This window comes from Zootoca vivipara, chromosome 5 (assembly GCF_963506605.1).
Source record: "Zootoca vivipara chromosome 5, rZooViv1.1, whole genome shotgun sequence".
Lineage (NCBI taxonomy): Eukaryota > Metazoa > Chordata > Lepidosauria > Squamata > Lacertidae > Zootoca > Zootoca vivipara.
This window is the reverse complement of record NC_083280.1, coordinates 87,435,130-87,497,817: the sequence shown is the minus strand read 5'-3', so window position 1 is coordinate 87,497,817 and position 62,688 is coordinate 87,435,130. Positions and strand designations below refer to the sequence as shown.

The window sequence follows — 62,688 nt, the reverse complement described above, 5'->3', positions numbered from 1 at the left end:
ATCGTCACCAGAAAGCGGTACTAGGAGACGGATGCTTTGTCCTGCGGCTTTTGAGCTCTGGGGTCTTTCAAGGGCCCATTCTGTCTGCTGTGCTATATGTAAAAAAACTATTGGGAGCCATTATCCGGGGATTTGGAGCAGGGTTATAATTATAATAAAAGTAATTTACTATTTATACCCCTCCCATCTGGCCGGGTTCCTCCAGCCAGTCTTGGTGGCTCCCAACAGAATATTAAAAAACACAATAAAACATCAAACATTAAAAACTTCCCTAAACAGGTCTGCCTTCAGATGTCTTCTAAAAGTCAGATAGTTGTTTATTTCCTTGACATCTGAAGGGAGGGCATTCCACAGGATGGGCGCCACTACTGAGAAGGCCCTCTGCCTGGTTCCCTGCAGCCTCACTTCTTGCAGGGAGGGAACCACCAGAAGGCCCTCGGAGCTGGACCTCAGTGTCTGGGCTGGACGATGGAGGTGGAGACACTCCTTCAGGTATATAGGGCTGAGGCCGTTTCAAGGAGTTAGTACCAATTCAGGCAAAGCCTCAAGTGGCTTGAGACCCAAGTACCTAAAGGAATGACTCTCTCAGTATCAACCATCTTGGATCCTAACATTGGTAAGGGAGACCCAGCTGGGCTGCTGCCCAGTTGGCAGTTACTTGTGACAGGGCCTTCTTCCTGGTGGCTCCCCATTCACGGAATGCCTCACTGACCAGGTGTGCTTGCCTCCCTCTCATTATTGATTTTTCAGGAGATTTTTTTTTAAAAAAGCATTTGATGGCTGATAAATACTGGCCATGGCAACCCTGAAATCTATAAAGGTATATGATTGCCTTCAAGTGTGTCTTGGTGGTTTCTGATCTTATTTGATTTTAAATTGTACTGTTTCAAAGTTTTAACGTTTGCCGCCCTGGGCTCCCGCAGGAGGAAGGGCAAGATACAAATTTAAAGAAATAAATATGGTGTCCCTGGTAGCCCCAGTTCCATGCTAGGCACAATATCACCTGTTGCATATACTTGCCAGTTTGCAGGAACCTGCCTGGAACATGTAGGCAAAGGTGAGGCGGTCCAGGGTTGTGAGACGGGAGGCAGGGGTTCAAAGACCCGTTCCTATTTCTGCAGCAAGGTGCTTGTCTCCTGCGATTTACAGCATCTTCCCCTTTGTGCTGATTGGAGCCAGGAAGAGTGAAAAGAGAAGAGTCAGCTATTGAGAATGGGCTCCTAGGGCCATTCTGGGGAGGAAGCTTGTAGGAAGAAAACCGAGGAGGAGTTGTCCTTATGTCGTCCGAAACTAAGCATTTAGGAACACTGAAAACATGGGCTGCTTCAGTTTCAGGTTCTGTACCCGGCCGCAACGGAACTTCAAGGAAAGCACAACTTTTGCTACTCCGAGAGAAGATGCTAGCGCAACTCTGAATCATTTGCCCATGTACGTGCGCAGAGAATAGAAGATCTGCTTGAATGGCAACACCTCGAAATCTGCACTGATCATTGCACTGATCATTGCAATGATCCCTAATAATTGCTATTGGATAAGTATAAGATTATTGTATAATCCGAAAAGGCGTATGGCTGTGGCAGGTGTTTGGCAAAAGGAGGAAAAGCTGGTCCCTACTGCTGGATATGGGGCTAGTGCATGGACTGGGGTGGGGGTGGGAGAGTATCTAAGGGGAGATACAGAGAAAATGGTAAAGGTAAAGGACCCCTGGAAGGTTAAGTCCAGTCAAAGGAGACTATGGAGTTGCGGCGCTCATCTCGCTTTCAGGCCAAGGGAGCCGGCGTTTGTCAACAGACAGCTTTCCGGGTCATGTGGCCAGCATGACTAAACCGCATCTGGCGCAACGGGACACTGTGATGGAAACCAGACTGCATGGAAACGCCGTTTACCTCCCCGCCACAGTGGTACCTATTTATCTACTTGCACTTTGACGTGCTTTCGAACTGCTAGGTTGGCAGGAGCTGGGACAGAGCAACAGGACCTCACCCCGTTGTGGAGATTCGAACTGCTGACCTTCCGAATCGGCAAGCCCAAGAGGCTCAGTGGTTTAGACCACAGCGCCACCCGCATCCCTGATACAGAGAAGGGAACATGCAATAGCTAGCAGCTAGAACCCACCAGGGCATCCCATTTCCCTTCTTCAGTTGAAAGTGAAATACATGGCAACCATTTATACCTTACACAAGATGGGAAGAACAGGCAAGGATCCCCCCACAGTCTCGTGGTGGACTTTGGCAAGATCTCCTTGATTGGAGTATATTCTTGTGAGCTATTTGTACGGCTTGACAATGTCTTTCCCTTCCACAGTATCCTGAATGATCTTATGGGCGAATAATGCAAAGGCAGTCAAGATGGCCAAAAGAGTTCTTGTTTATTATATATTGCAAAATGAAATAAAAAACATTTATATTAAAAAAGAGTATCAAATAAATATTGCCCAATTCATCATAGCTGTAGCAAACCAAGCTACGAGTCCCCCCCTACTTCAAGTCCATAATGTATTTTGCATATCTGCTTATTTGTACCTTCAAGTCCATAATGTATTTTGTATATCTGCTTATTTCCCCCATCACAGTCAGATCCCAAAGTCTAGTCTGGCAGTGCAAGACAGGAGTGCCTGGCGTGCTCTGATCCATGGGGTCACGAAGAGTCGGACACGACTAAACGACTAAACAACAACAAAGGCTGCCCTTCCTAACATCTTGAAAACGCCAAGTTCTACAGAGGGATAGAGCTATACTAACTGTATGAAATGCACCCCACACAGTTTGTATGGCCCAATAGTATTAGGATTAAGTTGTCTGTGTTGCATATAATCCTTTGTAAGTGTCTGTGGCTGTGTGTGTATGCCTTGGGTGCAAAGGGACCAAGTTTCAGGCAGCTTTTGTTTGCTGATGTTCCCTGTTGATGTGCCACTTCACAACAGAGCAAGTCAAGGCTTGCCTCCTCCTCCTATGATGCTCATGGGGTGACAACCTACTTGGTACCTCTGGGAAACTGCGTACAAAACCAAACACAGGTGCACTCAAAATGCACAATGATCTGACCAACTGGCACAGTTTAAGAGCATTTGAAGTATGACCTGTTGAACACCTTGGGGGAAAGGGGTGGGCTATAAATGTAAATCTCTCACTGCAGTGAGAGATTTTACTTTCTTGGGCTCCTTGATCACTGCAGATGGTGACAGCAGTCACGAAATTAAAAGACGCCTGCTTCTTGGGGGGGAAAAGCAATGACAAACCTAGACAGCATCTTAAAAAGCAGAGACATCACCTTGCCTAACAAAGGTCCGTATAGTTAAAGCTATGGTTTTCCCAGTCGTGGTGTATGGAAGTGAGAGCTGGACCATAAAGAAGGCTGATCACCGAAGAATTGATGCTTTTGAATTATGGTGCTGGAGGAGACTCTTGAGAGTCCCATGGACTGCAAGAAGATCAAACCTATCCATTCTGAAGGAAATCAGCCCTGAGTGCTCACTGGAAGGACAGATCGTGAAGCTGAGGCTCCAATACTTTGGCCACCTAATGAGAGGAGAAGACTCCCTGGAAAAGACCCTGATGTTGGGAAAGATTGAGGGCACTAGGAGAAGGGGACGACAGAGGACGAGATGGTTGGACAGTGTTCTCGAAGCTACGAACATGAGTTTGACCAAACTGCGGGAGGCAGTGGAAGACAGGAGAGCCTGGCGTGCTATGGATGGTCTATGGGGTCACGAAGAGTCGGACACGACTAAACGACTAAACAACAACAACAACATAAATGTAAAGACAACTTTTTTTAAAAAAAGAAAGCATTAAATTTCTTTTTTAAAAAAGTAATATTCATAAATAAATAAGAATAAAAATGTGCACCCCACCATTCCATTTTAACTTTCCAACCTCCCCAAATTTCAACACCTCTTGAGATGGTTTGATCCCTTTCCGTTTTAACGGTACAGATTCTATAAAAACACCCTCCATATCTCCTCAAAACCATTTCTCTTGCATACCCGCCTTGTCTTACCTTAATGGTACATGTTAATTTATACTCTTTATACCATTTTTCCATTTTATATTCTGCTTGCCCCTTCCACTTCCTGGCTATAATAATTCATGCAGCTGTCAATAAACTTGTGAGCAAGTCCTTCATAGCCTGTGAACCTTCCACCCCATCATAAATTGATGATAATAATGCTACCTCTGGACTTTCGGTCAGCTTGAACCCAGTGATTTCTGTTATCTCGTTAAACAGCCTTTGCCAAAACAATTGTACACATTTACACCAGAAGCGGCTTAGTCATGCTGGCCCACATGACCCGGAAGCTGTACGCCGGCTCCCTCGGCCAGTAAAGCAAGATGAGCGCCGCAACCCCAGAGTCGTCCGCTACTGGACCTAACGGTCAGGGGTCCCTTTACCTTGACATCCCCACCACATGTGAACATAATTCCCTGTTTCCTGGCATCCCCTCCAACATAACACTGAATATTCCCTGTTTATATGATTTAATCTGACTGGTGTTGAAGACCATCTCTAAATTAATCTATAATAATTTTCTTTTATTCTCGTAGACAACATTTTCAATGTACATTTCTCCCATGTGGGAGAAATATGGGAGAAGAATTAAATTTCAATGTCCACCCTGTTTAGTCGTGTCCTACTCTTCGTGACCCCATGGACCAGAGCACGCCAGGCACTCCTGTCTTGCACTGCCTCCCGCAGTTTGGTCAAACTCATGTTCGTAGCTTCGAGAACACTGTCCAACCATCTCGTCCTCTGTCGTCCCCTTCTCCTAGTGCCCTCAATCTTTCCCAACATCAGGGTCTTTTCCAAGGAGTCTTCTCTTCTCATGAGGTGGCCAAAGTATTGGAGCCTCAGCTTCACGATCTGTCCTTCCAGTGAGCACTCAGGGCTGATTTCCTTCAGAATGGATAGGTTTGATCTTCTTGCAGTCCATATGCTTTGGCAAGAGGAATGAGCATACCACGTTGACCATGATGTGTTAAACTTTGGTGTGCAGCTCCCAGGGGTGGAAAGCTTGAACCTTGGGAGCAACTTTAGTCATCTTTGACCAACAGAAAAGGCCCTGTTTGCTCACTTTGGGCAGTAGATTACACCAGCCTCATGAAAGAGCTCTTCTATGTATAGCATCTTTGGAAATCTGTACAAATTCCAGCTTGTCTGGGTTTTCAGCAGGAGTAGCCAAGGCTTGCCTCTGCAGATCAGCCACACTCTGCATGCTCCTTGCCAGGGACGGTGGTAGCTGGAGCCCAGCAAAACCCAGAGGACACCATGTCGGCTACGGCTCTGACCTTACAGTTATCCTGTAAGGGGCGTTTTCTCAAAGACAAATCTATTTCTCAACTTTGGGCATTGCCTCTTTTAACTGGACATTGAGCTGCTGCTGGTGGCTGCCAACAAACTTCATCCCAGTGCAAATATCAGCTTCAGAGGAGAGGTTATCCTCAGGACTGGCTGTGGCACCCCCTCAACTAAGAAAGTAGCTGGGGTGGAAATTTGGATCAGGGCCGCAACACTGGGGCAGGAGGGGTTTCACCCATCTGCTACTTTATCTCTCTCTCTCTCTCTCTCTCTCTCTCTCTCTCTCTCTCTCTCTCTCTCTCTCTCTCTCTCTCTCTCTCTCTTTTGTATAATTTTTATTAAGTTTTTCTGTTTTACCTTTTAGAATATTCATTTAAACAACCTTAAAAATATTAATGACTTTCCTTCTTCTCTTTCCATGGTTCATGCCATAAATCCCTGCATATTTTACACAAACTAAACCGTTCAGTATTCCATTATTAAAGGTAAAGGTAAAGGGGCCCCTGACCATCAGGTCCAGTCGTGTCCGACTCTGGGGTTGCGGCGCTCATCTCGCTCTATAGGCCGAGGGAGCCGGCGTTTGTCCGCAGACAGCTTCCGGGTCATGTGGCCAGCATGACAAAGCCGCTTCTGGCGAACCAGAGCAGCGCACAGAAACGCCGTTTACCTTCCCGCCGGAGCGGTCCCTATTTATCTACTTGCACTTTGATGTGCTTTCGAACTGCTAGGTGGGAAGGAGCTGGGACCGAGCAACAGGAGCTCACCCCGTTGCAGGGTTTCAAACCGCCGAATTTCTGATCAGCAAGCCCTAGACTCTGTGGTTTAACCCACAGCGCCACCTGGGTCCCAATAATTCCATTATTACATCCATCAAAACTTACTCACACTGTTGAATTGATCTTAACGCTCAAGCATATGCAATATCCCCCCATATATTCAACAAACGTTTTCCAACCTTCTCTAAACGTATGTTCTTTTTGTTCTCTAATTCTATATGTTAAGTCTGCAAGTTGCACATATTCCCTCAATTTAAGTTGCCATTCTTCTTTGGTTGGGACCTCACTCGTTTTCCATCCTGCGCTGCTTTCTCGACAAAGGCTCCGTAGACCTTTAATTGCAACACAGCCCAACAGATGCACCTCCAAATGTGGTCTTCAGAGGCACAAGGGGCGAGAGAAGAGACTTAAGGCATGGGAGCTGGAAGATGGTGCAAACACTCTCAGTCTATTGCCACTACTAACTACTGAGCTGTGTAGCTCCTGGCCAGCTGTTACATTGCATCACAAAATGCAGTTAGATGATGGCCTCTATGGGGGACAGTTCCGAGGGAGCCAAACAGCAGCTGGTCCTCTTTGAATTTATTTATTTGGTTTTTCAAATTAAAATTTTACAAAGATATATCAAACATAAATAATAAAAACAAGATTCCAAGGAATCTTTGTGGGTCCTCTTATACATCCTTTCCTCCTGCATCTTTTATGATAAGCCAAATTCTTTACCTCTTCCGTTATGTCCAGAATTCCACCTTGAACTACAAGTGATTTTCCAATCCTACTAATGATTTTAACTATTTACAATGGTCTTTAAGGGGGAGATTTCTGATTCTTCCGGTCATTTTAGCCATTTCAGCATAGTCCAGGCATCCCCAAACTTCGACCCTCCAGATATTTTTGGACTACAATTCCCATCATCCCTGACCACTGGTCCTCTTAGCTAGGGATCGTGGGAGTTGTAGGCCAAAACATCTGGAGGGCCGCAGTTTGGGGATGCCTGGCATAGTCCATTAACTTCATCTGTCATTCTTCTCTGATAGGAACTTTATCTTCTTTCTATCTCTGGGCCAGTAACATCCATGCAGCATTTGATCCTAGCCAAAACAGCAGAATGGTCCTCACTATCCAAGGCCAGTAGAGCATGAGACTCTTAATCTCAGGGTTGAGGGTTTGAGCCCCACTTTGGGCCAAAAGGGGGTTGGACAAGATGACTCTTGTGGTCCCTTCCAGCTCTACAATTCTATGAAAAGTAGCAAACCCTGCTTCATTTCTAGCAATAGGGCACTGCACTTGCCCTGAAGGAGGTCAACAGTAGCTTTAAAGGTGGAGGGCAAGTGTCCCTATTTTCTAGGTATAGTCCCGGATTTTAAAAAGCCGTCCCACTTTCTGATTTGATCCTGGAATGTCCTGCTTTTCCTTAGGACGTCCCTATTTTCATCGGAGAAATGTTAGAGGGCATGGAGGGTATCTGAGCCAAGGAGATAAGTAACTGTACAACCTTTAGAAGACACCAGAAGGTAGCCCTGTAGGGAAGTTTTTCAATGTTTAATTATGTTTTTATATAAGTTGGAAGTCGCCCAGAGTGGCTGGGACAACCCAGTCACATGGGTATAAACAATAAACTTATTATTATGGAATAAAGGTAAAGGGACCCCTGACCATTAGGTCCAGTCGTGACCGACTCTGGGGTTGCGCGCTCATCTCGCATTATTGGCCGAGGGAGCCGGCGTATAGCTTCCAGGTCATGTGGCCAGCATGACAAAGCCGCTTCTGGCAAACCAGAGCAGCACATGGAAACGCTGTTTACCTTCCCACTGTAGCGGTTCCTATTTATCTACTTGCATTTTGACGTGCTTTCGAACTGCTAGGTTGGCAGGAGCTGGGACCAAGCAACGGGAGCTCACCCTGCCACAGGGATTCGAACCGCCAACCTTCTGATCAGCAAGCCCTAGGCTCAGTGGTTTAACCACAGCGCCACCTGGAATAGGACGTCCCTATTTTGTTGGAGAAATGTTGGAGGGTATGCTGGCTCTGTCGCTATCTCACTTTAATGCCACCTGATGCCATGGCTGCTGGTGGAGAAAATTCTTGGAGGGAAGGAGATAGGTGGCCCTTACCTTCCAACAGTCCCTATTTGCCTGGGACATTCACGGAATTTCAGAAGTCATTTTGGCTTCTAATTTGATCCCAGAATGTCCCAGGGATGAGCTGGCGCTTGGAGCCCACTTATGTGGCACACAAAAGACATGAATCTTTTGGCATGGTGCTCTTGCACAAGCCACCAGCACATGACCGGTTTTTGCCAGAGCATGGCTTCATGTGCAGAGAGCCATTCATTTGACACTTGTTCAGAATTGTCCAAAGGAAGCGAATAAGTCAGCCACGCTCACCCCAGCACAGCAAAAAAGCATTTCCTGGCAACGGCCCATGAGCCATGCCAGGAGGGTCATCTCATTTCATCACCTTTTGGCAGGAACCTTTTCAGCTGCAAAGTTTAATGAACTTGTGTTCCTCAGGCAAGGAGCTGTTCAGCACATTATCTCTTTCCTAAGCATACAGAGCCTGGCTGGCAAACTGCCTCGACTGTCTAGAGCTGAAGGTCTGTTGCAACTAGTCTGGCCAAAGCCCAGAGGCAAACGATGCTCGTGATGAAGGATGGGGCACCCGGTGATTCATGTATTGCACTAAATGAGCCGGGCATTCAAAATAAAGAGTTTGGGGTAGTTTGGATGGGGCATAAGGGTCAACCAACCCAACACACATGCTTGTGAGGCCTGTCGGTGCAGAAATGGTCTAACAAATTTTACTGCCCAAGAAAGAAAAGACTAAATGGTCATCTGCTGCAGCACAAAAAAGTAGCACTTTGCTGCCCTCCATGGGTATACCAAACTCTGCTGTCTTAGTTGGGCTCAGTGGTGTAGGCTGCTCCAGGTGCAAAATTGTTAGGGGCGCTGGCTGAATACAGCTGTGTGCTTCTGTAACAACAACAACAACAACAACAACAACAACAACAACAACAATTTATTTATTTATACCCTGCCCAACAGAATATGACTGGACTCCATTGAAAGCGGCTTCTCCATGTGAACCAGGAAGTGACCTCTCCAGACAATGGAGCAACTCATGTGTATTCCATCTGTTTCCCTCCCTCCCACCCCTCCGCGCAGCTCCAGTCACCGGCAACCCACGCTATGCCACTGGTTGGGCACAGTATCATAATATATATGATATAAATACCAGAAAAGGGCCATATATTTATTTTGTCTCTCTTTTTCTTCTTTTTTCTATTGCTTTTTATTTTTTGGTTTTTCATTATTCTTGTTCTGTAGACTAGTCTGATTCTTGTTGTAGTGTGTGTGTGTGTGTGTGTGTGTGTGTGTGTGTGTGTGTGTAATTACAAACCAAATAGATTTGACATACGAAGGGGCAAAGGTTGAGTTTGGGCAGTACCACTAATTTCAAGGCTCCTTAAGAGCACTGTCCCTTATTAGATCAGTAACTGCAGAGCTTCTTGCATATTCTCCAGCCACAGAACCATAGAATCGCTTCCTGTCCCTGGAAAATCATTGCTCTCCAAACGTCCAGGTTCTTAGAGCTGCTTGCTTGTGTGACAAAACAACAACTGGAGTTTTGTATATTGGGTGGGATATGCAAAAGGAGCAGCTGCTGTCTTTAGTGCACATCTGCATTTCAGATACAGTGGTACCTTGGTACACAAACGCCTTTGTTCCCAAACGCCGAAAACCCAGAAGTAACTGTTCTGGTTTTCGAATGTTTTTCGGAAGCCGAATGCCCTATGTGGTTGTCGGCTATGATTTCTGGGGCACCTGCACCAATCAGAAGCTGCGTCTTGGTTTTCGAACATTTCAGAAGTCAAACGGACACCTGGAACGTTAAGTCTGGCACTTTTGTTTTTGCTATTTATTTTGCTTTTTTGTTTTTGAGGCTCTTTCAGTTAATTTGTTTTTGTGGCTGTGTGGAACCCAGTTCAGCTACTGATTGATTGATTGATTGATTGATTGATTGATTGTGTGACTGCGGAAATGGATAAAATCCAAACTATCATCAGTGCAGGTAAGAAAAAAAGTAACTTCAATTTTTATCATCTACAATACTGTCTTATTTATTTTATAGTACAGTACGTTGATTATTGCTTTCCTTTTATGGATCAATGGTCTCGTTCAGGGCCGGATTTAGGTTTGATGAGGCCCTAAGCTACTGAAGGTAATGGGGCCCTTATATGTCCAACTGTCCATTGTCAACAACAAATTGTCGCTGCTTTTTGTGTTGAATATATGCTATATGGTAATCTATGGACCTAACAGGTATCTCAAGCCATTTGCACAAAACAAATAGGAGCCTACACAGCACAAAAGACTGTTGCTGTATGTAGGTTTTTTAAAAAATTTGTTTTCTATCTTACGTTTTGGAAATGTACATCCAGGGTTTTTTCCCCTTTAATTGTTTTTGGGGGCCCCCAAGAGAGTGGGGCCTTAAGCTATAGCTTGTTTAGCTTATGTGTAAATCCGGCACTCTCGTTAGATAGTAAAATTCATGTTAAATTGCTGTTTTAGGGGTTGTTTTAAAAAAAGTCTGGAACAGATTAATCCATTTTGCATTACTTTCTATGTGAAAGCGCACCTTGGTTTTGGAACAGACTTCCGGAATGGATTAAGTTTGAGAACCAAGGTACCGCTGTACTGGGGGCCAGTGGCTGCTGTTAATACGTATGGCAGGCATTGGGAAGGAGCAACAGCAGAAGAATGGCTTCCTTGCTCTTGCTCTCCGCACCATTTGGAGGAAGGCCTTCCCAAGGAACATGCCAGAGGAGCCCTCTGGTAGTCCAGTCTGGGACAGCAACAACCAAGAAGAACCAACAAGGTGTTCAAAGGCCATGCGAATTCTAGGGCATCCAAGTACGGTCACTTTTGTACCCAGTGCATCACGGTGAAATGCTGTAAAATATGCCTGGCCAGCGCTTCTGGAGGGTAGGACTCGAACCAATGGCTTCAAGTTACAAGAAAGGAGATTCTGACTAAGGAGATTCAGGAAGAACTTTCTGACAGTAAGAGCTGTTTGACAGTGGGACGGTCTCCCTTGGAAGGTGGTGTTTAAAGTAGATGTTGGGTGGTCATCTGTCATAGATGCTTCAGTTGAGACTGGGGTTGGGCGGCTTGATGACCCTCAGAGTCTCTCCCAACTCTATGATTCTATGGAAAAGCTCTCCTCTCCTCTTCAAGCTGTTCTAACAGACCACCTCCTGTTTCAGAACTGCTCTCCACTGTGCATTTTTTGGGTCAGGAAAAAATTGAGGGTGGTAGCAGTTTTGATTATTTCTTTTATTTACGGTGGAACCTTGGTTTTCGAACGTCTCGGCTGCTGAATGTTTCAGAAGCTGAATGTAAAAACCCAGAAGTGAATGCTTCCGTTTTCGAATGCTCCTCGGAAGATGAATGGCTTCTGCTGAGCTTTTTTCCATTTTCACCATTGAAATTGCCGACAAACCTTTGATTTTCGGTTTTCAGGTGTTTTAGAAGATGAATGGATCGAAAACCGAGGTTCCACTCTATATATAATTTTCATGAAAGTTTCTGTTTTACAATTTAAAACACTCATTTTTACATTCTTAAAATATCAATGACTTCCCTTCTTCTCTTTCCATGGTTTGTTTTGCATATCATAAATCCCTGCATCTTTTACACAAACTTAACCATCCAGTATTCCATTATTACATCCATCACAACTTATTTACACTGTTGAATTTATCTTAATGCTGCCAACGTTTTCAAGTGTACACCGTTTCCCCCCAATATATTCAATAAACATTTTCCAATCTAATTTAAACATACATTCTTCTTGTTCTCTTATTCTATATGTTGGGTCTGCAAGCTAGGGCATATTGCACCAGTTTAAGTTGCTATTTTCTTTAGTTGGGACCTCACTCATTTTCCATTTTTGGGCTAACAAAACATGGGCCACCGTAGTAGCAAACATGAAGAACATTTTTTTACACCTGAGAATTGCAGTCTGATTATTCCTTTCGCTCATTTCAAAGCAGCATTTTCCTATGTGCCCATGACACTTGCCCGCCTCTATCTTAGCTGATCTTTGTTGATCCTAGGACCCTAGGTCAGAATTTCAATAAAAATCCGAAATTATCCTATTCACTCTGTAATGGTGTCAAACTGTTGCAAAGACTCCCCTGATACGTTTGGCGGTGGAAACAGAAGGGATTTGATCATAGGAAGAAAAATCAGACCTCAACAACTTGACCTGCGGAACAACATTTTTTTGAAAAAATCCCTGACCCACGGGTCAGAATTTCACCAAAAATCTGAAGTTATTCTATGCACTAAAAAATGGTGCCAAACTGATGCAAAGGCTCCCCTGATAGATTTGGCGGTGGAAACAAAAGGGTTTTGATCATAGGAAAAAACATCAGGCCTCGACAACTTGACCCACGGAGCAACATTTTTTTGAAAAAAAATCCCTGACCGGCGGGTCAGAATTTCACCAAAAATCTGAAGTTATCCTATTCACTCAAATATGGTGCCAAACTGTTGCAAAGACTCCCCTGATACGTTTGGCGGTGGAAACAGAAGGGATTTGATCATAGGAAGAAAAATCAGACTTCGACAACTTGACCCGCGGAAAGACATTTTTTTGGAAAAAAAACCCTGACCGGCGGGTCAGAATTTCACCAAAAATCTGAAGTTATCCTATTCACTCAAAAATGGTGCCAAACTGATGCAATGGCTCCCCTAATACGTTTGGCGGTGGAAATAGAAGGGATTTGATCATAGGAAGAAAAATCAGACCTCAACAACTGGACCTGCGGAGTAAAATTTTTTTGTAAAAAAATCCCTGACCCGCGGGTCAGAATTTCACCAAAAATCTGACGTTATCCTATTCACTCAAAAATGGTGCCAAAGTGTTGCAAAAACTCCATTGTTTCTTTTGGCGGTGGAAACAGAAGGGATTTGATCATAGGAAGAAAAAACAGGCCTCGACAACTTGAACCGCGGAAAGACATTTTTTTGAAAGAAAATCCCTGACCGGCGGGTCAGAATTTCACCAAAAATCTGACGTTATCCTATTCACTCAAAAATGGTGCCAAACTGTTGCAAAGACTCCCCTGATACGTTTGGCGGTGGAAACAGAAGGGTTTTGATCATAGGAAGAAAAATCAGACCTCTACAACTTGACCTGCGGAAAAACATTTTTTTGAAAAAAATCCCTGACCCGCGGGTCAGAATTTCACCAAAAATCTGAAGTTATCCTATTCACTCAAAAATGGTGCCAAACTGTTGCAAAGGCTCCCCTGATACGTTTGGCGGTGGAAACAGAAGGGTTTTGATTATAGGAATAAAAATCAGGCCTCAGCAACTTCACCTCCTGAAAAACATTTTTTTGAAAAAAAATCCCTGACCCTTGGGCTGGTCACTCTCTCTCTCTCAGCCTAACTTACCTTACAGAGTTGTTGTGAGGTTAAAATGGAGAAGGAGAGGCATATGCACATATTCTTGAACTTCCCTTAAAAAATGTGGGATGTAATAATGATGATGATGATAATAATAATAATAATAATAATAATAATAATAATAATAATTTGATAACGAAAATATGAGCCAGCAGTGTTGTGCAACTCCTAGGAAAAAGCTAGTGCAATCTTAGACTACATCAGCAGAAGAATCGGGCGATATTCAATTGGGTTTTACTCAGAACAGATCCATTTAAAATAATAGACTGGTGTAAAATGTGAGAACAAAATAGGATTAAGAAATCATTTTTTTTGTTATGTGTTTGTTTTTCTTCTAGTGTTTTTGCTGTAGTGTTTCCTTTTATCTGTGTGTTTCTCTGTTTTTTGTTAAGAAAAAGCAATAAAAATTATTATTAAAAAAATGAAATCAATAGACTGAGCTGAGTTATGTTTGTTAATTTTTGTGGGTCCTAAGTTGGTTATTGTATATACAATCAAGCAAGTTTAACAGTTTCCTAGATGACATCAGGTGTGGCTTGGAGAAAACAGCCTCTGGCGCCCAATTGGGATTGCAGCTATCTAACAAAATGTATAATAAATTATTCTTTGTTTCCTTGGTTTTTCTTGGCACAGTTCAAAGTGATAAGAGGTGTGAAATCCACAAAGCCTTTGAACACCGTACTTGGCTGTTCCTATCCCTTTCTGAGCCACCAGAGGGTAGCCTTGGCTAGTTCAACTTTGTGGCAAGCCAAGAGGATTTCCCCATTATTTGCTGCTTCTAGTGTATAAAAACTGAAAAGGCTAGCTATCAGATTCGCGACCCCTGAGACAAGGAAATAAGTAACTATAAGACCTTTAAGAGACATCTGAAGGCAGCCCTGCATAGGGAAGTTTTAAAATGTTTAATGTTTTATTCTGTTTTCATATGTGTTTCATATATGCTGGAAACCACCAGAGTATTAATAATAATTTAATAAGTAATAATAATAATAATATTTAATAATAATTGAATACCTGTAGGTCAAGGCATCCCAAATTATTTATGAATTGTGAACAATATTGTCATATTCATATCTAACAACCACAATCACCCACCCAACCCCCCAACCCCTACCAAACACAACACCACAAAACATACAACAACACCACACCCAAACTCCAACAAACAAACACCCCCCCCCAACATTCATTTAAACCCCCCTACCCCACATTTCACATACACCTCTATATACACAACACAAACCCCCCAAACCCAGGGCTGCCTTCAGATGTCTTCTAAAAGTCAGGTAGTTGTTTGACATCTGATGGGAGGGCATTCCACAGGGCGGGCGCCACTACCGAGAAGGCCCCTCTGCCTGGTTCCCTGTAACCTCACTTCTCACAGGGAGGGAACCGCCAGAAGGACCTCGGAGCTGGACCTCAGTGTCCGGGCTGACCGATGCGGGTGGAGACCTGCAGCATATTTTGGGGGAAAAGAAAAATGAAGGCATAAACCCTACACAAATCTGGAGCGGAGACCCTAAGACGCCTTGTACGCCTCCTTCCAGCAACTCCTGAAGCCAAGTTGGTGCCAAACATATTGCTCTGCTTTCCTTTGGATCACCTCAGGGCAATTCTTCTGCATGGTCCTGGACACGGACACACAATGGGGGTGGGAAAGTGTCCCCTGTCGGCAGCAATGGCAACACCTTTAAAGCTCCTGTTAAGAGACTACTCAGTCAGCCTCAGGCTCTGGGGATGCCTCCAGACCAGGGGCTGGCAAATTTTTTTAGCCGCGGGCTGGTCCACTGTCCCTCAGACCTTGTGGTGGGCCAAAGAAGCGGCACTGGGGGGGAGGGGTCAGGGGTGTAGCCAGGATCAAAATTAGGGGGGCGCAAGGGGCAAGGGGTGGGGCCAAGACACGGGGGAGGGGCCACAGTGGGGCAAGGAAATCCATGGTCATTCAGGGGCAAGGGGGCGCCAGGATCAGCCTGAAATCGGGTTGCTCCGACCCCCTACTCCCCCTCCGCGATCGGCAGAGGCGAGGGGGCACCAGGATCAGCCCAAAATCGGGCTGCTCTGACCCCCTCCTTCCCCTCCGCGATCGCCGGGGCGGGTGGAGGGAAAGCTGGCTTTCCCTCCACCCGCCCCACAGCCAGCAAGGGAGAAGGGAGACGTCCCTTCTAGCCGGCTGGCTGTGGGGCGGGTGGAGGGAAAGCCCCAGAGCTGCGCAAAGCGTTTGGCTGACTCTCCCTCCACCAGCCCCACAGCCAGTTGGCTAGAAGGGACGTCTCCCTTCTCCCTGGCTGGCTGTGGGGCGGGCAGAGGGAAAGCCAGCCAAATGCTTTGCGCGGCTCTGGGGCTTTCTCTCCACCCGCCCCACAGCCAGCCAGGGAGAAGGGAGATGGCACCGGGCGGTGGGGCAGGCTGGCCAGCGGCCCTGCTTCTAGGGGGGGCAACTGCCCCCTCCTGCCCCCTGCCTACGCCCATGGGAGGGGGAGCTGGAAGAAGAGGCAAGGGGGGGGACTTCCGATCTGGCGCCATTGGAAGCCGGCGAGGGAATTCTTGGGCTCCGAGGTTCCCGGTGCCTCAGAGGGGGGCAAGTAGTCCTCCTCCCCAGCCCCAACCGCTGCACTTACCTTCCCAGGGGCTGCTGGCACTGCCACCACCACTGCTTCTTGTGGGTAGGCAGAGGGAGCTCATCCGCTCCACTCTCTGGCCCACAGGAGCACCAGGGCGGCAGTGGCGGTGGTGGCGGAGGGAAGATGAGTGACTGGCTCCAAAGAGGGGCTCCTTAAAATGGCACTCAGCCAGCTCAGCCCAGCCCCCTTCCTCCTCTAGGCAGGGTGGGGAGAAGCCAGGAGGAGGGAGGGAGGAGGCACTGACGCGGTGTGTGTGAGGGAGAGGGGGGGAATGGAATGGCGCAGAAAAAAATGGCACAGCCCAAACAAACAGAATCCTCATGCCAATCCACAGACAGTCCATGGGCAGGATCCTGAAGGCAATTGGGCCTGATCCGGCCCCCTGGCCTTAGTTTGCCGACCCCTGCACCAGACTCTCAATATCTTGCGGGAGGGATTCAAGCACGTATCATCACTTTCCTTTGCATAGTTAAAATGGATTTCAGGCAGCCTAACACAACACATCTGCTTAGAAAGACACGCACAGGCTTTTTGCAGTTTGGAAAGTGATGGGGAAACACCATTAAAAGTGTCGGGTGAACAAACGACTAATGGGAAGATATGCAATATGCAAACACCCTGCTAGCAATTCAGGTTGAATGCAGGATGAATCTTCATGGCTGCACAAGAAATCAGAATCCAGTGCTCAATAAAGACAGGATATAATCTACCTCCCTTATAAGCTTTGTGCGAGCAAATTGGGACAAATGCTCAGCAAATAAGTTGTCGGGAGGAATCCTGTCTGCTTCCAGACAGGATGAGTGCTCCTCATTCCCCCATGAGGGCCCACGTGCAAATCTTACTACGTGATGTTGTTGGTGTCAAAATGCCAACTGCCCAGTTTAATCTGGCTTTATCTTTTAAGAGGAAATGCAGTTAAATTAGAAGCAAGCACCACCACCTGTTGCTAACCCATTTATGGTATCTCAGCATCCTGCTTGCAAATTAAGCCCCTCTCTGGAAGCACCAAGAGTCTTCCTCCACTTGCGATCTATCCATCCCCCTGTTGCTTCATCTCTTTCCCCTGCTCTCTCGCAGTTCCCTGCAGGCCACTGGCAGTGGCTACACTTTACTCAGCTGTGGAGAAAGTTTGGGAAGCCATTGTGGCAATCCTACTTTCTCAGACTTGGGTCTTCAGCCGTTGTCGGATTACAACTCCCATCATCCCTGACCACTGGTCCTGCCAGCTAAGGTAGGGTCGCCATATTTCAAAATGTGAAAACCCGAACACAAAAGTTGTTGAGTTTCTTTTGGGGGGCAAAGTTGTGGAGGTTTTTTTCTGGAAAATCTTGAAAAAGGAGAAGGTGCTTTTGAGCTCTTTTTAAGGAAACCCACCCCAAAATCAACATATGAAATGGGTTGCCAAACGCCGGGACCTTTTTACCGTTTTTTGGAAATTCCGCCCAGGTTCTATTTCCGACGGATGAATCCCAGATATGTCCAGGAAATTCTAGACGCATGACAGCCCTGAGCTAGGGATGATGGGAGTTGTAGTCCAAGAACAGCTTGAGACCCAGGTTTGAGAAAGCCCTGGTCAAATGGAGCTTCCACTTCTCTGAGAAAACCAGGATCTGCCCACTTCCAAGGAAGAACCTTGGTTAACGGATCATCCACTTATGCCCTTTACAGGTGTTGATCCTTCACTTTAATATCATAACTTTATACCTACAACCGGGAGTGGAGTCCCTAAGACAGTTGGATGGTGCCTTCCAGCAACTGCTGCAGCCCAGCTAGTGCCAAACGTCTTGCTCTGCTTTCCTTTGGACCACATCATTGAGGCCGAGAAGGGCGTCCTGTCAACGGGGCAGGCAAGACCTCCAGACACACATTGCCCAGGCTTGTGCCCGGGAAGGTCACTTTGGTGCTGGTTTGACTTCACCCTCGGAGGTGCACTCCATTGTCTCTCCAGACAGATGGATACCAACAAGAACAAATACCTTTAACATGATAGTGCAACGGATCCCCAATGCTAACAGGAGTGCTCTTTTCAGAATGCCTGGAAGAAGAGCCTTGAAGCATTGTGTGGCGCTCCCAAAGACCTGAAGGCGAAAAGAAAAGCATATTTTTATAACAACAACAACAACAACAATAACAGCAACAGCAACAACAATTATTTATTATTTATACCCCGCCCATCTGGCTGGGTTTCCCCAGCCACTCTGGGCGGCTTCCAACAGAAGAATAAAATAACCGATTAAAGATTAAAAGGCTCCCTAAACAGGGCTGCCTTCAGATGCCTTCTAAACGTCTGGTAGCTGTTTTTCTCTTTGACATCTGATGGGAGGGCGTTCCACAGGGCAGGTGGAACTACCAAGAAGGCCCTCTGCCTGGTTCCCTGCAACTTGGCTTCTTGCAATGAGGGAACCGTCAGAAGGCCCTTGGCGCTGGACCTCAGTGTCTGGGCAGAACGATGGGGGTGGAGACGCTCCTTCAGGTACACTGGGCCGAGGCCGTTTAGGGCTTTAAAGATCAGCACCAACACTTTGAATTGTGCTTGGAAACGTACTGGGAGCCAATGTAGATCTTTCAAGACTGGTGTTATGTGGTCTTGGTGGCCGCTCCCAGTCACCAGTCTAGCTGCCGCATTCTGGATTAGTTGTAGTTTCTGGGTCACCTTCAAAGGTAGCCCCTATTATTGCTTCCTGTGCTTTCACTCCTTCCTCGCCTGATACAGTGGTACCTCTGGTTATGAACTTAATCCGTTCTGGAGGCCCATTCTTAATCTGAAACCACTCTTAAACTGAGGTACCACTATAGCTAATGGGACCTCCCACTGCCGGCGCCTGATTTCTGTTCTCATCCTGAGGTAAAGTTCTTAACCTGAGGTACTACTTCCGGGTTAGCAGGGTCTGTAACCTGAAGTGTTTGTAACCCAAGGTGTTTGTAACCCGAGGTACCACTGTATAGCAGTAAAGTTCGGAGCTAGTTGCTTTGTTGCTACATGTTGGGATAGGGAGGGTTTCTGAAGAGTGGAGAAGAAAAGGAAAATGGCGCCCTTCCCTCCAGAAACCTTCCCAGGTGGAGTTCAATCTCCTCTTGATGGAGAGTTCTCGTTCTTCTCTCATTTGTACTGCGATTCTCTTCAAAGGCATAGGAGAGAAGTAGGTTGGCAAGCTAAACCCAAATGTATGGGTGCATTTGCATGTATAACAACTTGTGATTAGTACTATTGTTTGTTTTACAGGTAGGTAGCCCTGTTGGTCTGCCGTAGTCAAAACAAAATAAAAAAAATTCTTTCCAGTAGCACCTTAGAGACCAACTAAGTTTGTTATTGGTATGAGCTTTCGTGTGCATGCACACTTCTTCAGAGGATTGTTTGTTTTGTTTTGTTTTGTTTAAGGTATTTATGCAGGCATCCTCAAACTGTGGCCTTCCAGATGTTTTGGCCTACAACTCCCATGATCCCTAGCTAACAGGACCAGTGGTCGGGGAAGATTGGAATTGTAGTCTCAAAACATCTGGAGGGCCGAAGTTTGGGGATGCCTGTATTTATGAATCACCCTTCCTCTGAAGGAGCTCAGGGCAATATGTTGTTGTTGTTGTTGTTGTTGTTGTTGTTAGTAACAGCAGCAGGGGAAAATGTATATCTTGCTTTCCCCCCCCCAAAGGATCCCAGGGTGGAAAACACACAACAAATAAAACAATGAAAACATTTGCAAGCATCTAAGGACGATTCCAATATACTGTCTCCGAAAATAAGCCATACCCCGAAAATAAGCCACCGTGTGTTTTTCTGAGGAAAAATAAATATAAGACGGTGTCTTATTTTTGGAGAAACATGGTAGATGTCGACTGGGAAGCACTCTACTTAATAGGCTCATCAGAAGATGAAGGTCTTCCATAGGCAACTGAAAGACAACAGTTCTACTTTCCTGTGAGCAATTCCTCTTCCTTTGCTTGAGCTATGTGGGATGATCAGACCTGGAATCCGGGCCGGATTAAGACCTTTAGAGGCCCTAAGCGCTTAAAATATTTCGGTGCCCCCAAATAGATCTAATTCAAAACATAGACAAGAATAAACTGAAAAATACCCCCCCCCAAAAAATGAAGCAAAACCTACAGTAAAATGGAAAACAGGGTTTATTTTGGTATACGTCCACTTTATATTTGAGATTTTCCCCCCCTGCTTTTTCTAATTGCAAAGTCTTTGACCAGATTCTCAGAGCTAATCTTACGTAACACACCTGCTTTTGTACTCAGTCGAACTCAGGCATCTAGCCTGCCTTGTTGCACAGTAGCTCCGTTGGGATTTTTTACTAGACTTTGGCTGAGAAAACGAATGGTCAGCCGAGAAATTTGTGGCCGTTGATGTTAAAAATATACAAAAGCAAATGTCTATACAGTGTTGCCTCGCTTAACGAATGCCCTGCTTAATGAAATTTCCGCTTAATGAAAGGTTTTTTCTAGCGGAGGTTGCCTCGCTAGACGAATTCGTTTTACGAAAAATTCGTCTAGCGAATCGCGGTTTCCCATAGGAATGCATTGAAATTCAATTAATGCATTCCAAGGGGCAAAAAAAATTTCAAAAAATTGCAATGCATTCCTATGGGATTCGCTAGACGAATTTTTCGTTATAAGAAAAGACCCGTGGAACGAATTAAATTCGTCTAGCGAGGCACCACTGTATTTCGGAAGGCATGCTCAATATTGCCATCTACTGTATAGTATATATACTCGTGCGTGTGTTCGATATTTTCATTTATTGTGGGAGCCACTTTTTGGAGAACCTGGTTCAGCTGCACCATATATGGTCCATGGTAAATCCGGAAATGGAAAATTTATGTGATGCACCCCACATTCCGGTTTCCCTTGATGCCCTAAGCGTGTGCTTATTTTGCTAAGTGGCTAATCCAGCCTTGGCTGGAAACCCCAAATTTTGGAGTGAAGTGGGAGCTGCTGTTGGGCTTTTGTGTCTGGAGCCCTGAGGCAAGGAGCTCACATGTCTCTGCTCAGAAATTCGTGCAAGTTCCCATGTGTTCAATAGTTACACTGTTGCTCGAGTCCTGCTTCTGGGCGTCTCATGGGCACTAGGTTGGCCACTATGAGAACAGGATGCTGGGTCTAGATGGGTCATTGCCCTGATCCAGCCGTGCTCTTATTATATTATTAAGTGCCCTTTCCCCATAGCTACCCAGCTGTTTTGCAGAATAATATTTTAAGAAAATATTCCTTGAGCAATTAACCCACCTGGCATGTGTTTCTCTACATCACCATTATCTTGTAGAAGAAGCACCATTTTACTTTCCAGTCTTTCCCTATTGATGTCAGCACAGAGGAACTGTGGGTTCCTACCTACTCCTTGTCTAGAGTATTTGCTCCAGACGAGACACTGATGCCAAAATCCAGCATTGCCTGAGCTCTGCGAGTGTGGCTTTCTCCCAATTGAAGTGCAGAGTGTTTGAGGACCAGGACATTCACAGCAGGGAAACCAAAATGCTTGTTTACAAAGCTATTGTACTACCAACCTTACAGTATGCTTAACATGGATCACTTATAAACGCCATCTCCAACTCAAAAGATTCCATCCACGGTGTCTCCAATTTTTTTTACACATCACCTGGGAAGACTGGCGAACTAATGCCAGTGTACTGGAAGAAGCAAAGATCACAGTGTTGAAGCAATGAGAGCCAGTGTGGTGTAGTGGTTAAGAGCGGTAGACTCGTAATCTGGGGAACCGGGTTGGCGTCCCCGCTCCTCCACAGGCAGCTGCTGGGTGACCTTGGGCTAGTCACACTTCTCTCAAGTCTCTGAGCCTCACTCACCTCACAGAGTGTTTGTTGTGGGGGAGGAAGGGAAAGGAGATTGTTAGCCACTTTGAGACTCCTCAAAGGTAAAGGGACCCCTGACCATTAGGTCCAGTTGTGACCGACTCTGGGGTTGGGGTGCTCATCTCGCTTTACTGGCTGAGGGAGCCGGCGTACAGCTTCCAGGTCATGTGGCCAGCATGACAAAGCCGTTTCTGGTGAACCAGAGCAGCACACGGAAACGCTGTTTACCTTCCCGCTGTAGCGGTACCTATTTATCTACTTGCACTTTAACGTGCTTTCAAACTGCTAGGTTGGCAGGAGCTGGGACCAAACAATGGGAGTTCACCCCGTTGAGCTCCTTAGGGTAGTAATAAAGTGGGATATCAAATCCAAACTCTTCTTCTTCAACATCAACTTCGTTGGATTGGTCATGTTGTTCGGATGCCTGATTGTTGTCTTCCAAAGCAACTACTCTATTCCGAACTTAAAAATAGTAAGCATAATGTTGGTGGTCAACAAAAGAGGTTCAAAGACTCTCTCAAGGCAAATCTAAAAAATATGTAGTATAAACACTGACAACTGGGAAACACTGGCCTGTGAGTGCTCCAGTTAGAGAACAGTCTTTACCAAAGGTGTCATGGGTTTTGAAGACGATTGAACTCAGGACGAAAAGAAGAAACACGCTAAGAGGAAAGCACGCTTGGCAAACCCTCATTGTGATCAACTCCCGCTTGGAAACCTATGTCCCCACTGTGGAAGAATGTGTGGATCCAGAATTGGCCTCCACAGTCACTTATGGGCTCACTTTTGAAAACCATGTTTATGGAAGACAATCTTACTTGGCTACGAGTGATCGCCAGAGAAGAAGATCATCCTTGTTTGCTCCAAGGGAGGGATTGAAAATATCAGAAAGAAAGAAGACCTTTGGGTGCCAACTCCTTTTCTATCTAGCTCTTTGAGGGATGAGTTGAAAATATTCTCGATTCTCCGGCCTTCTTCTCATAAGCCCTCTTACAGCGCAACTCCATCTCCCCAATTCCTAAGAACAAATATAATACAGGCTCGTGGAAAATGCTTGTGCAAGTGCTGATTGCAACGGAAGTCCCCAAGGCGAAAGATCAAAGATTTGCAATAAGTCTTTCCAAGTTGCCTTTGGGGATGTTGCAGAGTTGCTGATGGTGGAGATTGCATCCAAGGACTATTGGAGGGATTTGCTTTGTCTCTTTCTGTCTTTTTATCTCTGTCAAACAACACCAACACCCCCCCAAAAAATCCTTTTTCTTGGTGCATTTGTCTTCGAGGGACCTGGGGTGTTCTTTTGATCAGTTCAGTCTCTCTTTGGCACTTGAATCCTGATTGGCTGAAGGACTTAGAGGGGGGAGAGAGAAATCTTTAATTAAGTAGATAATCTCTTCTTACAAATTTCAGTGGCTCCATTTCACCAATCCCCTTTGCTTGCACTTCAGGACCGATTGTCCTACAGCGCAGTTTGGATTCGGGGGTCTTTTAACTTCTCTGCACCCTTTAGGAGCAGAGGCTAGAAGCTCATTTTGCCCTTCTTCTCTTTTTTCTTCTGCCCCTCCTCAAATTACCATCCTAATATTTCAAGAGCTTCTTTTTCAGCCTTTTATTTGTTTGTTTGTTTGTTTGTTTTTGAGGGGGGAAGGGGCAGGATTATGTTTTGGACAGGCTCTTATCCAGCCACCTTGTTCCTTGTGTCCTTCTTCCACTTCAGCTATCCTTGGTGAGTATCCAGAGTTCCTTCCTTTGCGATGTAGCAGGCAGGCCCATGGGACGCCGTCGTGCAGGATCAAATACACCCTCAACCTTGCTGTCTGAGCAACCACCACCCCTTTCCTATTTCTTGGGTTGCTAAAGGATGTTTTAGGCTTGTGAAGCCCCCTGACCTCACCCAGAGGCACATCCTACAGACCCCCCCCAAGAGGGCTGCTTGGAGAGATCACCGGGGATCTCAGAGAAGCCACTTTGCAAGGTATCGCGTCCAATTTGCAAGGTGAACTTATCGCAGAAGAGCAGGGGTTCCTCTCTGAAGGTTCCCAAGCTACGAAGCGCTTGCCTTTGCCTCTCTCCTTTCCTCGCATTCTGTGTCTCCTTTTTTGTTCCTAACCAGCAATATCAGCTGCTGCCTCCAAGATTCTGGTTGCATTGATTTAGCTGGTTGAAATCACAGCGTTGGGCTTGACAGTTCAGTGATAAGGGAATAGCAAGGGTTATAAAGAAGAAGAAAATGTCAAAAGAGAACATTCGGCTTCGTTTTTTAACATCACGTTTCCGATTCGTTAAGATATTCCAATTGGCTCCCGCAGCAGTCAATAAAAGTTAACCGTTCTCAGATATAAACTGGCAATCAATTCAATTGGACCTTTCTGCTGCGTTGTCTATGTTTTCCGTGGTTCAGCCTGAAATGTTTTGTACTGGTGAGACCCAGAAAATGTGGAGCTCACGAAACTTTAGTGAACGCCTTTGAAATTGTCTGTTTTTAAAAAAAGAAATTTGGAAAGGATATCGGAGAAGCAAATGCCCAGCGTTCATGAGATAATAGGCAATAGGCAATACATTCTCTTTTACTGCATCTGTGTTAATTAGGCAACATGGAATTTACCATCAGGCAGAATTAATTCCGACAACAGGAATTCCCCCAATCACCTGATCTTGCTTGGCATCCTCTTGTCTCAGTGGAACAAAGTTGTCTGAGAGGATTCTGTGCTTGATAGACTTTGTGCTTGCCATGCTATCATCAGCAAGCTAAATTTTTGCAACCTGTTGAAATCTGGGGCTAAGTTTATCCGAGTTCAGTGCTGCTTGTGGCATCCTTTCAGAGAGTTTAACTCAACTGGGATTCCAGTATGCTGAGAGTGTAAAAATAACCAAGTTGTGCTGGGTGGGGAATAGATTTCTCATATCATTCCCCGTTGCGCTTAATCCGCACTAACAGAGGGATATTAAATCTGGAGAAATTGGCTAGGGAGCCCTATCTAAAACCCAGAGAGGGTTAGACTTTTGCAGTAGTGACTCAGAGGAGAGATTCTAGTGCAGGGGAACAGAAGGAAGTTGTATCGACATCTTGAGCTTGTATTCCAAAAACAATACGATTTGCTTTTGGGATGTTAACAGCAGAAGTGCAAAAGGACTAAGGGCATGAACAAGTCGTTCAGGCTTGCTGAAATGTTTGAAACCCTCTCATAGTTAAGCCAAGGGTGTCTCAATGGAGTGGGAAATAGGGTTGGGGAGGAGTGTGTGTGTGTGTGTGGCCTAAGGTTAAAAACTTCTGCCAGGAGAAAGGAAAGCCTCAGAGGGGTCTAAGAGCCTTCAACAAGAGCATTCCTCTTAAGGGGTTGAGGATAATCTACAATTTTTCCTCCTGGCTCCCCGCTTCTTCCTTCTAACATCAAACCCGGTGGTCCTGTGCCGATCGGTCTAGCAGCAAAATGGGGCCACCCACAATTAAAGCCATCGTTTCTGTGCATCTGCATTCCAGATATGCAGTGGTGGAGCATTAATTTAAAAAAATAAAGGTGAAAGAGTTCCCAAGAACCAGAGTCCAGCGGGTGAGGTGGCTGGTGGAAATGTTTGTCTGTGAGCGAGAGAGAGAGTAAGAGAGAGAGAGAGAGAGAGAGAGAGAGAGAGAGAGAGAGAGAGAGAGAGAGAGAGAGATCAAACTCTTAATAACTTATGGTATCCTGGAAGGATGCAGGGACTAGGGTCAGGATTTGTGCATGGTGAGGCTGGTATCTATTTTTAAGGACCCAAGGGGAAAGTGCTCTCTTCTGTCTGAATTAATCGTCCTTCCAAAGTCTCTTGAGATGAGGAGTTCCCGGCCCCAGCTGCTTAAAGTTTGCTAGACAGAGGATTGAAATGTGGGGATACGAGATGCACATTCCCAAACCTCCGTTCTCCCCTCTCTGGACTCTGTCATGTACACCATAGGGAGGAATATCCCTGTCTATGGACCATCGCTCCGTATGGAGGATTAGGTTCAGGACTTGATGAACCGCTTGCTACTTGCCTGGCGCCCAAACCTCAGCTTTCAGCATTACAGAGGAAACTGGGCTATAGCAAGGATCATTTGCCGCCTCCAAACTCCACAGCTACTGATGCTTCTGGCTCCAGGCTCAGAACAGAATCGACACACTTATTAGTACACACTAGTGCAAATAAGGGACACCGTTTGATTAATCTTGATAGCAGAACCTGCAATTAAACACCAACAGGTGCAATTTCAAACCCTCCAAGTGTCCCTATTTTCCAGGAACAGTCCCGGATTTACAGAAGCTGTCCCGGTTTCTGAGTTGATCCTGAAATGTCCTGCTTTTCCTTAACTTTACAATCTTTAGAAGACCTCTCAAGGCAGCCCTATATAGGGAAGTTTTCTAATGTTGTGTGTGTGTGTGTGTGTGTTGGAAGCTGCCTAGAGTGGCTGGGGTAGAAATAATAAAATTATTATTAATATGTAATAGGACATCCCTATTTTCATTGGAGAAATGTTGGAAGGCATGCAATTCATCTTTAACAATGCAATTGTATTGGCTGTTTTTATGTACGTACTCGTTTTGTCTATGGGTTGGGGTGTCTTTTCGGTATTGTGAAATTGCCTCAAGATGCTTCCTAAGGAAGCTATTCATAAATGAAACAATAAATACAAAATCAAACAATCATACAAAATCACCCAAGTACCAACTCTGCTCCTTGTTTCCCGGGTCTGTGTGGGCAACTATCGTCTTATCTGCCACAACCCAGGGGTAGGCAACCTAAGGCCCGGGGGCCAGATGCGGCCCAATCGCCTTCTCAATCCGGCCTGCAGATGGTCCAGGAATCAGCATGTTTTTACATGAGTAGAATGTGTGCTTTTATTTAAAATGCATCTCTGGGTTATTTGTGGGGCATAGGAATTTGTTCACCCCCCCCAAAAAAATATAGTCCAGCCCCCCACATGGTCTGAGGAATGGTGGACCAGCCCACGACTGAAAAAGGTTGCTGACCCCTGGCCATAACTCAACAATTTCAGGATAATCTGGGGAACACCTGATCCTGACAGTTCCTAGCCATACAATTATGGTTCTGTGAGAGAGTCCTGTCCTTATCAAAGCCACCAAATCTGCTCACCACGAGAGGCTAGTTTATGGAAACCCAACTAAGTGATGCTCCATGGACGGTCTCCACATTATGAAACTGACGCAACTAGCCAACTAGCTGTTGTGCCACATTTATGACTCCAAATCAAAACGCAATGCGCCAGCCTGTAAGAAAACCTGTGCCACATGTTGCACTACTAGGCCAGATGTGGACATAATTTAGACCAGAAACGTCTGGGTGATTTGTAGTAAATCATCGCAACGCAGACCCTCCAAGTGTCCCTATTTTCCAGGGACATTCCCAGATTTACAGAAGCCACCCCGGTTTCTGATTTGATCCCGGAATGTCCCACTTTCCCTTAGGGCATCCCTATTTTCATTGGAGAAATGTCGAAGGGTATTGGGTTATTATAATAATAATAATTTATTCTTTATACCCCGCCCATCTGGCTGGGTTTCCTCAGCCACTCCGGGCGGCTCCCAACAGAGTATTAAAAACACAATAAAACATCAAACATTAAAAACGTCTCTAAACTGGGCTGCCTTCAGATGTCTTCTAAAAGTCAGGTAGCTGTTTATTTCCTTGACATCTGATGGGAGGGCATTCCACATGGCAGGCGCCACTACCGAGGAGGCCCTCTGCCTGGTTCCCTGTAACCTCACTTCTCACAGGGAGGGAACTGCCAGAAGACATCCAAGGAAGTAAGTAACTATACAACCTTTAGAAGAAACCTGAAGGCAGCCCTGTATAGGGAAGGGTTTTTTTTACGTTTAATGTTTTATTATGTTTTTATATATGTTGGAAGCTGCCCCGAGCGGCTGAGGCAGTTAGATGGGTGAGGTGAAAATATAATCATAATCATAAAAATAGGCAAGCTCAGGTGCATTGACCCTGATTTTAGCTTCAGCTGCCTGTGACTCTTATTCCTAGAATGAAAAACAACAATGCAGAATATCTGCTAGCCAGTGCTATTTTTATAGAAAAAGAGGTGCTGGAACTCACCATGAACACCTCTCTTGTCCTCTTATAATGGCAATGGTGCCTACCTGAAAGTTGCTAGAACTGACTTCTAGTGATTTCTGGCTGAAAAGAGCCCTGTTGCTGGCGATGGACATAACTGGGAGATGTTCATCTGCAAGGTTCGTTGGGACGGTCTCCTCCTCATCCGTGAAGTGTCTATGGCTCTATGCCTCTCTGTCTCAGGTCTACCAAGACATCAATGGGCAAATGTTGGTCTGCTATATAAGCTTTCACTGAAGAGATGATTCACCAGTTAAAATTTCCGCCTCTTTCAGGGAAAGAGTGAGCTTTTCTGTACCTTTCCCATTGATGAATGGGAACAAGGACGCAGGTGGCGCTGTGGTCTAAACCACTGAGCCTCTTGGGCTTGCTGATCAGAAGGTCAGCGGTTCGAATCCCCATGACGGGGTGAGCTCCCATTGCTCTGTCCCAGCTCCTGTCAACCTAGCAGTTCAAAAGCACGCCAGTGCAAGGAGATAAATAGGTACCGCTGTGACGGGAAGGTAAACGGCATTCCCGTGCGCTCTGGTTTCCGTCACAGTGTCCCGTTGCGCCAGAAGCGGTTTAGTCCTGCTGGCCACATGACCCGGAAAGCTGCCTGCGGACAAACACCATCTCCTTCGGCCTGAAAGCGAGATGAGTGCCGCACCCCCATAGTCGCCTTTGACTGGACTTAATCGTCCAGGGGTCCTTTACCTTTACTTTTTACAAGGAAATCAGAAATAAGGTTGAAGGGAAATTAGGGTGCTTCTTGAATATTTTTTTCTGAGCAACGAATCACACCAGAAGCGATTCCTGTGATGGTGGGGTTTTTTGTGTGTGTCATCATGAGAACAAATTGTATGCCCAGCCACAAATGGAAAGTTGTGTTTCATGAGATTGTAAGGCAACAGATTGTTTTAATGACCCCTCCACTCATGGCTTTGCATATACAGTATCCATAAATAGGATGTGTATTTGTAGGATATTAGAGTAATTACTAAAGGAGAGAGAGTAGCCCATTCTGTAGCTGTTGTGGTCTTCATGGTGCGTTTTCCGTTGCTCTTCTTGATATGCTGATTTCTCATTTTGATTGGTTTTGTCAATTTGTATGTAATTTGCGTATTCTAACCCGTGGATTGTGCTTGACCTGGGATATACTGTGATAAAGAGCGAGCTAACAATATGCCACAATACACCAACAAATAGCAATAATAATTGCCTACAGAGATGAAGTGGTAATTTCAGGAAGCAACCAACATTGCTTTTAGAGGTTTTGCTTTCAGACGACACCTTGGCCCTTAAAACGTGATTTCTTAATGTGTGCCTACCATCCTCTTTAGATTGTGAATTGCAATTTAATATGCTGCGGCTCTGCCAGGAGCAAGTATTCCTGAGGTCCAGTAATACTTCCTTGGCTATTGTTGTTGTTGTTTTTTCAAAATCTGATATAGTTATCTTCTGAGCATAATCGAGAAGATCTGCAACTCAGCCAAGCAGAAATAAAATCCAAAAGATTCAGGCCCAATGGAAATAATGTTTTGACTGTCTGTTATCACTAAAAAGCCACTGCAACATAATAACAGGCTTGCTGGATCAGGCCAGAGAAGAAGATACACATTCAGTTAAACACTTAATTAAACAATAAATGGATGAAAAGCAAGATTTAAGCAGTAAAAAAAAAACCTTTTAAAACAACTTTTAAAAATTTGACGGCTTTATTCCATATCCTAGCTTCAAGGCCATTCGGGTATTTAATCCCATCGTCTTGGAAAAGAGGATCAGGGTGGTCGTCTGCCTCTTTAGCTTAGAGTCTGCTTAGTTCACCCAATTGGGAGTCTCTGGCTGTCCTGTTCACTCCATGGCAAGTGGTAAATTGACAGAAAATGACTCTAAAAAAAGAAATGATCACAACTTCTATGGTTAAAGGGAACATCTCCACACATAGGTGCTTATTTTGCGCCAGCAATTAATCTGTCCCTTTGTGTGCTGGTCGGTAAACTTGAATCTGTGTCTTTTCTCCTTCTTTGACGACTGCCCTTGCCTTTGAAGGGAGATAAAGCCAATCTGCTAAGAAGTGATTGCTTCAATGGTGTTTTAATATAAATATTTCCATCGGGGTCTTTCCTGACAAAGGATGCAACTTGATTTGCTCTTTCCTGCACGGCACAAACTATCAGAAGCATCGTTTCACATTTTGTCCAAACTGGGAAACTGGTTCCCGGTTTCAGATACAGCCAGGAGCTCAAACCAACTGTGGTTTTAATACCCTGGGCTTGCTTCCTAAACTGGGAACCAGTTGTTCCGTTTGGACGAAAATGGGAAGTTTTAGAAGCTTCCTGATTTGATTGCTCGTGTTGTGTAGGGAGGGGAAAGGTGCGTGCTACACAACATGGAAAATTGATACCTCAATTTATTAGGCTGAGGTGTGATCATCATTATGGGAGGGTGATGAAAATCAACAAGGAAACCCGAGAGATTGGGGGTGAAGAATCACTTGGGGGATAAAAGCATTCTTCTTGGGTTTCACAGTTGGTTCTTGCGGTCTATTCTTTGCGTGTCCCACATAAACTTTATTTCAGTTTTATGGTGGAGAGATGCAAAGCTTTATAAGTTCATTAAAAACTTACATTTAGGGGTAGCATTGCCTCGCATTCATCTACTCTGGGTGAAGTTCTGTTTCCATATTAACAGACACACCTTTTAAGCTAAATGCAACTGCAATAATTACCCAGATCTTCTAGGGGGAACACTTTCCAGATATACATTTCGGTTCCTTCTTGTCCCATCCACAGTGACCCGGGGAGAGGGGTGTTTCTTCCCCTTCTCCTATGTGGTCAAGGAAGGCTTGAAAATGAGGTCTTACTGGGGTACAATGATACCATCACCTCTTAGGTTTTTGTAAATCTTTTCTACATAGGTGGAACTGCTCAAATTTCACTTGAAAATCTCCATTTATGATACCACATTTCGACAGGAAAAAGTGATTTTTCAACATTTTCTGACAATTTTATATTCTATTTTGTTATATCTATTAAATTGTAAATCTGGGCCACCTGTCTGATTTTTTTATGTGTTCAGTGTCTCACTTAGTTTTTGAGTGTTCAGGCAACAAATGTCATTTTTATTTGTTATAGGGGCTTTCTAATTTCACTTCTATGAAAAGTTCTCTGGTTTCTCGTATAAATCTTTCACCTTTTACTAAAGATTTCCATGTTTTAGAAGACATCTGAAGGGACCCCTGGATTGGGAAGTTTTTAATGTTTGATGTTTTGTTACGTTTTTATATGTGCTGCCCAGAGTGGCTGGGGAAACCCGGCCAGATAGGAAAGTTATAAATAAAATCATCATCGCCATCATCTTCCCATCTTTTGTATACTAAGTACAAAATAGAAGGATACATCTAACAGTTTCAAGGCTAGGGGGGTGGGTGGGGAGAATACAGATCAAATCTATATAAAATCATACTGAAGGTGTCATATCAAGAAATATCTAATACCTACACCATGCTGTTAAATAAATTTCTAATGCCTTCATCGGACTTCAGAATTTGACAAGCATTTTCTCTCTCTGTTCATGTGTGGTCTCCTCTCCATTTCGTACAATACCTTTGCAGCCACAAGCCTACTGCCAACCATTACTCCATCCTGTTTTTTAAAACCCCAAGTACAACTACTTGACCATAATTCAACTATCTTTAGGCAATGAATCAGGGCAGGGAGAGGCTCGCAGCCCCAAGGAGCCCTCAGCAGTACCTACTGGGCAACGATGGGCATACGATATGCGCTTGGTTCAGTGAGTGGGACGACTCTCCGAGAGCTGGGCAGGGGTGGCACAGAGGAATTCCAGGCATCCCCTCTGCTCCTCTCCATTGATGAACCCTTTTCTCCCTTCCAGGTCAGTGAATAATTTCCTGATGACGGGTCCCAAGGTAAGTGCCTTTCCTTTGATCTGCGTTTCTAATTCCAGCAAGCCAAGATCTGCTGGGAATCAGGCTTGTTTCCAGCCTCCCAGGTTTGCTAAGGTTTGGACAGGGGCTCCCTGCACTCTCTGTTTCTCGAGTGCCGAATCTTAAGCACAAAAAGCAAGGAGAGAAGCTGTTTTTCTCCTTTTCTAAAGAGCTCGGGGTGGTATTCCCCACCCCACCCCCGTTCTATCTTCCCAACATCCCTGCCCAAGGCAATCCAGGGAGGTTTATGGCTGGGCAGGTTTCAGAGATTTGAATCCAAGTTAGAATCATAGAATCATAGAGTTGGAAGAGACCACAAGGGTCATCCAGTCCAACCCCCTGCCAAGCAGGAAACACCATCAAAGCATTCTTGACATATGCCTGTCAAGCCTCTGCTTAAAGACCTCCAAAGAAGGAGACTCCACCACACTCCTTGGTAGCAAATTCCACTGCCGAACAGCTCTTACTGTCAGGAGGTTCTTCCTAATGTTTAGGTGGAATCTTCTTTCTTGAAGTTGCTAAAGTCCAGGTTCAACTCTTCTACTTGATGACTTGAACCTTACGCATAGTACTAAGCAGTGTTATTTTTCCAGAAAAAGAGGTGCTGGAACTCACCAGGAATGCCTCCCTTGTTCTCTTATAATGGCAATAGCACCCACCTGAGAGATGCTGAAAAAAGCCCTGGTCTTAGGGTTACTAGTTTGCTGGCTTTTTTTTTTTTTAAATGGTCCCCGCTCTTGCACCTTTCATGTATTAGCAGGTAGCTAATGCTAATTTCCATGCTGTGGAATTGCTATCCACAGAACGTATTGCTCTGCTTTCCTTTGGACCGAATCAGCGAGGCTGAGGGTGGGGGGGTATTGTCATCTGAGCAGCCCAGGACCTCCAGACACACTTATGACCTGGGAAGGTCACTTCCATGCAGGGCCGGCTCTAGGGGTAGGCTGGGTGGTGCGCCAAAGGGGGGCGGGCGGAGCGATCACGGCGCCAGGGCGCCCGGCATGCTTGAGACGGCCCTGCTTCCGTGTTGCCAACACAGTTGTCCCCCCCCCCCTCAGAGGCGCACTTCATTCTCTCTTGAGACAGACAAATGCCAACAGCGGCCGTGTTGTGAGGCATGCGAAAGCATCACCCGATCGAGCCCAGAGGTGTCAAGTATAAAATGGAACAGGTCAACATACAAATGCAACCTAGCAAACACAAGACGGGTTCCTTGAGATAACAGTCTCATAAGCCTCTTGAGTTGTAGGCAGTGGCCTAGCATGGGGGGGGGGGACCCACAGGGGCGGTTTCCCTGGCGGCAAAATGGTCAGGGGCACAAAATTTCAACACTCGGCACTGCCTCAGTACGGCGGGGCGCTTCTGTTGCTGAGCTCTGTTGAAAATGGCTTCTCCGTGGAATTGACATCTCAAGACAACAGAACAACTCTTCTTTTCTTATCTCTCCAGTTGCGACCTCCTGGGTGATGTTCCGAGTGCTGGCATTTTGCTACAAAACCCTGCTCAATCTTTTAAGGGGCCATAAAATAGGGCTCTCCCCAACGGTGCATTCTGCAACAGTGCATTGGCGGTAGATTTACCGTATTCTGCATTCGTTTGTTCTGTGGCGTTCCTCGATGCTTCCACATTATTGTGGAACAAAAGCAAAACAAAATAAAGAAACCAGAACATTTGTGGCATAAAAGTTACCAGATTTCTTATGCGGTATGCCGATTGGAAGCAAAGCAGTGTGACTCTTCCTCTCCCCCCCCCCAAAAAAAACTTTTGCAGATGCAAACAGTATTAAAAGTGGATTGCATGTGACTTTTCCTGTAGCATCTTGAGCACAAAAAATCCTGGGTGCCTGGATATCTGAAGGGGCCCTTTGGCTGTAATCCTATGCACACTTACTTGGGAGTAAGCCCCATTGAAGTTGCTCTGCCGGTCCCGTCTGTTGTAGAAAAACAAACACAGCTGCCTGCCTTGAAGACTTTGAATAGGGCTTCCACCACCGATACTGTTTCATAGAGGAAAACACCATATTGAACTTGGCCCCCTGAAGTAAAAGGAAGGAAAGGAAAAGGGGTGGGGAGTTGAGGAGGGGGCCACACATCTGAAGAGTCTAGATCAGGCATGTCAAACCTGCGGCCCTCCAGATGTTTTGGCCTACAACTCCCATGATCCCTAGCTAGCAGGACCAGTGGTTGGGGAAGATGGGAATTGTAGTCCAAAACATCTGGAGGGCCGCAGGTTTGACATGCCTGGTCTAGATAAAAGTCTGGCTGTACTTGACCGGTTTGCTGTTTGGGGGTTGGGCTGGGAAGTGGATTAAGAGGCTGGGAGAAAGCATGATCTAAGTGGGAAGTTAGCAAACGAGGGGCTCTGCAGTTCTCAACAGTGTGGGGTCTGGCTCAGCCACGCAGTTAGCACATAGACCAGGTCAGGGATCCTGCAAAAAGAAAACGGGAGCAAACTAACTAAAACACAAAACAAACGAACAAAACGCCTAGGTGGTAAACTGTGGTGGTGGTGTGGTGGTATTGATCCTGATCCAAAGGGTTCCATATTCTACTGGTCCTCCTTCTTCAGGGAAATTGAGAGAACAGTAATTCAAAGTCCTGGTGTGCTGCCAGAGACCCTGTTTTCCAGGGACGGTCCTGGATTTACAGAAGCCATCCCAGTTTCTGGTTTGATCCCGGAATGTCCCGCTTTTCCTTAGGACGTCCCTATTTTCATCGGAGAAATGTTGGAGGGTATGTGCTGTCCCTTCTATCTCTTACCCAGAGGAAATAGAAGGGGTAGCACATCCAGATTTCGAAATCCTGTTATTTGAAATTCCTGAGGAAGGACCAGTAGGGTCTGATGTGCACTGGGTCAATAAGCCCTTCCCCTCTCTGTCCTGATGCTTTTTTGCTTTTGTTTCCAGGTCAGGCAAAGTAGATAAAATCTTAGATGGAAAAGACCCCAGGGGTCCTCTATTCCAACCCCTTGCAATGCATGAATCTCAGCTAAAGCATCCACGACTCTCCAGTTTCCTGTACATTTTCCTCTCCTGTGATTGAGACTTTGATTTGTCTGCCTCATTCTTGAGCATTCCCTGGCTTAAAATTTGGGTGGTCGTGGGGTTTTGAGCTTACCTCGGTGTTGTGAGTTGGTTAGTGTTTAAACATTTCTCCAGCCTCCCTAAATTTCCTGATCTGGAAAAAAAACCATATCTCCCCCCCCCCCCAACCACAGGAATTTCACACACACAGCCCCCCAATGCTCTCCCATGTGATTATTTTGTTATTAATAATTAAATTTCTCCACCGCCCTTCATCCGAGGATCACTGGGATGGAGAAAAACTGGGATAAATTTTCAGCACAGCCCTGAAAATTCAACATCCTCTTTTCAATGCAAGGAACAAGAAGGCACTCAAGACTCAGTTCAAAAGAGGCAAATCTCTTGGTAATCTAAAGGAGAAGTAGCAGGCGAGACATTCCGAAAGCCCTGGAATGAGTGGTTTAGGAAGCTGCACTTTCTCACTTTTTTAAGTACTTTATATTCAGATCATGCTCTGTTTTGCCTTTTCAGCTTCTAATAGAATTGTTCTTCGAATTCATCACTTACTGGTTCCATGTTAAATATGGAAGACGTCACCAAATTAACTGCACAATCTTATCTCTGTCGACTTGAACCCTGGACACGGTCAGACAAGTATCCCGGGGAGGGGTAGAGCACATAGCCACCCCCTTCCTGGGCCTTCCAGGAGACATTGATGCTGAGTCCCATTTCGCCGTGCTGAGGATACAAATAGGGTTTCCTTTGTCGGGCAAGGATCGAACTCTTAGAGGCAGGTTTCGAGGGAGAAGGCATGGCCAATCTCTTTTGTCCTTGCTCTTTCCTCCCTGCAGGCATACCTCATCTACTCCAGCAGCGTTGCGGCCGGCGCACAGAGTGGGATTGAGGAATGCAAGTTCCAGTTTGCTTGGGATCGCTGGAACTGCCCAGAGAGAGCTTTGCAACTCTCCAGCCACGGAGGACTGCGTAGTGGTAAGAAAATGGCAAGAGGGTTGGCCAGGGGCTTCCTGAGACATTGCCCCCCCCCAAACGCCCCCCCCTTAACTCAAGTTGGTCCAGCAAGCTGGTCAAATTATTTTAAGCCCCTGAAGTAGAAAACCCCACAAGCACCCCCCTCCCTCCCTCCTTGGCAATGCAAATATGATGGTAATGCATTAAACAACTAACAATTTGCTGCCATTTCATGACACCCAGGCAGCTGCCTCGCTCAGTCTAAAGATTGGACCGGCCCCATAGGAGCTGTTAAGGGGCTTTAAGGATGTTTTTTTAACTGCCAATTCCCCAGAGTTTATGTGCCCTTTTAAAGACGCAGTCACCCCAGGAAGAAGCTTTGATGATCTCACAACCATCACCGACATAATCTAGTTCCCTGGCAATGGATCTATCTACCGTATTACACAACAGGGGAGCTAAGGAGAAAAAGCTATGGCTGACTAGTGCTTTAGCCAAATATGGTTACCCAGTGCTTTTTTTCCTGGGGGGGGGGACGCAGGGGTACGCATACCCCTAAACATTTTGTAAATCTAACGGGAGAAGAAACTACAGTCGTACCTCGGGTTGCGAACACCTCGGGTTACGAACACCTCGGGTTACGAACTGCGCAAACCCGGAAGTATTTTTGCCGCGTGCGCGTGCGCAGAAGCGGCGCGCGCGATTTGCGCATGCGAAAAGAGCGAAAATAGCGCTTTGTGCATGCGCAAAATGGCGGCTCGGGTTACGAACTTTTCGGGTTACAAACTGCGACCCGGAACGGATCGCGTTCGTAACCCGAGGTACCACTGTATATATATATATAGTTTCTTCTCTAGCACGGTGATTGGCCAGTTTCGTTCTTACCACCTCCAAAGGTGGCTTCCTTTCCTTTCCCGGTGTTTCCTGAGTCGCAGACAGAAGCGAGCGTAAGGGGTCAGCAAACTTTTTCACCAGGGGACCCGTCCACTGTCCCTCAGGCCTTGTGGGGGGGGCGGACTATATTTGGGGGGGTGAGTGAATTCCTATGCCCCCAAAATAACCCACAGATGCATTTTAAATAAAAGGACACATTCTACCCATGTAAAAACACGCTGATTCCCGTACTGTCCGCAGGCTGGATTTAGAAGGCAACTGGGCCGGATCCGGCCCCTGGGCCTTAGTTTGCCTACCCATGGTTTAATGTGTGAAGCAGCGTGGAATGTGGACATGTGGTGTTTTACTGATGAAAGTTTGGCCTCATTGAGGGGCCATATTTCAATATGAGTAATGCATGTTCTTTGTACTTTTGTCCATTTATTGCATTTATTTGCCCCGATTTGAACTATAAAATGGTGATTTTCTTGAGTCACATTTTTAAAACATTTTTTTAAAAAGAAAAGAAAAAAAGCACTGTGGTTACTAAATCTGGCTACTCTGCCTATCTTTGCACAACCTCCAGCTGTGACCCATGGGCGGCACTGCCACCCGAGAGGGAAAAAAGCCAAACAATACGCTCTGCGTATTGTTTTCCCTAACAGGTTGTGGTTTTTTTAGTGCAATCTGGGCGGCTTCAGGATGAGCAACAGACTCACATAGGAGCTGCTACACCCACTCAGTGCCAAAACTTTCCCAAGCGGCTTTTCCCTCCAGGCGAGCAAAGAGGGAGCCAGTTCCTTCCCCACCAATATTTGCTCTACTAGATATTTCTCTGTTTGCAACTACGGTAGATATTTCTTTGCATTTCACCCACATGTACACTGCAGTGGGGAGAGCAGCCACATCGCTACATGGCACATCGATGGTCCTGAACAGTTGAGCTGGCTGTTCTTTCTGCTATCATAGGCAAAGGTCGCAGCTCCGTGTCAGGGGCAGGATGGCAGAGGAAAGATCTCCAAGTCCACTCCTACCCATGGCTGCCTTTGGCATTAGAGGGAGCTAACTCTCCTGTTTTTAATCCAGGCAGTTCTTAGCAGGCTGGTCCCAGGAAACATCAATTCAATAATAGCACCAGTTCATGTTATTTAGTAGAATGTTATCTACTTTTCATTTCTGCTGGATGAAAAGCCCTAAGATTGTGTGTGTGTGTGTGTGTGTGTTTCTGTTTTACAATTTAAAATACTCATTTTACACCAGGCATAGGCAACCTTGGCTCTCCAGATGTTTTGGAACTACAACTCCCATGATCCCTGACCAGTGGCCCTGTTAGCTAGGGATCATGGGAGTTGTAGTTCCAAAACATCTGGAGAGCCAAGGTTGCCTATGCCTGCTTCACACCCTTAAGATATCAATGGCTTCCCTTCTTCTCTTTCCATGGTTCATTTTACATATCATAAATCCCTGCATATTTTACAAACTATACCATTCAGTATTCCAGTACTACATCCACCAAAGCTTATTTATACTGTTGAATTTATCTTAATGCTGCCAATGTTTTCAACTGTACACAATTACTTCCCATATATTCAATAAACCTTTTCCAATCCTCTTTAAACATATGTTCTTCTTGTTCTCTTATTCTATATGTTAGGTCTGCAAGCGGTGCGTATTCCATCAGTTTAAGTTGCCATTCTTCTTTAGCTGGGACCTCACTCATTTTCCATTTTGGGGTTAACAAAACACGGACACCACCGTAGTAGCATACATAAACAACCTTTTCTTGACACATGACAATTTCAATCTGAATTATCCCCAACAGAAAGGACTCTGGTTTTGGGGGGGGAGTACTTTAAAACATTTTTTTCAATTCATTATGGATCATTTCCCAATACTCTTTTACAAGTCCATGTGTCCATTCAGCCTTACTGATCATGGATGCTCCGAATCACAGGAGCTGCTGCTGTGTCGTCCTGCCTTGCGCCTCCTTTAGTTTCCTTTTTCCTGTGTCTTCATTTGACAGCAAACCGAGAAACAGCCTTTGTCCATGCAATCAGCTCCGCTGGAGTCATGTACACACTGACACGCAATTGCAGCCTGGGCGACTTTGACAATTGTGGATGCGATGATTCACGCAACGGGCAACTTGGTAAGGACTCTTGTGCAGGGTTGCCATATTTCAAAAAGTAAAAACCAGGACAACCCCAAAAGTTGTTGAGCTTTTTTGATTGACTTGCCTAAGATCCAGGACAAAGCGCTGCCTTTCGGAAATATCAATTCCAATATCAATTCCGCCTTTGAAATCCAAGTCATGTCCGGAAAAATCCGGACATATGGCAGCCCTACTCTTGTGACCATTCTTATTGCAAGAGAAGCAAAACTGCCAATCCAAACATAATATTTATTGCCCTTCTCCACATCCTCACTTTATTAGAATCATATATCAGGGTTATAAGGGTCCCTAAGGATCCTGTAGTTTATATGCAACTTTCCCATATGGGGATCGAACCTGCGACCTTGTGGTTATCAGCACCATGCTCTAACCAACAGAGCTAGAAAACTTTGCAGAATTGATTCTTCCCTATCAAGTGCTATGGCAGTGAGTGCAATCCTATGCGTGTCCATTCAGAAGTCAGTCCCTCTGAATTCAGTGGAAATTACTCCCACCAGGTAAGTGTACATAGGACTTTAGCTTCAGTATTCTGCAAGAAATGGTGTATTTTCATAGAATCCTAGAGATGGGCGGAGGACCTTGGAGGTGATCTAGTTCAACCTCCTGTGCAATTCAATGCACTCACTCAGATGGCTTGAAACAGTCACGGCTTTTCCCAAAGAATCCTAGGAACTGTGGTTTGTTAAGGGTGCTGAGAGTTTGCTAGGAGACCTCTATTTCCCCTCGGAGAGCTACAACTCCTAGAGTTCCCCGCAAAAAGGGTTTGATTGTTAAACCGCTCTGGGGAATGTGGAATTTGTTATCGCCCCTAAAACAAATCTTGTTCTTGAGAATCCAGCTCTTTTCTGGCTGCATCTGTAGCACTCACCATGAGGGTGAAAGGGTTAAAAGGAGCTAGTCTGGTATGCCACTGCAGCAGCTAGAATTGTATTAGCAACGAATTAGAAATCTGAAGATCTATGACTGGCAGATGAAGCTGATAGAATTTATGGAACTGTCTGAACTGACTGGGAGAATCCGAGAGCAGGGAAAAGAGACGGTGGAAGAAGATTGGAAGAAATTTAAGATTTATTTGGAAAAGAATTATAAGATTAAAAATAGATTATAGGGAAGTGGAAGTACAAAGAGGCTGAAGTAGCATTTAGATACAGTAAGAAGGGAATAAGTTTAAATGCAACATAATTACCAAGAGTTCTAGATCCAAATGATATTTTGAAATATTGGGAATGTGTGGTTAAAATGGATCAAGGATTTTTTATATAATAAGTACTTTAGAAGAAGAAATGGTTCAAGAAGTAGAGAGTGCTATATTAGTTATTAACAGAAACGTAGAAGGGGGGGAGGAGGAAGTTGACAGAGCAGGAATTATATACGATATTGTTAAAGAAATATTTCTTCTTTTTACCTTTGTTCTTTTTACCTTTTCCATATTTTTTCTGTTTGTGTTATAAAATCAATAAAAATATATATAAAATAAAAAATAAAAGAAGCTAGTCTGCCTCTTGACTCCATATAGCTGTCTGGTGACATCTCTCTCTCTCTCTCTCTCTCTCCAACAGGAGGACAAGGATGGCTGTGGGGAGGCTGCAGTGACAATGTGGGCTTTGGGGAGGCCATTTCAAAGCAGTTTGTGGACGCACTTGAGACAGGGCAGGACGCCAGAGCAGCGATGAACCTGCATAACAATGAGGCAGGCAGAAAGGTAACAACACATTTTCCACCTATGGCAAATGAAAAAGTTTGAAGCAGGAGATGGGTATCCTTTAGCTTGCTACCTGATGGGGTAGCCTTCTCTGGCACATACAGCTTGATACAGAGAAACACTTTGGCAAGTTTCCTGCACACCTGCCAAGTTCCAGCCTGAGAAATAAGGGACTGGACCGGAAGTAGCAGACCGGAAGTAGCGCTGCCGCCATTTTGGAACTGGGTGGAGCATGCTCAGAAGTGACTTTTGATGCTGCTCTGCCCTGTTCCAAAATGGCCACCGCACCAGAAGTCGCGCTGCAGCCATTTTGGAACTGGGCAAGGCAGCATCAAAAGTCGCTTCTGAGCATGCTCCGCCCAGTTCCAAAATGGCCGCTGCACCAGAATAAACCGGGGAAAACAAAAAAATCCATTTTTTTCGGCTGGGGGCAGCTGGAAAAACAGGGGTTTCCCGGGGAATACGGGAGACTTGGCAGCTATGGTTTCCTGAAGGCTCCAGAATTTAATGTCAGCAGGTTTGCCATTCATAAATTTCTGTTTAAATTGGAAGGAAGACTCTGACCACCGATGGAACAGTTTTCTAAAATAGTTGGAAAGTATTTCTACCCTTTCAGATAGAAAATTATGATACATTTCAGTCAAAAGTCTTCTAGTTCTAGATACTGAACTCGCAGGACACAGGGGGCACTGTGGTCTAAACCCCTGAGCCTCTTGGGCTTGCCGATCAGAAGGTCGGCAGTTCGAATGCGTGCGATGGAGTGAGCTCCTATTGCACTGTCCCAGCTCCTGCCAACCTAGCAGTTTGAAAGTACGCCAGTGCAAGTAGATAAATAGGTACCGTTGTGGCAGGAAGGCAAACGGCGTTTCAGTGTGTTCTGGTTTCCGTCCCGGTGTTCTGTTGCACCAGAAGTAGTTTAGTCCTGCTGGCCACATGACCTGGAAAGCTGTCTGTGGACGAACGCCGGCTCCCTTGGCCTGAAAGCGAGATGAGCGCCGCAACCCCACAGTCGCCTTTGACTGAACTTAACCGTCCAGGGGTCCTTTACCTTACCTTTTTACTGAACTTGGGCTGGGGGGGTGGGGAAGTGGCCAGTGCCGGATTTACATATAAGCTAAACAAACTACAGCCTAGGGGCCCTCTCTCTTGGGGGCCCCAAAAAAAATTAAAGGAAAAAAAACCTGGATGTACATTTCCAAAATGTAAGATAAAAACAATTGCTTTGATAAAATACCGGTATGTGTTTTGTTATGTGCAAATGGTTTTAGATACCTATTAGGTCCAGAAATGACTATACTGTATATCATATTTTCAACACAAAAAACAGTGACAATTTGTTGACAAAGGACAGCTGGACATATAAAGGGTGCCAGTAGCTTAGGGCCCCATCAAACCTAAATCTGGCCCTGGGAGTGGGTTCCGGTCCACCTGGGCTTCTTGCAAGGCATTCCCTCTTGTCTTTTCCTTCCTCTCTAGGCCGTGAAAGGGACCATGAAGAGGACCTGCAAATGCCATGGAGTATCCGGCAGCTGCACCACGCAGACCTGCTGGCTGCAGCTGCCCGAGTTTCGAGAAGTAGGGACCTACCTGAAGGAGAAATACCACAAAGGGCTGAAGGTCGACTTGCTCCAAGGGGCAGGCAACAGTGCCGCCAGCCGGGGGGCAATTGCGGAAACCTTCAGCTCCATCTCCAAGAAGGAGCTGGTCCATCTGGAGGACTCCCCCGACTACTGCCTGGAGAACAAGACTCTGGGCTTGCTGGGGACGGAGGGCCGGGAGTGCCTGAAGAGGGGCAAGGCCTTGAGTAAGTGGGAGAAGCGTAGCTGCCAGCGTTTGTGCGGGGACTGTGGGCTGGCCGTGGAGGAGCGGCGAGCCGAGATGGTGTCCAGCTGCAACTGCAAGTTCCACTGGTGCTGCGCCGTCCGGTGTGAGCAGTGCCGCAAGCGCGTCACCAAATATTACTGCGTGCGCAAGGAGAAGCGGGAACGTGGTGGGGGCAGCGCGGCCTCCCGCAAACTCAAGAGGAAGCAGTCCTAAAACCAGCCGCCTGCCATCCGCCTCCCCCTCTGATTTTTTTCTTCACTTCTGAATAGTATTTAAGTTAGAACCAACGACCCTGTACAGTGGTACCTTGGTTCCCGAACGGCTTAGTTGTCGAACAAATCGGCTCCCCAACTCCGCAAAGCTGGAAGTAAGTGTTCCGGTTCGCGGACTTTTTCGGAAGCCGAACGTCCGACGCGGGAAGCTCCTGCAACCAATCGGAAGCCGCGCCTTGGTTTTCAAACGGTTTCGGGAGTCGGATGGACTCCCGGAATGGATTAAGTTCGAGAACCAAGGTACCACTGTAGTTGGGGAAGCCCAGAGGGAGGAAGCTTGCAGGCATTCCAGCAAATATGAAATTTCCAGGAACCCCCACAGACTGTTGTGGTGTGCGGTGAATTTTTTTCCGCAGGGGAACAGTAAGGGCCAGAGGCACCAGTTTGTAAGGCTGACCGGGGGGGGGGGGAGAGGAGAGACTGCACATACATTATTTCAATGTCCCGCACATGAGTACCCTGCCTCCCTAAGCTGGGCAGAAGCTTCCTGGGCTTTGTGAAGGAGGTGCTAGGCATCTGCCAGGATGCTGAAACCTTCTGCCTCCTTACCCAAAGCTGGGTGGGCTTTGGGGAGGTGGGGGAAGGGTGCTTGGACCCTGTAGGAGTATCACATCTCCCTCGCTGAGCCAAGCAAAGGCTTCCTGGGCTTTGGGAAGGAGGCAGCAGCCTTTAATACTGTGATTTACCAGGAACATTTAGGGGACTAGCCTAGTCCACTGACTGCATACCACTGGAGTGGATTTGTATATTAGACCCAAGAATTGGGTTTCTTTTCCAAGTAAGGAAACACATGGTGTCCTTTGCTGCCACCTCAGAGGCCATCCTACCCTTAACAGAAGCTACAAAACATCCAGCCAATGTGGACTTTTTTTTACCCGAGATTCCAAGGTAGCAACTCCACATCTGCAGAGCTTGCTTGCATAGGCAGGGAATTCCAAGTGTGTTTGAGCCACATGGCTCTATTTGCTGCCTTCAAGGATAGCTTCCCTCTGTGTCCTTTGCTTTGAACGTCACATTCCAGTACATGCCTGGGACCAGGACCATGTTTCTGTCTACAGGTGGGAGAAAAGCACAGCTAAACCCACTTTAAGTAGGGGGTCTTTCTCTCTCTCTCTGACCTCTGTTGCAGAACCCGATTAGCCCTTTTACTGTGAGAGCTGAATCAGGGAGGAGTGAAGTGAGTTGAAAAGAGTTTTATTTCAGGGAACCCGATTGTGTTGAGAGGCTTCTCGGGAAGAGGGGGCTGTTAGGGATTCCTGAACGCTGAAACAAACCTTGAAGGGCCAGGAGGAACAGGAAATATGAGTGGCAGACTATGTTGCACATTCAGGGAGGGAATAGGAACCAGGAACTAGCCGCAGTTGCAGTTCTGAAGTGGAAGGTGAAGAGAGAGACAAACGCACACATGAGTGAGAAAGGAGGGATGCAGCTTCTGTTTTGAGTGCACTCTAATGGAAATACATTTCCATCACTCACAGATTTGCTATAATGTGCCGAAAAGAAACAAAAGTTTGGACACCCTGTTCCTTAGAATCAGACAAAATAATCCCAATCTCATGGCCTTACCAGGTGATGAGAGTTTGTTCTGTGATGTTTTTTGGCACGATAATTTTACATTCATTGCTCAGTCTTCTTCTCAGTATAGTTCTTCTGGGGTGAGGATATCACATTTTTCACGGCGCTCGAGTGATCGAGGCTTTTGTACTTGGAAAATGCCGTTCTTTTACCAGTAGTGCATTGTAGCCTTTTGCAACTGTAGTGGGAGCCAAATTTGGATAGTGGCTTCATTTATGACAAAGGACACCGAAACAGACAAAGAGAACAGGGCATTTTGTGAACTTTTATGCTCTTAGATCCTATGCACACAGGCTCCCTGTGCATGCTGCATTGTTCGTCTAGTGCTTAAAAAAAAAATCTGAAAAGTAGTAATGCTATTCCATTAGCATCCAACTTTCCCCAAACTAGTGCCTTCCATATATTCTGCACTACAACTCCCATCATATCCTGTCAGCATAGCCCATGGTCATGAACGTTGGGAGTTGTACTCCCAAACATCTGGAGAGCACTAGCTTGGGAAAGGCTATTCTTATAATTCCTTTGCTTGCTGTCTGCAGGCTCCTCATCCAGGGCCGGCCCACCCATAGGACAAGATGGGGAGACGACCTCGGGCGGCAGGATCCACAGGGAAAGCAGAGCCCAGTGTAGATCGCCCCCTTGGTTCCTCATGTAGATCTTCATTCCCACTTTCTTCCCTGGTGGGGGCATCATTCTGTGGTTCTCTTTAGGTGCCAAATTGTCTGGGCTGGCCATTTCCCCAACTAGACTCGCCCATGCCCATTTACAAAGAAAAGTTGAGAGCTCCCTTCCTCCAAGACTTCCCCCACACCTATCCATTACAATGTGGGGATAAGATATTTCACAACTTCTTCTTCGGCGATCACTCGTAGCCGAGTAGGATTTGTCTTCCATGAACACGGTTTTAACAGTCAGTCTGTAAGTGACTGTGGAGGCCAGTTCTGGATCCACAAGTCCTTCCACAGTGGGCACATAGGTTTCCAGGTGGTAATTGACCATGGTGAAGGTTTGCCAAGCGTGCCTTCCTCTAAGCACATTTCTCCCTATTGTCCAGAGTTTGAGCGTCTTCGAAGTCCATGACACCTTTGGTAAAGGCTGTTCCCCGATTGGAGCACTCACAGGGCAGTGTTTCCCAGTTATCAGTGTTTATACTACGACTGGTGCTAGATTGAAGGTAGCAAAAGTGTAGCTCTGACTTTAAAAACAACAACAACATTTGCTCCTCTGGAAAGCCCTCGGCAAAAAAATGAACGATGGAAATCATTGCACATCTTCACCATGGAAAACATGTAATATTGCAAGAAGGAAATTTTGATCCAGAAATATAAACTAAATCTCAATACAGGGGAGCGTTATTTTCAATTCTTCCTTCATATTTGGAGTTTTATTATCCGGAGAATTAGAAGGATTTTTCTCCGAGCACTTCTGGGCTGGCGTACCTTCTGTGCCACGGGGAGAATCCTCTGCCTCTTTAATAATCTCTGCAGCCCTCAACAGTGCAGTGCAGTGTGAATAAGCGTTTTAGAGGCTCTGGGTGGAAAATTTCAGGGTGCCATTTGACCTTCTTAATCAGCTGCTGTCTCAAACGTCCTGGTTTTGAGATCCCATGACTCCTCTCATGTTTTTTGGCACTCCATCTCTGGAGTACCCATTCTCTTTGTCCCTGTTAAGATCCTCGCCAACTCTCTCCTCCCTTTATCTCTCCGAGCGACGCTGCGGAGCAAACCCTCTCTGCTTCTTCCCAGGAACTGATCGCAGGAGAGTTGTTCTCCACAAGTCTGTACTGCCAAGCATTAAAGGAGAGCAAACACGGGCCTGATCTGAGAGCTAACTGCTGCTGCCACAGGGAGACTGCTTCTTAGGTTGAAAAAAAAAAACCAATCACAGGATGAAATTATTAAAACCCTCTTTCTTATTATTCATCATGAAACCCTTCCCTTTAGTAGATGGTATGGATAACACCAGTAAGGTATTTAATTATGTTGTAAATAGGAGAGTTAAGCACTTTTGAAGTTTTATTTATTGCACAGTTAACTGTGATATACGTATGCATAACTGTTTATCCGTCTAGATTGCGTATCTCCTTTAGGCCTAGTGAAAGCTTTATAACTCTGGATAGAAAACTGGTTTGCTTGTTTTCCCCCCTCCTTGCTGTGCATGGGTTACACAACACAACTTTTTTCATGGGACTTTGGGATGTGACATGCTGAGATTAATCCCCAAGGCATTAATTTATCGATGTTGTTTCAGCTTTTGCTGTTAATTTCCAGTATTAAAGCCAGTCTAGCTACCTATTACTGGTCAATAGACCTCTGCCTAGGTTATAATAAATAAATTGAAAGCTAAGTGCTTGCTAAACCCTGAGATGTCCGTGTGGTATTTTTTTATTTATATTTTTTCAGCCCGCTGCACAATGTCGTAGGTTTATTAAGCATTCATTCTTATTTGTTTCTGGTGGGTGTTACACGACATCACAATTGTTATTTCACACTTCCCAGCGAACCACTTTACCCAACACTTTCCTGACTGCAAAAATCCCCCAAATAAGAGGATTTGTTGAGTGCCAAATCCACGATAATCGTGCAACCTGGCCTAGCCGCTACAAGCTAGAATCCCCACCTGCAAAATAGTGACAGCCTGGACTTGCTCTTTGCTCGACAATGTTCTCAATTATCTTTTTGGCTTTTGGAAGTCATCCTTTTGAAATAAAATTCCAACCTGCCTGCTTCCTGCTTGGGATTTCATGATTACAAGAGAAAGAGGAAGGGATGGAAAAGGAGCTCTTTGTCGTCGTCGTCCCCCCCCAAATGAGCTCTTACTGTTGTTAGTGCCATGGGACTCCCAGGAATCAGATCTTTGTCTGTAATAAATTGGGGAAGAAACACTGAGAGATGCAGTGGAAGACTCTGTAGTCTTAGAGTTCTTTTTCTTCTCTTCTTCTATATGTTAAGTCAGGTGGGTGCTCATTGCAGTCTTGGTCCTCCCTTACACATGCGAGTTTTTCGCAGCATCCACATAGAATCATAGAGTTGGAAGAGACCACAAGGGCCATCCAGTCCAACCCCCTGCCAAGCAGGAAACACCATCAATGCATTCTTGACATATGGCTGTCAAGCCTCTGCTTAAAGACCTCCAAAGAAGGAGACTCCACCACACTCCTTGGTAGCAAATTCCACTGCCGAACATCTCTTACTGTCAGGAAGTTCTTCCTAATGTTTAGGTGGAATCTTCTTTCTTGAAGTTTGAATCCATTGCTCCGTGTCCGCTTCTCTGGAGTAGCAGAAAACAATCTTTCTCCCTCCTCCATATGGCATCCTTTCATATACAGTGGAACCTCGGTTTATGAACACCTCGGTTTATGAATTTTCGGTTTATGAACGCCGCGGACCCATCTGGAACGGATTAATTCATTTTCCATTACTTTCAATGGGAAAGTTTGCTTCAGTTTATGAACGCTTCAGTTTATGAACAGACTTCCGGAACCAATTACACCCATGCTTCAGTTTATGAACGCTTCAGTTTAAGTACTCCGCGGACCCGTCTGGAACGGATTAATCCACTTTCCATTACTTTCAATGGGAAAGTTTGCTTCAGTTTATGAACGCTTACTCCGCGGACCATCTGGAATGGATTAATTCACTTTCCATTACTTTCAATGGGAAAGTTCGCTTCAGTTTATGAACGCTTCAGTTTATGAACAGACTTCCGGAACCAATTGTGTTCATAAACTGAGGTACCACTGTATTTGAACATGGCTATCATATCATCCCTTAACCTTCTCTTCTCAAGGCTAAACATACCCAGCTCCCTAAGCCGTTCCTCATAAGGCATCGTTTCCAGGCCTTTGACCATTTTGGTTGCCCTCTTCTGGACACGTTCCAGCTTGTCAGTATCCTTCTTGAACTGTGGTGCCCACAGTACTCCAGGTGAGGTCTGACCAGAGCAGAATACAGTGGTACTATTACTTCCCTAGATCTGATGTTGTGGGTATCAAAATGTGGGGTTGCCGAGGCAGGGCAAAATGTGGATTTGCACTGGCCTGACTCCCCATTACTATAGGGGTGTTTTGCAATCCTTGGAAAGTCTAAGATGGCCAGGATTGGAGGGGAAACCCCTGCCTTAAAAGAGAGGAAACCTCCAGGAATGACACTGGGAAGGAGAGGATGTGATATGGATGCCACAACATTAATGGGAAGACAAGCAGGTATAAATCCTCATTTGGTTGTGGGATAAACAAGCCAGGTAATGTAATCTGATTTTATCCTTTCTGCAGAAAATCTCACAAGTTTCTGCAGCAGCCTTTGTACGATTAAGCCAATATCTGGAATCATCCTTAGAAAGGGAAGGGTTTCACAGGAAATCTCTTATGCTCCCTCTGGCGGTGGCAATTGGCTAGCACAAGTCTTTCATAAGTACCCTAGTAGAAGAAGAATCTTTATTTGCATCAGCCACTGGCCGTAGCGATAAAAATAATAATAAAATGTACTGAAGATAGAGGTGAAAACCTAACTATACAAAATACATTTCGGAGGTTTACATCAATTATCAAATAATAGATCTTATTGCTTCAACGAAACGCCAAATTGCGCTCATTTCACACGCTAGCAAGGTTATGCTTAAAATTCTACAAGGCAGGCTCCTTTGAAGTCAAGTGCCAGATGCCTTAATTTTGGCTCTGGGGCTAGGATAGGAGGAGAGGTTGCAATTGGCACATGGTGATCAATGTAGATGCGAATAGGTGTGCAGCAAGATCCAATGCAGGAGAAGCTTCCTGACGTAGCAGAGGATGCTCCTATTGTCTTTTCTTTTTTTAGTTTTTATTTATATTTTTCAATTTTATACATTTCATTAGTTTTGCAATCAATTAAACATTTCAAAATTTGACTTCCTCCCCCCTCTTTCTGCGGTTCCTTAAATTTATTTTTTCAGCTCTTCTGCATATCCAAGTAGTTCATTTAACTTGCTCATTTATTTATCTACTGTAAATATATACTCTTATAAAACTGAAGGTTATTACATTAATCCTGCCAATATTTTAATCTGTTTACAATTTATCTTCAAATATTCAATAAACCGTTTCTACTTTTTTTAATAAAAAGTTTGTTATGTTGATTTCTTACTCTTCTGGTAAGTTTCGCCATTTCTGCATATTCCATAAGTTTTTGTATCCATTCTTCTCTTTAGTAGGACTTCTGCTTCTTTCCACTTTGGTGATAAAACAACCCCTGTGTTGCAAATTAAAGTTATAATGCTGAGAAAAGGAGGCAACACATTGACCAGTTCTTGGGCAAAAAGTAACTGTTTTAATATTAACCATAAATTAGACAGTGATCCAGGGTAATCATCTGTTTCGGTTAATGCTTCTTCAGGGGTTACATATGAGTATGACCCCTGTTCCGCAGAGTACACGCAAGTACTAGTTATAAAACTGAAGAAGCATTAACCGAAACAGATGATTACCCTGGATCACTGTCTAATTTATTGTTAACTACATATTAAAACAGTTACTTTTTGCCCAAGAACTGGTCAACGTGTTGCCTCCTCTTTCCACTTTGGGGCAAGCAACATTCTAGCTGCTGTACCTAAATAAGTTTGTATACCATTTATGTAGTTCGGTCCCTTTTTTCATGCTCCTATTTTCATTGCAGAAACAAAGGGCATGCAAACCCCAGGCAAACCAGAGTGCAAAAAACCATGCAAACCAGCTTTAGCATTTGGCCACAAAGGAGGCCCCTTTTTAAACAAAGTTATTTTATTTTATTTTATTTTAAGTGTTTGCTGCAGACTGAGATATCCATCTGCTAAGCGCAGGTCAGCAGAAAAGAACTGCTGGGAAATTGCAAACTGGCGAGAACTACTCCTGCGGGTGAGCCCGTCCTGCCATATTTTAAGAGCGATGTCCTGCACAATTAGCATTACGAGTTCTGCTAAAAACAACACCACCAAACCAGGTTTGCGAGTGGCTTGTGGCCACTGAAGAGTTCAGCCCGGAAGAGTCGAGAGACCCAGATAAGCCATGAATCACCCCTTGCCCCTGTAATTTTTCCTGCAGCGGGAGTAAAGCAGCAATTCCAGGGCGGGAACAGGGGAACTTGAAGTGCACAGGCCCTGTCATTTTTGTGGAGAATGTTCCCAAATTATCTGAGGAAGCACTGTAGCATTGCAAAGCTGGGCCTGTTTTTTTTTTTTTTTTTGTAGACTTGCGTGCTTCCTCTCCAAGCAAGGCCTTCTCCATTCTGTTTTGCCCCTCAGAAAGAGCACGCCTGAGAAGCTCAGTGGGGCTGCACGTTGAGTGCGGAGCCAGAGAAATAAAGATCACTTTTCTGCACCACCCTCCCCTTCTTGCAAAGCTCATTTTCTTCCCCTTTCCTTGTCTCGGTGCCAATTAGTCGACGGGCAAAAGCGGGGAGGGAGTGGCGCGAGGAGAGTGGGGGGAGACCTGGGAGAGCAGCTCTCCGACGCTGCCCTTCCACCCGCGTTGGGAAGCAGAAAGGCCCAGCTCGGCCCGGTCCACGGGGGCCCCGTCTTTCACGGCCGGCATTCTTCCCCACACAATTGGCGCTTGGGGGCTGCGGCCTTCCAAGCCGTGCCATTCAGCAGAGTGACACCTGTTGGCGAGGCGCAGGACGGTTCCCTCCAGGCGGGTTGCCCAAGCAGACGGGGCTCTGGGAACTCGGCCGAAGGCTCCTTTCTCTGCCACATATGCTGGCGCAACACAGCTGCAGAGCGCGTTGACCCCTCACAGCGGTGCAGGGCCAGCCCGGGGTCGGACGGAGCAAGAGGCTTCCCAGCGGCCGAGGCAGCGGGCCATTGTCCTCGCATATTGGATGCTTCCACATATTCATTTCTCCTTAATGAAGGTGCATTCCTGAGAGGAGAAATATTTACATTGGGCTTCCCAGGTGGCCGCGTCTCGAGCGAGACAACACAGACCCAGCTGCCTCCCAATCAAAACCTCTTTAGCGGGCCTCAAGAGGAGGGTGACGCGCGGGAACAAAAGTCCAATAACCGAGACACCCAACTGCCTTTCTCCCTCCCCACGGCGGAGTCAATGGAAAGTCCATTTCACATGCTAATCCCCACTGGCTCTCTTCAACAACACCTTTCCCCGAAAGTGTTTGGGAAAAGTCCTTGTGGCGGGTACACAGCGCCCCGCTGCTCGGATTCTTCCTTGTTTTAGTCCTGTGGGTCTCTTCCCTCCAGCAGGGCCATTTACAAGCGGGAAGAAATTAAACAAAGACTTTGGAGTTCATCAACCTCCCACTGAAATTCACAGCTGCTGAACAAACTAATCCCCTCTTCAGGGCTTTCTTCCTTTCAATGGGTTCTTGGCTTCAAAGACACTCGGAGAAAGGACTTTGCCGGGACTCACACTGTTCCCTCAATAGAAGTTAGTGCAAGTATTATACTCAAAGCAAGTGCCTTTACAAACCCCATCCCGCTAAACAATCGAGCCCCCTCTGCCTCCATCAAATGTACCCACAGCAATCGAGGCTTCGGGAGCCATGTTCTCCTTGAGGCATTTTGCCCTCTAGAGGGGAAGTGACATGCTAGGGGTGTGTGTGTGTGTGTGTGTTTGGCTGCATGGGAATGGCACACCTTAGCAAACAGGGCATGCTCAAAGTTGCCACCACTCGGATATAGGAGCAAGGCTGAGTGCTCTTAGGATAGAGGGCTTTGCAAGCAAGGCATGCTGGGACTACCCAAAGTAGCTGGCGCATAGTCAAACCCTTGAGTTAGTTGGCAACTTCTCTTGTCATCAGCGGTGATAGCTCAGTTGGGCAGAGCATGAGACTCTTAATCTCAGGGTTGTGGGTTTGAACCCCACGGTTGGGTGAAAGATTCCTGCGCTGTAGGGGGTTGGACTCGATGACCCCCGCGGTCCCTTCCAGCCTTACGATTCTATGCTGCCCTCCAACATTTCTCCCATGAGAATAGAGACATTCTATTCCATTCTTCTTCTAATTATTATTCTCCCCCACCCATCTGCGACTGGGTTGTTGCAGCCACTCTGGGCAGCTTCCGACATCTATAAAAACATAATAAACCCTTAAACATTTTAGGACAGATCGTGAAGCTGAGGCTCTAATACTTTGGCCACCTCATGAGAAGAGAAGACTCCCTGGAAAAGACCCTAACGTTGGGAAAGATTGAGGGCACTAGAAGGGGACGACAGAGGACGAGATGGTTGGACAGTGTTCTCGAAGCTACGAACATGAGTTTGACCAAACTGCGGGAGGCAGTGGAAGACAGGAGTGCCTGGCGTGCTATGGTCCATGGGGTCACGAAGAGTCGGACACGACTAAACGACTAAACAACAACAAACGTTTTAAAGCTTCCCTATACAGGGCTACCTTCAGATGTCTTCTAAAGATTGTTTAGCTACTTATCGCCTTGGCTCAGTGGGGTCGCATAACTTCATGCCCTCCAACATTTCCCTGATGAAAATAGGAACACCCTAAGGAAAAGCAGGATATTCCGGGATCAAATCAGAAACTGGGATGGCTTCTGTAAATCCAGGACTGTCCCTGGAAAATAGGGAGGGTCTGGGAGCAGGCTAAAACTATTGCAGTGGTTGCGGTGCTCACCTAAATTGAGATATTGCAATCGTCGTTTCACTCACATCACAGCAGCCCTCGGTTTTAAGTTCTCAGCAGCAAGAGTACTGCTTTGCTGGTCCTAAATAGCTTTGTGGTTGCGTTTCACACCCCATTTTCTTTCCCAGGAACAGGCAGTACCACCAAGACCGGGAAAATGTGTAGCTGTGTTGTTTCTCCAGTTTCCAACACTACTGAGCTGGAGAAAGTTGGGGCATCAGGGTTTTGCGGCTGCTTCTTTTCCTAACAGTAGCGCAGCTCATGGTGGCTTAGCCAGTGCACAAGGGCAGTGTTTGACGGAAGCTGCCCTACCCCTTGGCAGAATAGAGCCTATTTTCAGGGAGCGACACCTGACAGGAGGGGGTGGCTTGAGTGTGTGTATGTGAAAAGCACACACTCCCAATATCCCAGACAGCTGTCCTCAGATTGCTATTAGCAATGCAGGAACTGGAGTATTTTCTCCTACTGCCCTGCTGGGTGGTGACGAATAAGTTGCCTGTGCTTATATTTATGCGTCTCTTCATTTATTGTTCTTCCCAAGCCACTCTATTCCATTCCCACCAACTGGCTTTCATACCCCCCGCCCCATAAGCATATTCATTGGGCTGTTCTGGGTGCTTCTTACAGTTTCCCTTCCCACCCCCCACCCCATTTTTTGCACTCCTGGAAACATCGGGGTTACCCTGGTTACCTCCCTCTTATGTCCGACTGTTGCTGCCTTGGCTACGTAAGAGGCAGCTCTCGTCTCTGAAGAGCAGAAACAGAGCACGAGGCAAGCAGGGCCAGCCGCTAAATGTTGCGGGGTGCTCCCATGCGGTTATCCCGGGTTGAAAAACAAATTAGCACCAGAACACCGGGTTTTGTGTTTGTGAACTTTTAAAAGTGCAACCAGTCTGCATGCAAGCCAATGGACCACACGGCTTCGTAACCGACTGCTTGATTTGGCTGGGGAGGAAGCAAAGGAGAGAGTTGGACCCATCTACCTTCCCACTCTGCTCGTTCTGTAACTTTCTTGCACCCGGATTCCCTCTGCACCTCTCCCGGTGCATCTCAGCCTACAAATGCTTTGCATGTCCCATTGTATCCGCTGGTGCTTACTCTCAGGAAGATCCCAGTGCTATCTGTATCTGAGCGGCCTGATCCTCTGCAGTCTTAGCAGTCGCTGCCTTTTCTGGCAAGGTCCTGTATTGTCCACCCGCTTCCCCCTTTTAATTATGTGGGGGGAAGTGGGAGCATTCTCTCTGACCCTCACATGGCTGCTCCCATCACCCCTCCATATGCCGTGGGATAAACTTAGTCCAAGTGCTCATTCGCATCAAGCATAGGACTACATCACCAGTCTGTTGTTCAGCAGCACTGCAGCAATGTTGGTGGAATGCTGTTTCGTTATTACAGCAAGCTTTGTCGTTGAACTGACCTGCTCATGCCGCTGGGGCGAGACATCTTTATAAAGTGATATTTAAAATGCACTCGGACTGAACACATATCACTATGTGAAGGATCATTTTCTTTGGCTTGGTGTCAAGTAACCCAGAGAAACAAAATTAGCATTTCCCTTCACCCAATTGTATTGCATTGTATGGCCTCCATGATGAGAGTTCTCATTTGGTTCTGCTTGTTTCAGGCCTGAGGGGATATTTTTTTGGTAGTAACTTGTGATCTATAGATTTCTGTGACGATTCCTTGCGAGTTGATAGCTAGGTTTTGATGGAGGGCAAGGAAATGTTTTCTTTTTGAAGCCACCTTTTTCGATTTTCTGTCATTGCAGTTTGGTACTGTTTGCTGGTGCTGTACAAGTGTTGGTGGAGGGGAGGTTATTGGGTTGTTTTTTATTAGGTATTTAGTGGTTTTATATTCTGATTTTATCTTGTGAACCGCCCTGAGACCTGAGGTTACAGGGCAATATACAAATTTAATAAACAATAATAATGAGAAATGTTTCTTTACTGTGGATCAATGGATTTTTAAAGACAGATTATTTTAATCTATTATCACATTTATATCACGCTGCTCAAAGCTGCATATATAACTGTCCTCCTCCTCATCTTTCACAGAAGCCCAGACACATAGCTCATGCTGTGACTGGCAGAGTTAATTTTATGTTGGAATGGGCACCTGAACCCAGGCCTTATCCTGACAAGCCAACCACAGAGTAGCTGAGGTTGGCTTGTTTTCTTTTGCTGTTTGCCTCTCATTCAAAATAAGCTGGTCCAGTTGTACTTACTGAATAACCTGGATGTTTGTCAGAACATTGGCGCTCATTTGTTTTTACTTTACAACATTCCTGAGTCATGCTGTATTGATCATACTTCATGTGCCGATTCTCACATGACGCAAAAGGTTCTGCAGGAAACAAGGTTACACATAAAAGAACTCTCTTTAGGTTTTAGAGTGACGCATGCTAAGTCCACATGGCTCACTGTACAACATACTCATACAAATCCCGCCCGCCCCCCCCAAAAAAAATCCACACCAGGATCTTGAGAAGTGTGGTGTATAGTTTGTTTTATAGATAATCCTGATCAGAAGGATAAAAGAGGAGTTGCAGTTCTGGCCATTCTTATATCTCATAATGTTTCACCACAGGTGTTTCGCTGGGATCCCCCCCTCGTTCCACATGCAGGTCGCCGTATGGATATTGCTTTGGGCCCTGTGGAGAACAGGAGACAGCGAGAATTAACTCATCACACTACATGTTTATAGAGTACAGAACCTCACACGAAGAGGCCCAAGTGAGCCCTTTCAAAGTAACAAAATACCTGCCAACCAACATGCTGAATCTGACCATGCCCCCCCCCCACTTTTCATTTGCTCACAAGGCCATCTGCATGTGGCACTTCTCACTTAAGACAGATGATTATCACCTGCTGAATGATCTATTGTGAGCAGTAAGAACCCCATCCCATCAGGGTTCAAGGATAGGGTTCCCCACCCCCCACCCCAGGGCAGCCATTTCTTTATGGGGATCCATCCAGGGCTGCAACTCTGCTACACCAGATTACATTCCAGCCACACGCTGGAATACACCTGTGGGTATAGGGCAATATACAAATTTAATAAATAATAATAATGAAACTCAAGGGTTACACCCCACCCCTCTTCCATGCAGGCAAGCCAGAGGCACGATCACAGTTTAATGACACATTCCAGCTGGGCAACAGAAAGTGTGGTTTGGAGAGGGGGGCATGGCCCAGGGAGAGTCCTGAGGAGCGCAGATGACTCCCTAGCCTGAGCTTCCCCAAATGTTTTAACAAAAGACAGAAAGTGGTTTCCTCCCTGGATGGTATGGGGCACTGGAGTCTAGGTATGAGCTTTAGAGGGCTCTCACAGCCAGATATTCAAGACCCTCTCTTAAAGGCTGACTTGTAACTCACCACAGGCTGGTAGGACGGATATATCTCGCCAAGAAACAACATGAAGCCCATGAAGCCAATGAAGCCGAAGAGGTATTTAAGCATTGTGTTCCGGGGCACGAGAGTGGGAGATGTGTCGACCCGGGTCCGGATGAACATATCAAAATCCCAATGCAACTGGTCAAGACAAAGGGGAGGCATGGTTATATATGGCCAACACCACCTGTGAGTTATCTTGGGGTTATTATGGAGATAAGAGAGGGCTTCACACATGTTTACTGCTAATACTATGAAACAGTGGTTGTCTATGGGGAAGCTTAGATGTGAAATATTTCACATCGCAGGAATAAATCTTCCCCTTCAACTGATGTGACAAGCAAACAAAGTTAGTTGTGAAGACCCAGTAAAAAACCAGGAAGGGGGGGCACCCAGTTTCCTTGCATGCTCCCCTTCCATACTTGTTTTGCTTCCCACACCACAGAATTTTTCTGCAAATAAGGGACTCTGCTGTGATGAGACATCATCCCATGATGACTTTTCCTATCTTGTATCTTAATATACTCTCGCCCGTGATCTTCACTCCTCCAACTCTGTTGCCCTAATCTGCTTAGAGACCTCCTGGTCCCTGAAACAGAGCCATCCATTCATCCTTGATGCTGTTTACGTCATAGAATCAGAGCTGGAAGGGACCCAAGGATCATCTAGCCCAACCCCTTGCAATGCAGGAAGTCTGGATGATGTCTAGGTGACATCATCCCCCCGGAATGCATGCACCTTCTCTTATTAGTCTTCAAGCCACTGATAAAGATCTCTCTCTAATATTTGCCCTCCCTTGTTAAATCTGTGTTTCCAGGTGAAAACACATCCTATGTGCCTATAACTTCAGTTGCTCCTGCCTAGCCCTTACTACCCACACCTTTCTGACCCCTCCCTTAAGACTAAGTTCTTAAGAAAAGGACCTGCTTAGTTTGTGTTACGTTGCAAAGCACCACAAGTATTGATGACACTGTGTGACTTCATACACCACAATCAGAAAGCAAAACATCTGCAAGGTCAGGATCTATTCTTAAAACACATACAATTATCATTTTTATACTCAAACTTGGATTCTAAAATGTCAATGTGTGTACAGTAAGTAAATTCAAGAACAGGAAGATCTTTTGAGCTTGGAAGCATCAGAATGTGATTCAGTAAAAAGTCTCAACTCGGTGATACTCTCCCTAACCCAGACAAATATGGACTGCAAACTGAAATCACAGAAATGGAACACAAAAAACTATCATCCTTACTGTCTCGCCGTAGTTACGCCTTAACTCAGGCTGGTCCCACTCATAATAAGGATCTCTCTCATGTTGGGATCGGTCAGGAAGCTTGGGATAGTCACCGTAACTATGAAATATATATAAGGAAGTCACCATAAATCCATTGCACTAGACAAACAGAAAAATGCTTACAAAAACAATAATACAAGAGCAGAAGAGAAAGCAGGTAAAGCATCCTATAAAGATCTGAGTTTATGCATTAAAAAATACCCAGCCATTCCATCCTGTAAAAAGCAATTTTACCATTTCCCAGTTTTCCAATTTTGCAGGTTCCGCAGGTTATAGTGTGATATTACCAGCAAGTCATGGAAACAAAACCCATTCGGAGTTGTGTATTTAAATATATATATATATCACAGGGTTAGAAAAGATCCAAATTCCAATCTGAAGGAGGGGAGAGTGAGGTAGACTGAAGTTTATGTCACAGTGGCAGCTAGTGCCACTTTAATCTTATTACAAATGTGAGCTAAGGGAGAGGATCCTCCATGAATTAGGCCAATGTTTCTCCAATTATGAGTCTTGAACAGCTTCAAACTACAGAAGGACTACATTAACATGGAATTGTTTGCTTACATTTCAAAACTTTAGACTTAACGTTGTTGCATTTCAGCAGTCACCAACCTGATCCCCTGGGTATTTTATGGAGTCTGTTTAAAAGGTCCAAACCAGCAATGCATATTTGCTCTTCCTGCTCAGTGCTTGTTCTTATTGGCTCAGCATCTCTTACACTAAACAGGTCCCCTTAAACATGCCCACATTTCATTGGATGCCATGATTGGACATCAACCCTCCCTTCCGTTCTGAACACAGAAGGCGTGCAAAGAACTGCTCTCTGTGAGTGAATGCAGAAGTGGCTGACGTAGGTACCTTTTTTCTGTTGGTGGAAGGGGCCATGCGCACGTCAATTCACGTTCCTGTCTCTTTCTAGATATGGCAAACATTTGGTGTTCTGTCACCCGCACCCCCAGAGCATCCATTCTGCAACTGGCACCCCAGGTTTTGCTCAAAATTACCCAATATATCCATTGGCCCAAACTGGTTGAGGACCCCTGTTGCATTTGGATTCCTGCCTTCACTTCAAATCTAAGCTCCCCTATCAGTTATGGATTCCTCACAGTGTAGACTGTACTTCTAAAGGAGTAGTTTACAGAACAATATTTTGGCTACTACTCACATTCCTAAGTGGGTTTGGATAGGGTAGGAATTTCCCCCATTTTAAAACCCCAAGGCACTGTCCTGAATCCTGCTGCTAATGCAGGTTCATTTCCCTAGCTTTCATTACTCCCTGGTAAAAACCGGACCAATAACCCAAGTCAATGAGTTGGTATGAAGATGAACAAATATCTCAATGTGGGTCAAGATAATATTGACCCGAATATGTGCTTAAAATTGTCCCTTCCTTTGTGGTTGGCCTTGCAAAGTCCAAGAAGTTCCCAAGATGGTGTGGTTAGATCCCCACTGACTGAACTTCATGAAAACCATCTATATAGCTGGGGGGGGGGTAGGCAGAGAAGAGTCAAGAAGCATTATGTTTATTTTACCCAAGTGTCTGCAAACAACAACAAGAGAGGCATATGCTTTTCACAATCCCAGCTCCCCACATCACCCAATCTTTGAGTCAAGTATACCTCACCCCATGCCATCATCTGGATAAGGTTCATAGTCCTCCAGTCTCATGTTGTACTTTTTTGCCGCAGCTGCCCGTTCCTCTGGAGTTTTGGGGTAAGGCCCAGGCAGCAAGACTTTTGGCGTGTCCGAAGCTGGAGGAAGAAATGCAAGTTAAGCCCAAGGCTACAGGGGGAAATGGCAGCTTACAAAGAACAGATTATTCAGAGCAGGAACAGTACAGTGCTGTAGAACAGAAAGCTGAATTCATTTAGGCCTGCATTAAAGGAAGCTTTGAATTCAGTTAAGGAAGTAAGTGCACTGCTGTGTTCGGCAGCACACCCACCTCACAGCAAAACTAGTGGGGTTGCCACTGAAAATGTAAGTCTTGTCTTAAGGTTGTCTGCCTTTATTGTTTTCTTTTTTATTTGTATTGCTTCTTTTACTTCTTTTTTAGGGGTTGTGGGTTATTGTTATTCTGTGTATGTATGTATTTTGTGTTTGTTATATTTCATATTATAAAATGAATAATTTTTTATTTAAAAAAATGAAAATGATTATAATTTAGTAATGGTTTATTGTAACTGTTGAGAGTAAATTTCTCTTTAATCATTATTTGCCGATAGTTTGAGAGTTTAATTTTATTGTGTATTATAGGCTGATGGATTACGGAATATTCTTTATTTTACATGTTTATTTTAAGTCATTTTTAAATTATGACTTATTTGTATTGGATCGTTGTAAGGTGTGTGACCTCTCTTGCATATTTTGTTGCCTCTTCAGCTTGTAAACTGCCTTGCGTATAGCAATACAGAAAGGCGGTATGCAAATTAAAAGTGATGGTGGTGATGAAGATGACAGAACCAACAGAGGAAATTGAGAAGGCGTGAATAGCCCAGATAGAAGACTGCCACCTGTGGTGGCAGGAGCTGGCTTTGGTTTCCTGTCTTTCTCTTTTTAAAGCCACCATCATCCTCGGTGTCACTGAACGGGGAATTATAATCTGGGACCCGGCCCCTCTGGTTGCATGCATTCAGGAATGAAGCCCCACTAAATTCACAGCACAAAAAGAAAACTAGGGGAAAACGAAAAACCAATCCACAGCCCAATCCCACTCTTGTTTACTCAGTGGTAAAGGCACTGTGTATTCATGGAGCTTTCTCCCAAAGCAAGCATGCAAAAGGGCTGCAGCCACTGTTGAAAGATTCATAGAATCGTAGAGTTGGAAGGGATCCTGAGGATCATCTAGTAGTTCAACCCCTGCAATGCAGGAATATGCATTGTCCCATATGGGGATCGAACCTGCAATCTTGGTGTTATCAGCACCATGCAGCTGTCCCATATCAACTGAGCTATGCAGTGACAGGTAAAAGGAAGCTCTTCGTCATGCACCATATAGTCAATCTGTGAGGTGGACATCAACCAGGATGGATTAGACAAATTAATGGAGGAGGAGAGGGCTATTAATGGCTTTGCTCTGCCCTCAGCACATGGAGGCAGTGAATGTTTCCAAATTCCAGTTGCTGGAAACCATGAGTGTGAGATTTTGCTCTGCTGCTCAGATCCCACAGGCCAGTCCCTGTGAGAACAGGATGCTGGACTAGAAGGACCAATGGCCTGATCCAGCAGGCTGCTCTTACCATTTCTTATATTTCATACAGCACTTGATGGTAAAACAAAAACCCTCAAAGCAGTATACAGGAAAGTAAGACGCTAAAACCGAGAACCTTTAAAATGTACGACAAATTAAAACACTGGAACAGGTTAGAAACCACCTCAACCCTCTACGCACCTACATAGGCTTCCCCCAAACAGGAATGTCTTAAGAAGGTGCCAAAAGAGTGCAGTGAAGCTGTCTGCTTGGTATCAATAGGCAGGGAGTTCCCAAGTGGTAGGTGCTACCTCACTAAGCAACCAAGTTCTTACAAATGCAGAAAACAGCTGTTTTGTGGCCACAGCAGCCTCAACTTCCTCCCTGCTCAATGGACCCCCAGGTGAAGAGGAAGGGGAACCCCATACCTGAGGGAAGTGACCCCCCCAACTTGAGGTGGTCCCCACCTGTGAAGAAGTGAGGGGATGTTGAACCCACCACCACCTTAGAGCATGGTGACCTCCACCTGAGGGGAATGTGACTCCCCACCTGAGGTGACCTGTGGAGAAGCAACCCCCCCCCCCACCTGAAGGGATGCTGACCCCCCAACCCGCCCGCCTGAGGGGAAGGTGACCTCTTCCGTCCCTCCCCCCTCTGCCCCACCCCATGGGAAGCGGCGGCGGCGGCGGCGGCAGCAGCAACTCACGGACCGGCACGGGCGCCGCTCGGAGCCGCCGCCTTCCACGTCAGCGGCCGCAGCAGCTGAAGAGGCCGCAACCGGACAGCGGCGCCGCCGAACGCCATGGCGGACCTTCAAGCTCCAAAGGGAACTCTTGCCTTTGACGGCGGAAAGGGGCGGAGCTAAGGAGGAGGGGCGAGGCACGCTCCGTCACGCGGATCATAGACGCATTAAATGCCGGCCCTCTAACTCAGCCTTGGTTCCCCGGATGTCGTTTGCACTACAGCTCCCACCATCCCCAGCGTTGCGTCGCAGGATCTAAGGCCCGCGCTTCCTTTTGACGCCATTTATCCGCATGAGAAGAGAAGAATCCTTGGAAAAGACCCTGATGTTGGGAAAGATGGAGGGCACTAGGAGAAGGGGACGACAGAGGACGAGATGGTTGGACAGTGTTCTCGAAGCTACCAACATGAGTCTGACCAAACTGCGGGAGGCAGTGGAAGACAGGAGTGCCTGGCGTGCTCTGGTCCATGGGGTCACGAAGAGTCGGACACGACTAAACGACTAAACAACAACCTCCGCGTGCGCACGCGCACAAATACGCGCAGTCGTCGCCTCACGCCGGGGGGAAGCGGCCTCTTCCTTCACGGGAAACAATGGGTCGCTTTACACTCCGGCTGCGGCCTCTCCAGCAGCGCGACTAAGGGCTGGTTGCTCCGCTGGCCCGCCCCCCCCCCCCAGCAAGAGACAGGGCGACGGGGCCTTCGGGCTCTCTTTCAATTGAAAGTGAAACATTTAATTATCGGGTTTTGATTGCAATGGAAAACAAATCCTGAGTGCTTACGGCCATATTAAAAACAACCCCCCCAAACACACACACAAAAAACCAGAGCATAACGGCGAATTTGGTCCTGATGCTTGTCATTCCACAACATCACAAATAAAAGTCCACTTAGCTGATGTTCCAGTATTGCAAGGGGGTTGGACTAGATGACCCTTAGATCCCTTTCCAGCTCTACAATTCTGTGATTTCCTCATGGCTGTTTTCGTTGCTATTTATTCCATAGCATGGCTCCTGCAGAGCCTGAGCTTGTCTACTCGAGAGTAAGTCCTATTGAATTCCATGCGGCTTAC

General features: G+C 45.8%; 2 protein-coding genes and 1 pseudogene across 2 annotated transcripts; 2 read left to right on the top strand and 1 right to left on the bottom strand.

The window, feature by feature from the left end:
• Positions 1–23,591: 23,591 nt before the first annotated feature.
• WNT8B (Wnt family member 8B) lies at positions 23,592–42,773 on the top strand. Its single transcript, XM_035138499.2, has 6 exons — positions 23,592–23,699; positions 31,946–31,979; positions 35,871–36,009; positions 38,885–39,010; positions 40,594–40,736; positions 42,213–42,773. Exons 1-6 carry the CDS (start codon positions 23,632–23,634, stop codon positions 42,771–42,773), a joined length of 1,071 nt encoding a protein of 356 aa, XP_034994390.1. The 5' UTR covers positions 23,592–23,631.
• LOC118096668 (U5 spliceosomal RNA) lies at positions 31,195–31,330 on the top strand (annotated as a pseudogene).
• Positions 42,774–55,492: 12,719 nt separating the features above from the next.
• NDUFB8 (NADH:ubiquinone oxidoreductase subunit B8) lies at positions 55,493–61,732 on the bottom strand. The gene is made up of 5 exons (XM_060275077.1): positions 61,586–61,732; positions 59,313–59,439; positions 57,647–57,746; positions 56,379–56,534; positions 55,493–55,654 (listed from the first exon to the last, which is right to left on the bottom strand). The coding sequence occupies exons 1-5, from the start codon at positions 61,677–61,679 to the stop codon at positions 55,565–55,567; spliced, it is 567 nt and encodes a 188-aa protein (XP_060131060.1). The 5' UTR covers positions 61,680–61,732; the 3' UTR covers positions 55,493–55,564.
• Positions 61,733–62,688: the final 956 nt, after the last annotated feature.

Excerpts from the sequence above, each read along its gene's own strand:
- WNT8B (XM_035138499.2), top strand. The coding sequence starts at position 23,632 with ATGTTTTGGACAGGCTCTTATCCAGCCACCTTGTTCCTTGTGTCCTTC. Across the intron at positions 31,980-35,870 it reads TCCTGATGACGGGTCCCAAG|GCATACCTCATCTACTCCAG; the intron begins GTAAGTGCCTTT and ends TCCTCCCTGCAG. Across the intron at positions 40,737-42,212 it reads ACAATGAGGCAGGCAGAAAG|GCCGTGAAAGGGACCATGAA; the intron begins GTAACAACACAT and ends CTTCCTCTCTAG.
- NDUFB8 (XM_060275077.1), bottom strand. The coding sequence starts at position 61,679 with ATGGCGTTCGGCGGCGCCGCTGTCCGGTTGCGGCCTCTTCAGCTGCTG. Across the intron at positions 57,747-59,312 it reads TATCCAGATGATGGCATGGG|TTACGGTGACTATCCCAAGC; the intron begins GTGAGGTATACT and ends TATATTTCATAG. Across the intron at positions 55,655-56,378 it reads ATCCGTCCTACCAGCCTGTG|GGCCCAAAGCAATATCCATA; the intron begins GTGAGTTACAAG and ends TGTTCTCCACAG.